Source organism: Cheilinus undulatus, linkage group 24 (genome assembly GCF_018320785.1).
Source record: "Cheilinus undulatus linkage group 24, ASM1832078v1, whole genome shotgun sequence".
NCBI lineage: Eukaryota > Metazoa > Chordata > Actinopteri > Labriformes > Labridae > Cheilinus > Cheilinus undulatus.
Genome location: NC_054888.1, coordinates 12,409,705 through 12,467,325, shown reverse-complemented (window position 1 = coordinate 12,467,325; position 57,621 = coordinate 12,409,705). Strand labels below are relative to the sequence as shown.

The window sequence follows — 57,621 nt, the reverse complement described above, 5'->3', positions numbered from 1 at the left end:
TCTTGACATTCTGCCTCTTTTTTTTCCCACATTTTTGTCACTTTAGCCATTTTTGGCCCCTTTTAACCAATTTTCACTACATAGGCCAAGCAACTGTGGCACTTTTTGCAACTTGTGATCAATTTTTGTAGCTTTTTAACAGTTTTTACCAGCCATTTTTGCCATTCTTCTACTTTCTTTGTGGCTTTATCCTTTTTTCAAAAAATTTCTTTTAACCCATTTTTGCCACTCTTCAGCCACTTTTCACCACTTATTTCTGCCACTTTGAACCCATTTTTGCCTTTATTTTGCAATTATATAGTTATTTTTCCTCCTAAAGATATTACAATTCCTTTTTTTCTGATAATCTTACATTTGTACACATAGGCTATGGTCCAAGTGTGCAATCGGTAATCAGTCAGCCTACTTGAGCTGTAGCAAGCTTGCTTATTAACATAATGAACTCAGTTTAGTTGCCATGCATGCTTATGCATCTTTCTGCTAGGCTTGTTAATCACGTAAACTCAAAAGCAATCTTTATATACTGTATATACAACTGTTTTTTCCCATATAGTTTATGCTACGAAAAACACCTGAAATGATAAGAGACATGACACTGGGTTTCACTGACTGAACTTTTCTATTGTCTTGTTTTTTTTTTTTGTTGTTTTTTTTTTTTTTTTTTTGTAATTTTTGTCCTTGGAAGTACATTTTCTCAATTTTCATGGCTCTACTGATTGAGCTGGAAGCATGTCCAAAGACTTTTGTTTTCCCTGTAAGGCAATAACTCACTGAAATGACCTGCTTCTTCTCCTCAGAAGACCTTTTCTAGGAATCACGTTCAAAGCGAGCAGACACCCACTGTGTTATTGTAAAAGTTAAGTGGAGCTTCAGAAGCAAAAACACTTTGGCAGGAATGTGATCAGACCACTGCAGATGAATGGCAGCACTTAGAGAAGATATAACGGGTGACTGACTTGTTCTAAATCACTGAAAAAGACTGAGATAACATCATGAAAAGCACCTGTGAAAGCTTGCATCAATATGCAGGTGAGATAGAAGCACTTCAGTTCAAACTGCCTGCAAGTGAAAGCATTTTTATGCTTTTTATGCTTCGTCTGCAAACTCCAACAACCAGCAAAACAAACACCTATCATGCATGCAACAGCTCTTTTTGAACATCTTTACGACCTCTCTGCCAACCTCTGCAATCAAATACTTGATCTACATTAGTAAGAGACGAGGAATTTACAACGCAGTATCTCATGAAGTGCAGGTCAGCTAGTTCTGCCTCCACAAAACAAACATGGGCAGCGAGCCAGAGGAGGTGCAAGCAACTGTACAGTTAACCTACAAGAGATGGAGATCACTGTTAATTGCAGGTATGCAAAGCAGTCACTGTGTCTGACAGATCGGAAATTACAGGTTGTCGTGTTCTATTCTGCATCTGTTGCAACCTGCGTGTAGCTTCAGGGTAAAGATTTACAGCTTGGCACTCATGGTAGAAATAAACCTCTTGGAGAAACATCATTCTGCAACACACTCCGTTACTTTCTCTCTGTACTAGATGGTGCTGCAGCAGCACAGCTTGCAAGCATTGCACTGCTTCTGCTCAAAATGAAAATGTTGCACATAGAAATAACAAGCTCAGCCGTTCTACAGAGCAGTCAGAGGATGGGAGAGCTTACAAAGCGTTTGTGGTGGTGCATTAATTCATCAAAAAGCCAAAATAAGGAGAGAAGGGAGAGGAGGGACAGACACATTTGTTTTCTACTGTCTGTTAATGCAAATTGGACTAGGGGGTGAATGATTGTCTAGAACCACTAAATATAACACTTAAGCTTAGTCTATAGGAATCGTCTTTCAAAACTGGATGCCAATTATTCTGTCAAGTGTCTCTAAAAGCTGTAAAACATCTTTAAATCTGGTATGCATACATCTACTTAAATAAATTGCTTTTCCCCCACATGTTCTGTGGTCAAATTTGTTCAAACTCCCCCTCTGTAGTCTCTGTTTCAGCAGCCAAGTATATTCTGGAGTGATGTTTGATGCCTAAGTGGAGTATCCAAATGTGTCACAGCCAAATTAAGTAATTCCCTAATTAGCTCGGCTTAATAGGCTTGGACTGGGAGGATATGAGTGGCAATAATCTAAAGAGTTTCTCTCTCTGAGTGGAAATCCAATGTGCATTACAGCTGACAAAGCAAAAAACTAAAGGGGAAAATATGCCACAGATCTGTTGGACCGTGGTGTCGAAGAAGATATTTGAGGCACTTTGCAGCACGTTTCACACACCTAACTCCCGTGTTTTGTAGTGAGCGTGTGTTTTGACATTTTGAGAGCTTAGCGACATGAGAATACAAAGCAGAGAGCTGTCAGGCTGACAATGAGCTAATGAGGTCAGCAAACAGAGAAGTGCTGCAGCACAGCAGGCTGGATGATGCACCTTTAAGGAAATGGCCCACTAAACTATAAGCTGTTAATTGTGAAAGTAAAACTGTCCAAGCTTCAGCACTCACATATTCATACTGATTCAAGTAAGAGTTATACGAACTACTCCTTTAACTTTCCGAAAAATTTAATATGGGATACTTGTTATTAAATGTGAAATAGTTGGGTAAAATTGTTAGAAATATTAATTTCTGATGGCTTAATTGTGATGTATAAGGTAGAGGTGTAACTTGGAAAACTAAGATCATCACGCAAAAACACAAAATAAAAAAGTTGCAGATAATAGATAACTAGAGCAGTTTTTGCACCTGCACTCAAGAAAAGTTCTTAAAATTTCAGGCAGACTGCCCCTGAAATCTTCCTTGAACTTTTTTAGATCTTAATTGATTTTAAAAACATGGGTGACTACAGACAGAGAACTATTTTTCAGTGGGTCACAGATGTTTGCTAGAAAAAAATATGTGACAGAGAGTCTATTGTGTGCTTTTATTTTGAAGAATAAGTCTCTGTCTCTTTTACATCTTGTTCCATATCAAGTCCAAACTGCCCCATTTTTCATTAAAAATATTTGGTTAAAGTAGAATTTTTCAAAAATATAGGTTGTGATTTGTCAGACCTCTTTAAATTAAAGAAATTAGAATTAAAACTGTTTAATTAAAGAAATTGCAATATTAATGTGTTCACTAAAGCACCAAAGAAGGAGAAAACAACCGCAACATTTAGCCCTTTGTCATGCATAAAGGTACCAGACATTGATAAAGGCTGGTGGGAGCCACAGACTGATTTAATTCTTGGTTATTGATTAGTAATAGCAATGCCAAAGTATCTCCTGTGTTATCTTGTTTAATATTAAAATGGAGAAGTGCCTTATCATCAAACAGCGCTTACTATGATTGGGATTGTAGGGGCGCATTCTTTTTGTCCGCCTGCAGCAATGTCAAAACTGCCCAAGATCTGTGTTGGGTCCTGCTCCCAATGCAGCAATCTAGACCAACAATTTCACAGTAATATTGCACACACAAGGTCTCACAGAAACTTGTATGATTAAAGCCAGTAGGAGGATGATTGAACTCCTGAAGTGGCTATCCTATGCTCCTAGCAGATCGAGGCTATTCCTGTCAGACAGGAGGTGTGGAGTGGTCTCAGGAGGCAGGAATTCATGTAAAAAGAGAACAAAGAAACACAGTCGGGTAACATGACAACATTTAATTGTGTATTTTTTTTTTACATCTCACAGCTACAAACTCACACGAACATTTACAAGAGGGCTGGCAGGACATATTCCTGGAAAAGCAAAAGTAAAAATTTCGGATCTTTACATTCACCCAGGCAGCTCAGCCCAGAAATACAAAAAAAAGAGTTTTGTGCATGTGTAAAAAGCACCAAAAAAAGACAAAAAAAAGGGATTGTAATATAACATTATGTAATAGAATTCCCAATTCACGGGAATTCTAAACGTCTCAGATAGACAATTTTCAGCTGAATTTTGCAACATGATATGAACAGATTAGAAATCCAAACATGCAACACGTGGGTACAGAATTCCTTAGCTGGCACTTATCAATACATTTTTTTTTACTTCCTTTTAACTGTGATTGTGACGAATTTCTGGTTGTGTCTTCTCCAGATTTTGAGCTTTTATGTGCTGATCTTGAGGTAAAAATGCTGTTTTTCCTCTTAATTTTTTGAGATCTATAGAAAATTATTTGTAATCACAGGCAAATTTACGTCATTATTTTGAGATATAGAGATAATAAAACTGAAATCTCAAGAAAAACAGAAATGTAGTCATTATAACAGGCAAAATGAGTAAATAAAATGTGTTAATGAAGGATTCAACATGTGGGTGCTGGTTTTAATGTTTAATTTGCTACAGCTTAGAATAAAGTCGATGAACATGGGAATTTTGCAACATTTGTGTGCATTTTCATAGCTCTACCAGGCTTTGAATGCACAGTTCAGTGCTTTCTCATTGTTATTATATAATAGTCCCAATGACGTAAAGAGATGAGCACAATTCAGAGTGATAAAACGCTGGAATTATGAGAATGCACTTGATATTATGACTTTCAAATCGTCAGGGATTGTTTGAATACTCTCTTGATTGCACTAATTTTCTGAAAAGGCAGATTTTTGCTGTTTAATTAGTCGTGAGCTATGGCTGAAGTAGCACAGTCACGCCCTTGTTAGCCGGCAGTGGGCCTGTCACCTCGCGGACCATCATGCGACCCAGTGAAGCGGCAGCTGGAACAACGTGTACCAAAACAACATCAACACAGCGACAGTTGGAGACACTTGGCTTTTGTTGAGCGCGGGTCACTGTATTTGGACACTGACTGGACAAACCGATTCAATGTCAACGCTCGACCTAAAATCCCATCCCACGCCCTGCTGACTTTGTCTCTGATTTAATGAAACACTCGTCCAAGCTGTCATATTATCACAGGAACTCAATTAAAGTGTTAAAAAGCAATTACAGAACCACTTCTTCACGTTTTTCTTTCATAAACATTGAACTTTGAATGAATAACTCTGATCTACAGTACGGATATCAAACTACACTTCCACAGTCAAGGTGACGGATTTGTGAGAAAGTTGAGCAGACACAGTTGAACATTTTCTGGACACTGCTGCCCCCACTTGTTCACCAACAGGAACTACAGCTATTCTTCTTTGAACTGACAGGCCCCTAACAACTCCAGGTCTACATTTAGTCCTGATATATAACACGGCTCATAAAACACATTTACACTAACCTGACACTTAAGTTTAATGATCAACAACTACTCAGTACTGTGATGACTCCATCTTGAGCTCATCAAGCTGCTGACACAAGATCTTGATTACAGGCTCTTCAGATAGTTGTCTGGGAAAAGCAGATACAGTAGAGTTAAACACTGAGGACATTCTGTTACAGCAAAACAAAAAGATGTATTAATTACAAAAAAACATCAGCAGTATTTGCTATAAACATTCCTAGGAAAATGACTTTTTTTAAGTTATTGGTGTCCTTAAAAGTAAAAAAATTTTTACACATGGCAATGTCTGTGTCTGAGTAAGTGCCTAAGTGATTGATCCTAATTGATAAGCCATAGAATACAGAGGTTTGTTTGCTTGTACTGAATGCTAGCAGAGATGGCTGCCTCCACTGTTAACTAGAGCCATACATATAGGGCCAGATTTACTAAGATCCCGATTTGCATGTACTGATTTGCGTGCACACTCTAGGATTTTGCGTTTGGGGTTGGACCGCAGTTTGCGGGTGATTTACAAAGAGTGAATGCGCAAAATGAAATTCGACCTTACAGAATTAGAGGAGTTGATGGATGAAGCCAATAAACACTTAAACGAGCTACAGCAAAGAAGCCCTCGGGGAGTCGGGGAGAAGAAAAGAGTTTTCCCTGTTGGATTATACTTCCTGGATTTGAGTGAGATCGTCTTGTTTTTGTATTTTTTTTGCCTGGTATACCACTAATTAGTGGTCGATCACATATTTTTTTGGTTTTTGCTGTGTAGATTTATTCTGTTTTTTTCTGGGGAGACTGGTGGATTGACTTTTGCCTTTGCGTTTACGTGACTCACAGACATTTAAAAAAGACTTAAAAGACACTTGAAAACTGATTGGGTAAGGACGAGGTTGCTGTTTTCGTTAGATTTGGACTTTTAGGATATTATGAAATTATAAAGACTGAGGTAAATCTTTAGTTTTGTTGTAACCTACTTTCATTTAAGTCTACACATGACGTGTGCTTATGTTATGGGGAGATGTTAATTAAATGGGAAGCGCTTTAAACTTATTACGTTCTCTTTAGAGATTTATTGAATATATTTGTTCAGAATTGTTGTTTATTGCATTTTGATATATTCTTTACTTTAAAAAGTTTCTATTTTCCTTAAAAATCCCCCCTTGTGTGTGTTTAATGCTAGCTTGAAAAGTTTAGTGTTAGAACCTCACACAGAACATCAGAAAAACAGGATTGGGAGATCCCAGCTGTGATAGCTACCTACACTTGAATGACCCAGATGCAAAAAAATGTAAACTTGCAAGGAGTTTTGTCATTGCAGGTATTGCGTGACTCCTTCTCGTGGCTGGCTCCAAATCCGCCCTGAGTTCCTCCAACAGCTCCAAAATGGCAAGGTTGGATAGGCGATATGTTTTAATGACTGTGTCCTCATTCATTCCAAAAATGTTCACACGAGGGTGAAAAATGTCCTCTCTGCATCATCTTTCATCGTTTCAGTGTCTCCTTCTTGCCACAATAACCGCAGCCATATGTGCGCACTTACACGTACAAACAGTTTGCACCTCCCTTTGAGACGTGTTAAATATAGATGCAGTTTCTATGAGCAAAATAGCTTTCAGTTTGATAAATCGCTTTGCGAGTGCTAAAATAATATATTTACATTTTCTCCTCCCAGTACACGCACAGTTGCATGCCCCATATTGCATAATCATTGCGGCAAACATACTAACTGGATGCAGCTGTGCACCTTTGAAAGATGCAACCCTTAGCGTGCACTGTTAGTAAATCAGTTTTTACTTTTTTTATGTGTGCAATGAGTTTGCACACGTTTTTATACACGCAAACCTTTAGTAGATCTGGCCCATAGAGTTACTCTATGGGCAAGGTTTACTTGTGCTGAAAGCACTCTAATGGCTGTTCCACTGCTCTAAATACTCAGATATAGCTTTAGCACTGTCACACAATTCAGGTAAAGAAACATTATAACTTCTGCCATTTTAAAATCACATTAAGTCATACTGCAATCTAAATTTCAGTTAATTGCCCAGCCTTAGTAGCTACTGAGGAGTTGTTAAGTAAAATCCAACCTTTCTTATTGGCAGTAGCAACATGAAAATATGGCTCTCCAACAAGGTTTTTCAAATAAAGTTACACTTATAAATAAAGTAAAATACAACAGCTGTTGTGAGATGTGGTGTGGATTCATTCTCTCTCTATGTGCTACTGTGTAGTCAACAGAGGTTGAAAAAGCATTGCACTCAAGTAAAACAATAGTTTCTCTGGTTAAATGTAAGCAACAGTAAAATTATTGATTTCAAAATCTACTTAAAAAGTGCAAGTACACAAAAAACCACATAATTACAGTAATTTAAGGGAATGTATGTTACTTTCCACCTCTGCACACAGCATTAACTAGTAAAATTCATCAATAAAATCAAAATATAAGGGCACAGCAAAGCAAGTCAACGCCAGATGATAACTTAAGCACTGCAGAAGAGGAGCAGTTCATTGAATTCACCTCAGATCCAACAATGTGGTTGCAGTTAAAGTTTAAGACATTGCATTTCAGATTGGAGTGAAAAATTAGTACCCCCTGCTTGGCAAGGGAGCTCTGATAACACTCATCCCTTTTGCAACATCCTACCAGTGTGAGATGTTTTTCTGCTGTTGCCTAAATCATACAAAATCCAGATCAAAGCTGGACATTGAAAATGATCTGAGGCTGGCCGTCTCGACGCTACACTCAAGTCCTTTAAAGGTCTGGAGCATCAAATAAGCCCACAGCCAATTCTGAAATTATTTCAGGACTTTAAGTATAAATCTTTAAGATTTTCTGTTAGTCTTTATCTTCAGTCTGATTTTAAAACTCTGTTTGAGTTGATCATTATCATTTCTGCAAAATTATGAGGCTTTACATAGTGTTCAATTATTTAAAAATAGGAATTTGGAGAAAAAAAGGTAACTGACAATGTGGCTGTCGTATGTTTACATATTTTGACATATTAATTTGTATGGTGAAGGGTTGGGGGGGCTGAAAATGTTTTCATCTGCCGAAGGGGGGCACACACAAAAAAGTTAGGGAACCACTGCCATATGGTAGTGCAGTTTTTTTTATTTAAGAGTCTTCAATTCAAAACAAGAAGTAAACAGCGAATATGTGCAGAGGTATGTAACACATCTGGTCTCATTTTTCATTTTTTTGTTATGTTCTGTTTGAGTGCCTCCTGGTAGTGGAATTTACACACTGTGTTTTAAATAAATGAAAAGCTACGAAATTTGTTGCAGTTTTGTCCTGAAAAGCAAAAAAAAAAAAAAAAAAAAAATCAATATGCTTCCCTAACCGTTTACTTTGCTTCTTCAGGAAATATGAGCTAATGTAGAAATTTCCACATCCACACCTGCAAAAAGTTTCTTTTTGTATCATTAAAATCATCTTACCTGAAAACTTCCTGTGCTCTGCTCATCTGGTATGGGAAGCGCCGCCTCAGAATAGCTTCCAAGTCCCTTTTCTTGATCTGAGGTGTCAAACAAAACTCACATTAGCAAACTAAACAATCATTTTCACCTTAAGTTTTATGTCTTAATTGCCAGTTTTATGTTGTGAAATTATTCTGGATTATTGTATTGCATTTATATAAAACAGAAAATTAGTTAAAATAAAGTTATTTATTGTTATGACAAAACAAGTGCACCTTTATTTTTTGTAATCTATATCTTTCAGTAGAAAAATTGAAATTCAAGCTGCATTGTTCCAATAAAACTGTCAAAATATATTTCATTCACAAACAACTTTATATTTCAACTAGAAAATATACACTTATTGAGGTTTCTCAATTATTTTCTGGTTATTTTATATGCCTGGTATTTTTCAATGTTTGAGGACAGTCTGCACCAACTGAGTAGTTATTTGGTCAAGAAAAGTCATCTTCAGATTTGTGAATGATGCAAATTGCGGGACAGTTTAATAAATTCAGAGCTTCTGTTTTACACACCTCTATCTTTTTCTTTAACTCGTCAAGGTTTCTTGACTCCCGTCCCAAGCACTCCTTACGACGCTCTGTAACCTTCCTTATTTTCAAAATCTCCTTGTTCAAAACATCAATCTCATCCTGGAGTAAAATAAGAGCAAATTAGATCATTATGGTATCAACCTGTGAATGAAGGAGTAAGTGTATTGGACTAAACATTGTCTGATTTGTCCAATAAAATGCTTCTTTACCATCTCCATACGGATTTCCTTCAGAGGCTGCATCTGGATCAGCAACCTCCTATGCCGGTCCATGTCCAACTGTGTCTGAATTACTGCACGTCGGTGAGCCACTCTGAGATCATCAATTCTGTCACTGCATCTTTTTATCTTTGCCTGGGCAATGCGAATCTCTGCTTCACTCTTTAAGATAGGCGACCTGATGTTGCAGTTATCCTCGTAGATGAATTTATAGACAAATGTCAGTTTGTCTATGTCTTTCTCCAGGCACCGGAGTTGTATGATTTCCCATGTGTTGTCTCTCAGGTTCTGCTGTGCTTGCCTCACAGTTTTCTCAGCATCCATGAGAGCTGACTGGAAAATATGATATCATTTTTATGATTTAAACTTTGCATTTGTGTGTGATTTCCTGTATTTCAGTTATGAAAAGGAATTGTAACAGTATTTAGAATTTGCAAACATACTAATTACACCTCTGCTTTGTGCTTTGCAGTGATATTAACAAGCCATCTTTCTAAACAATAATATGAAGTTAAAATGGAAGGGAAATGTGTATGTGTTTTCGAGGAATAAAAGTAAACCTTGAAGGCCACAGTCTGGGCATGAACATGATGACGAACATCCGTAATGGCTTTAGTGAGTGAAAAGTCAGGCTGTCCCACCTCTGTACCTGAGGGACAAAAATTAAAAGTTTATTACTTCTACATAACACAAACATTTGTTGCCAATGAATGAAACTTAGACTACCTCCAGCTGTGAAAATCGAATTGTATTTAATAGGCTAGCTGAAAACATTTGAGAAATAACTAACCCATAAGAATTTAATGAAGGTTAACTTAAAACTTCACACAAAAATCGTCAGACAAAACAAGTGAAGAGTGGGCCAACACTAGCATCATTAAAACCTATCTGGCGTTACTTTTAAACTCTAATGACAATTCAATCCGTTCGGCTGGCTATAACAATCAACAAATTTTCAACCTACCATCTTTCATTGCGCGGTAGTAAGCCATTTTGAATACAATTAACTGCTTGTATCAAGCTAGGCTATTAACCCGTAATAACGCAAAAACGTACGTTTTGCGCCAACGTTTGCTTTCAGAACTAAATTACTGATTTTAAACTTCAGAGCAACGGAAGACGATACGAATTACCAGATACTTCAGTGGCCGAATAAAAAAGAAAAAATAAATTTGTGTTTGAGCGTCGAAGTTTGTGAAATTTGACTTCAGAGACAAATTTTCATCGCGTTTAGGCGTCCGTTACAGCGAAACTACAATTTCCACATGTCCTGCCTCTGCTTTTTTCTTCTTCTTCTCTAGGTTTACGGCGGTTTGCAACCAACCTGTACAGGTGCATATCGCCACCTATTGTACATGAGTGTGCAACTGTAAGGTGACATACCTCAGGTTACATTCTAAAGTCGTACTAAATAACAATGAAAGAATATGACAGTTATTCTCCGCTCCAATCCTGTCTTTTAGAAAGACTAAAAGAGCAGTCTCTCATTTTATAATTCCTTCCTGAAATTCCATACAGACGCCAAGGTTGTTCTTATTCATAAATCATGTTTTTAATGCATTTCTTTCTGTTTCATACTTTCAGCACTTTAAGACAATATGATCAACATTTTCATTAATTTCACGTTTCCTTCCTCTTTTTCCTGAAGTTTAAGACGGGTGTCAACCATCGTTAAGGTGCATTACCGCCACCGAATATGCTGGAGTGGGAACCGGAGCCCCTTGTTCTAGGTACAAAATACAGTTTATATAACTAAAGAGGGAAAAAAAAGATAAAATATATATATATATTCTCTTAACTAATCCAGTTTCTTTCAAAAACTTAAGGTTTTAGATATACTTTTCTCCTTGCTTAATATATTTTTAAGTGTAAATGTCTTTAGGCTACCCCACATCTCCTTACAGGTACATCTAAAAAAAACTGAATATCATTAAGAAGTTCAATATTTTATATTACTCAATTCAGAAAGTGAAACCCATGTTATATAGACTCATTACACATAGAGTGAAACAGTTCAAGCCTTTATTTCTTGAAATGTTGGTGATTATAGCTTACATATAATGAAAACCCAAAATTCAGTGTCTTCATAACTGTATGAAGTCTGTGTATTGTTTTAAGTCTGTTTTCTACTATTATCTTCCCAATTTTTTTTCCTTTATTGCTCTGCATGTACAGGGGGTAATAGCCAGAAAGGCATTATTGGATAAGGTACTGTATTGCTGTATGTTTTTCCCGGTATCCCCATTTGCTGAGCCATATTGCTTACCTCCCACACAAAACAGTATGTTTTTGCTTTCCCACTCTCCCAGCCTGGTTGGAGAGCTTTCACTGTATGATGACATCCGTCTTTATGCCCCTGAAGATTTGCCCAATATGTCATCATTAAGTCTTTAGGCCTTAGGTTACCTGGCATCTCTCCCATCTCAACCTGAACTGTATTAGCTGAAGAAGTCCTTAAAGCACCAAAACACAATCTTAGTGCTTGATTTTGTATTACCTCTATTTTCTTCAATATTTTTCAAAGCACTTCAACTTGCTGTCAGACATCTCATAATATTTACCATCATCTTACATTTCATCTCTATTTTATGTGATCATTCCATGTCAACTTTGTATCAAACAATATTACTAGGAACCAAAAAGTGTGAACTTGTTTTTTTTCTGACCATGTATCTGTAAAGTTTTCTCTCTTACCTTCTTTCCAATAAAAACTGTTTTAGTTTTTTCTACTGAGAACCTAAATCCCCATGAATATGACCATTTTTCCACTATCCCTACTTCCTTTTGTATCTTATCTTGAGCCAGTGATACATTTTTCCCTCTCTTCCACAGTGCCCCGACATCAGCACAAATAAAGACTGACCAATGTCAGCGTCTACATTAGAAAAAACTCATCATTAATCATAATTGAAAATAACAACAGACCGATGACACTGCCCTGTGGAGTTCCATTATCCACTATATGCTTTGTGGATATGGCTGTACCCACTTTTATTTGAATACTTCTATTTAACAAAAAGTTTTTAATCCAATTAAAAATTCTTCCTGTTACAACCATTTTATAAAGTTTAATCAGCAACCCCTCTTTCCATACCATCTAGTAGGCTTTTTCAGCATCAGAAAACACAGCCATGACACATTCCTTGTTAACCTGGCCTTTTCTTATTTCAGTTTCCAGGCATACCACTGGATCCATTGTTCTTCTCCCTTTCCAAAACCCACTCTGACAAGAAGAAACTAAACCTCTCGTCTCTAAGTAAAAAGTTAATCTCTCTGTTATCATCTTTTCCATAATTTTTCAATATGAGAAGTCAGAGCAGTTGATCTATAGCTTGTTGGGTTAGTGGGGTCTTTTCCTGGTTTTAGTATAGGAACTACAATTGCTTACTTCCAACTGTGTATTTATTTATTTCTAATAGTTTGGTTTCTATCTCGATTCCTAAATGTTTTACATTATGTAGCAAATCTGCCCTGGAGATGTTAACCCAGATTTAGCTATAGCTCCCCTCATTTCATAGGTATTGAAGGGGGCATTCATCACACCACCTGAACTTTCCTGTCTGTTTAAAAACTCAATAAATGTTTGTCTTGTTTTTTCTCTTCCTTGTTTTCCTTCCTCTGTCAAATTATTAGAACAGTGAATTTCTTTAAATGTTTTAACCATAATTCTGCTTTAATCTTGTTTGAGATTGCTGTCTCCTCACCATTTTTTTTACCGGGTATTTCCTCTCTCTTCTGCTTCAGAACTCTCCAGCGCTTTGTCTCCAAACATTTCTTGGTGCTTTTTGAGGTATGTTTCAAGTCATTGTCCTGCTGGAACCCCCATGACCTCTGACACAGACCCAGCTTTCTGACACCGACTAGACAAACCGACTCACTGACATTGTCCCCGATTTGATGAAACACTCGTCCAAGCTGTCATATTATCACAGGGACTCAACTAAAGTGTTAACCAGCAATTACACAACCACTTCCACACTTTTTTTCTTTTATAAACATTGAACTTTGAATGAATAACTCTGATCTGCTGTACTGATATCAAACTATTCTTCTACAGTCAAGGTGAGGGATTTGTGAGAAAGTTGAGCAGACACAGTTGAGCATTTTCTGGACACTGCTGCCCCCATCTGTTCACCAACAGGAACTACAGCTATTCTTTGAACTGACAGGCCCATAACAACTCCAGGTCTACATTTAGTCCTGATATATAACACGGCTCATAAAACACATTTACCCTAACCCAACACTTAAGCTTAATGATCAACGACTGCTGAGTCCTGCGATGGCTCCAGCTGCCTCTTGAGCTCATTAAGCTGTCTCTCCAAGCCGTAGATCACCTCAGTTTGTTGTCTGAGAAAAACAGATACAGTAGAATTAAGCACTGACATTTTTCTGTTACAGCAAAACAAAAAGAATGGCTCACAGAAATTAATTAATAGTTTTAAGCTATCATAGGAAAATGACTTTTTTCATGTTATTAGTGTCCTTATGAGTAACAACGTCTTTTTAAATGTGCTAGTATTGTCAGCATGGCAGGGTTTTGAACTTGATATGACACTAGCATACATTGAAAAATAGTGTTGCCTGATTTGTCACCATCAGAACAAAAAGAGAAGTCCTAGACACCCAGTATTAGGTAATTTTTTGTTCTCCATCACCATAAAACTGCTAGAAAACTCCTGTACTCCAAAGTTGCTAATGCACTTGAATAATTTAGACAGTTTCTCCTCTGTCTCAGACAGTTTGTAAGAGACTTAAATGTAACATTTGCATCTTAATGACAGCTACTGTCAATCTGAATGAATCACTGGTGCTAGAGGTAGCTTTGGCTTAACTAGGGCTGAAGATTCAGTGCATTTCCATACAACTGAGTCATTTAAATGATTACTCATCGATTAATTTAACCTATTTTTAATCAGGAAAATATTACTGAGATTAAAAAAGCAACAATGAGTGTATAGTAAATACCTTTAAAGCAGTGAAGGCCCTGGGGGCACATCAGGCCCCCCACAGCTTCCCATCCAGCCCCCAGAGAATTATAAAAGTCAGAAAATGCCAAAAGGAAAAGACATTGCATTGTATTGTTTAACGTTTTTCTTAATGTTTAAATAAAGCCTTTGACCTTACAACTTATCAAACATGAAGCACACACGTTTTATATTTCTGTAACTTGTCATGGTAAACACATACTTGGCATTACCTTGGTTGAAGCTGCTGTTTTTTGTATTAATATTTCACATGAGGCTCTTGGAGAGTTCAATTTCCCTTCCCGAGAATCTACACAGAAGATCTGTTTACTACATTTGTTTATGGCCATTCATGACTGCCTGGTAGCATCAAACTCAGTGGCAGACATCATTAGGGCTCCAGAAATATGTAGCTGAAATGTCTCAATCGCCCCCTTGTGGCTGGCTGCAGTATAGGTGAGAGGGACTGATCTCAATTTGCATGACTTTTGTACTCAAAATTTCAGTTAATCTGGTTTAAATTTACTTCAGTACAAGTACTAGTCAATAAATCTACTTGATCTACTTCCTTATCTTATATATTTTTAAAGATATGACCTTTCTTATTGGCAGTAACAACATGAGAATATGGCTCTCCAACAAGGTTTTTCAAGTAAATTTACACCTTATAAATAAAGTAAAATACAACAGCTGTTGTGAGATGTGATGTGGATTCATCCTCTCTCTACGTGCTACTGTGTTGTCAACAGAGGTTGAAAAAGCTTTGCACTCAAGTAAAAGTACAGTTCCTCTAGTTAAATGTAAGCAAAAGTAACATTACTGATTTCAAAATGTACTTAAAAAGTACAAGTACCCAAATAACTACTCAATTACAGTAATTTGAGGAAATGATTACTTATTTTCCATCTCTGCTCACAGCATTAACTAGAAAAAAGCATCAATAAAATCAAAACATAGGTTAAATGTGTAGTAAATACACCATATGGTAGTGCAGTTTTTATTGACGAGTCTTCAATTCAAAACAAGAAGCAAACCGCAAATGTATGCAGAGGTATGAAGCACATCTTGTCTTACTTTTCATCTTTTGTTATTGTTTTGATTGAGAGCCTCCTGGTAGTGGAATTTACATACTGTGTTTTAAATAAATGAAAAGCAACAAAATTTGTTGCATTTTTGTCCTGAAAAGCAAAGAAAAAAAAAAAAAAATCCCCATGCTTTCCAGACCTTTTTTTTTTGCTTCGTCTGAAAATATGAGCTAATAAGGAAATTTTCACATCTACACATGTGCGAAAACTTTCTTCTTGTATCATTATAATCATCTTACCTGTAAACTGCCTGTGCTCTGCTTAGCTGGCAGTGGAGTCGCCTGACAATGGCTTCAAAGCGCCTGTTCTTGATCTGAAGTGTAAAAACAAAACTCACATTAGCAAACTAAATAATCATTTTCATCTGAAGTTTTATGTTTTAATTGCCAGTTTTATGTTGTGAAACTATTCTGGATTATTGTATTGTATTAATGTAAAACAGAAAATTAGTTACGATTGATTTCTTTCTAAGTGCACCTTTATTTGCTGTAATATATCTTTTGCAGGAAACACATAGAAATTAAAGCTGCATTGTTCCAATAAAACTGTCAAAATATCTTTCATTCATAACAACGTTATATTTCAACTGATAAATATACACTTATTGAGGATTCTCAATTATTTTCTGGCTTTTTCACCTGGTATTTTCGAATGTTTAAGGACACTCTACACCAGTTGGGTAGTTATTTGGTCAAGAGAAGTAATTTTCTGATTAGTGAATGACGCAAATTACTGGACAGCTTCGGTTTTGCACACCTCTATCTCTTTCTTTAACTGGGCATGGACTTCAAACCCCTGCTGCAACTTCTCCCTCTTCTCCTCTGTAACCTTCCTCATTGCCGAAATCTTCTCTTTCAAAACATCAATCTCTCTCTGGAGTTAAATCAAAGCAAATTAGATCATTATGGTATCAACTTGCCAAAAATATTGTCTGATTTGTCCAGTAAAATGCTTCTTAACCTTCTCCATTTGGACTGTGTTTCCATTTGGATTCTCCAAATCTTTCTCCAGCTCCTCTTTCTTCAGTGTCAGCATCCTGACCAGCTCTCTCTTCTCCTCCAGCTCTTTGTAGGCCTTTGTCTGAATTTTTGCACTAAGGACAGCCGCTCTGTGATCATCCATTTTTTTTCGGTAAGCGTTGAACTTTACCAGGGCAATGCTGGCATTTACTTCCTCCTCTGTTATACACACCTGGAGCTTGCTGTTTTCCTTGCAGGTGGATACACAGCGATCGTTCAGGGCTTTTCTGTCATGCTCCAGTTGCTCTAGTTCACCCTCCAGCAGTAGGGTTTCCCTCACTTTGGCTCTCAGGTCCTGCTGCACCATCTCAAGTTCCTCCATAACACCTTTGAGAGTTGACTGGAAAAAAAGAAGAATCTCAGATTTACCATTTACACTTTGAATTTGTGTTAATTCCCAGTAGTACACTTATAAGAAGGAAATGTAACGGTATTTAGTATTTGGCAACATAATATATACAGCATTTCACTGTGTTGACAACTTTGTACACTTCTGCTTTGCAGTGATATTAACAAGCCTTCTTTATAAACAAAAACATGAAGCAGAAGAGAGAAGTTTATAAGGTGTGTTTTGGAGGGGTAAAGGTAAACCTGTAATTTGCTGAGAGTCCTCTGTTTCTCCTGAAGGGCTGCAGTCTGGGCATAACCATGTTGACTAACATCCTCAATGGCTTTAGTGAGTGAAAACTCAGGCTGTCCCTCCTCTGTACCTGAGGGACAGAAAGTAAAAGTTTATTACCTCTACATAACACATGCATTTGTTGAATGAATTTCACAGACTACCTCCAGCTGTTAAATTCGAATTTATTCATGAGGCTAGATGAAAACATTTGAGAGATGGCAGACAAAATAATTTAATTAGAGTTAATTTTAAAGTTAACACAAAACTAGTCGAACAGACAAGACAAGCAAAGAGTGAGCTAACACTAGCATCATTAAAAGCTATCTGGCGTTATTATTAACCGTTAAACACAATTAAAATCGTTTGGTTGGCAATAAAAATAATATGTATCAATCAATTTGTCACTGGGCGTGATTTTTAAGAATTTTTCAACCTACCGTCTTCATTTGGCCAATAGGAAGCCATTTAATCAATTAACTACGCTTGAATCAAGCTAGGCTATAAACCCGTAATTACGCAAAAAGTTAACGTTTTGCGTCAACGGTTGCTTTCAGAGCTAAATACACTAATTTTAAATTTTAGAGCCACGGAAGACGACATTTATTATCAGACAGCTCTGTGGCCTAATAAAAAGACAAATTAAATTTGTGTTTAAGCGTCAAATTGTAACATTTGACCCCGGAGACAATTTTTTTATTGCGTTTTTGCGCCCGTGACAGCGAAACTACAGTTCCCAGAATTCCTTTCGTGCGCCTCCGTTACTAACCACATCCGGGCGTCTTTTACAGCTAGCAGCAAACTAGTTGCCAATTCTAGAAACTCTTCAATAAAACCCTTGAACTAATTTTACTGTACTTATTCCGCTTTAAATGTTCTCAAATGTTCTTTAATTGCTGTTTTCGGCTATGCTTTTCGTGTAGTCGGGTACTTTTTCGCAACAGAGGATTTAAAAGAAGAGGAGGTGACTGGAGGACACTAGCAAATGTAAACTATACTAGCATCACAGATGTGCAACACAGGGCTGCAGTGGCTCCAAAACGCCTCTGTCACAGTAAATTGGGGGACTTGTACAAGACCGAATCTGTTCAGAGGCATCTTCAGCAGCTCATGGTGGAGTACAGAGACATTAGCAAGAAACTACAATACGCATACATCAGTGAAACAGACAGAAAAGTGCTAATGAAGAAACAGACAGAGCTGCTGCCTGTGGCAAAGGTGTTTGAGAGCATTGAGCAAGCCCTGAAGGACCTCGAGGAAGTACTGTCACTTCTACATAGTGAGTAGTTATCTCTTAATTATCTGTATCTAAATATAAGGTTTATTAGAAAAACCACGTGTACACGTGATAGCTCATTTGAACTCAGTAGTTTGTGCTTAAAAGATCATAAATTGTTCTTAAGTTTGTCAGTGAGGAGTTTTAAAGCCTCTGTAAGTCTTTAAATGCCTCCTGATCTCAAAACTACTTAAATGAAGCTATTATGTGTTTGTGACTTAACTTTTAATCAAAAACATTGAGTGTTATTGATGCCTTTTAAGGGCACTCTTAATTCAAGCATGCCATCTGTTTATCTTCAAAATACTGTGTCCTGCTTTCCTCTTGAATGCAGGTTCAGCTGGCAGCAAAGACGAAGACCAACAACTCACCCTGCTGTTGAAAGAGGAGGAGGCACAAATCTCCCACAAAATTTTAGCCTTAAGAAAAGATGTAAGTGTCCAGATTGTGGGTGAATATGTTCAGACATGTTTTATTAAATATTTTGTGTGAAAATGTGTGCCTTCTTTCTGTCCAGTTGATCCAAGCTCTCGTGCCCTCAGACCCTCTTGACTCCAGCGATGTGGTTCTTGAGGTTGTATCAGGACGAACAACGGGAGGTATGAAGGAATGAGATGGATCTGCCCCGGTTCACAAAATATATTTCACCATTTTTTATTTTTTATTTTATTTTATTTTATTTTTTTTACCATGGTTTCAGGAGACATCTGTCAGCAGTTCACCAGAGAAATGTTTGACATGTACAAGGGTTTTGCCTCTTACAAGAACTGGGACTTTGAGGTTTTGAACTTCACACCTGCCGATTATGGTGAGTTACTTTCTTACTTATTACATTTACGTCCCAAATTCTGGCCCAAACATGCCTAAAAGTTCTGAACAGTACTGTATACATTTTATTGTACTATGTTTTGCTGTGATAAAAAGTAAATGGTTGTTTCTCTGGATGTTAAATTACTTCAATCATTATCTCGAAATAACATAGCTGGTTTTCCAATGACAATGGGTTAATTTGTCCAGATCTCTAGAAAACAACCACAATGCACACATAACCCTGGGAAACATTAGAATAAAATGTACGTATGCATGTCCTTTTAGAATGAAGATTTTTTTTATCATGTTTTTGTAATTTCCAGTTATATATTTGGGCTCATCTAAGTGCCAAACTATGTTTTTCTCACACAGATTTGTGTGGGGAAAACTCCATACTTGGTCCTTATCCGTTCTCCTTGTACATGCTTTCACCTCTCCACTTTCCACTTCTAATAACTACAACTGCATGAATGTCTCTATCTTAGGTGGTTTGCACCATGCAGCAGTAAGAGTAGCTGGGAAGAATGTGTACCGACATCTGAAGCATGAAGGAGGAACACACCGGGTGCAGAGGATCCCTGAGGTGGGTCTCTCCTCCAGGATGCAGCGTATTCACACCGGAACCATGACGGTCATCATCCTGGCTCAGCCTGTGGAGGTAAAACCCCTCTTACTTGTCACTTTTTCTTTACAGGCATAACTAAAAGTCTTTATTTCACTTCTGCTTGTCTTCTTTTTAATAGTTTGACGTCCAAATCAACCCCAAGGATCTTCGTATCGACACATTCAGGTCTCGAGGAGCTGGGGGTCAAAGTGTGAACACAACAGACAGTGCAGTTCGCATCGTTCATCTTCCTACTGGTAAAACATGCCAGAAGAGTTCCTGATATGTCGTGAAAATATCAGCTACATTAAAAACATTATTGCTTTCTCCTTTTAACAGGCATAACAGCAGAGTGTCAGCAGACACGGTCCCAGCTGCAAAACAGAGACACGGCAATGCGCGTGCTGAAGGCACGACTCTACCAAAGCATGATGGGAAAAGAGACAGAGCAGAGGCATACAGCAAGAAAGCTGCAGGTATTTATATCTATCTTTTTGTCAGTCACTTCTCTTTTAAAACACTTCGATCTGCAGTTAAATTTATCCAGTATATTAATGAAGTTTGATTAACTCATTGATCTTTGGCCATTTAACTATTATCCAGCCTTATCAGTTAACTCCCTTGTTTCTAATCTAAGGTGGGCACTCGTTCCCAGTCGGAGAGGATTCGTACCTACAACTTCAGCCAGGATCGAGTCACAGACCACAGGACTGGTTATGTCACTAGAGATATTAAGGTAAATCTGAATCTGTTATTCAACAAACAGCTACATCTTTATTTTATGATTGTTAATGTCAGGTTTATAATCTCAAGACTTATATGATAAAATCATTAAAACGTGTTTTGGTCAATGTTTAGGAGTTCATGCGAGGAGGAGAGGCGCTCCATGATCTGATCTCTGATGTACTGGAACATGCAGAGAGAGAGGCGCTAATAGAGGCTGTGGAGAGCTGCAGCAGCAGGTCTGCACACAAGAAAGCTTAACGATTTATTACAGCAACAAGTTGGCCTAAAATGTCACCGTTGCTGTATTAATCATTTAGTAGAAGCTTTGTGGCGTGCTAATCTTTTTGCAATTTACCTTCAGATGTACTGAGAATGTTGGGTATTTTATGGCAAATGTATTTATTATTTGATATTAAAGCTATTTATGATTAAGCAGTTGTCACATTATAACGCTGATTTACACTTCTGCATCTAATCTGTGCTGTAGTTGCACAGAATTATTACACACCAGTGAATCTGCATGAACTGCAATACTGTGCTCAAATGCTAGTTGGAAGTTCAGAAGTTTTTGAAGTTCGAAATTTTTATTTTCAATAATTAGGGTTATCAAGATTAAAGTCCCTGTAAAGTGAAATCCAAACATTGGAATATTTTGGAAAAAGATTGCTGTAAATGTGAAAACCCTATGACCTATGTGTGACTGAATATTTGATTAAGACGGCTCTGCTGCTGGCTTGGCTTTATTACTATGAATTAACCTTGCCCCCTAATGTTACGATGATATAAAATCACACAGCAGTTAATCTCAGTAGTCTGTTGTAAGCTGATGTCACTGCCTTCATTTAAAGTTTACAGCCAGCTACATGCTGTGTTTTTGTTCATTGTGAGTTGTATTTTCTAAGTCTATAGGCCACAGTGGCCTACAGGTTAAAATTAAGAGAGATTTGTGCCAGAAAACAGTAAATTTAATCCTCAACTTCTGCCTCTGCTCTGGCACAGAGCCAGTCAGCCAGAAGCATTTTTTTTTTATTTGAGAGGATCATATTTCTTGTTAGTGGGCATGGCTTCAACGGACACACCCACAGCATCCTAGTGTGGGCGTGTCTGCCTCATTTCTCATGACTTTAAAGCCTGATTTAATAAACTTAAGATTTATTTTTCATGACTGAAATTTGGCCTGGTAGTTCATAACACAATGGCCTGTCATACAAAAACCTAAAATAAAGATTTTTTGTCACTTTACGGGGACTTTAATCGCCTTAATCACGATTAATGAAGGTTCACAATTAGCGCATTAATTCTTTAATAACCCCAATTAACCACGTGCTCTATTGTCATTGACTTTGGTTTTTGCCCTGCAGCCACATTGATATAAAATAAGTTCAACACTGCTCTGTAATGTCTTATATCAATTAAAAAAAAAACTCATACAGCTCATTGGACAAGTCAAACATTATCTGCCCCTTTTACTATCAGACATTTACCCATTTACTGTTCCCTTATTTCTTTCTTAATCCATAAAAACTTCTTTTTGCCATGGTTACATTCATTCTTGGCTGATTTTGTGCATGTCGCTGATGTTTTTAACAATAACTTACTCCTGCTTTCTTTAAACAGCCAAAAACATACACGAGAGTACTCTACTAAACAGTTTTTAAATAGCAGGATGAGTCAGTGTTTAAAAACGGAGCTGATGTGTTTTTCATAGCTCAGTAACTGCGATAGTATTGACTGAATTCTTCATGATTCTCTGCCAATAAGGGTGTGAACCAGCATATCAGTTTCATACACACACTCACGAGAAACATGTCACACCCTGCGTGTTTGTGCCAGCTGACCGGCAACCTTCATCCCTTTTACTTTTGAATATTCCTAAAATAAAACATATTTATTAATGCTTTAGAATTAAAAAAGCGTATTCACAAAAAGGGACATTTTATTCCCTGCACATCACATCTCCATCTTTATTATCTTCTATTCAAGCTGCTCTGTCAAAGTGTGACATTTTAACTGATAAATATTGCGATTCACAAAGATTCCTAATTTTCCACAGCTTACAATGGTAAAAAAATAAAGTTATGAAAAATACAAAAATGATCCAAAATGCTCTGTTTTGGGGAAATCTGTGCTAAACATCCAGCAGACAGAAATCATCACACAATTTGTACACATCAAATAAGAATATAAAAAGAGTTGCACTGCACACTACCACTAAAATGGATTGTGGAGAGTGGCCTGATCACTCTCATTGTAGAAACTGTTAATTCAACAATGACGATATTTGTGCTTCTTCAGTAAAAACACATCTGCTGCATCTAAATGTCCCAAGATTTCCTGGAATAGTATGGTTTTTTTTTTCTCATTCTCACTTGAGGTTAACATGTTTGGATCAGTCATCATTGTCTCTCTGTCTGAGACTCCTTGATTTCCCGTTTTGTGTCTTGTTTTTTCTGAAAGAAGCGGGTCCACCCTCCTCTCCCAGTGAGGTGATGATGCGTTCCTTGAACTTGGGTTTGGGCTCCGGGGGCAGGTCGGATTGAGTGCTGGCTGTGCCTGCTTCCACCTGTGGCAGCTGTAGGTCCACACTGGCACTGAAAAGGGAAAAAAAATCATGTTTAGATTTTTTCAGAGTCTTTACGTTGCAAATTGAGCAGTAGATTAACCCACTTACTATGGATCTGTCTCTTCCTGTATCTGTTCCCAGGCTCCATATGGAGTTGCAGCTTTTGGCCTTTTGGCTTGTGTCACCTTTTCTTCTTTCTTCTCCTCCGGTTCAGCAGTCGTACTTGGAGCTTCCTCCTCTTTCGTCGTCTCTTCAGCATCCTTTTTAGGAGCATCATCGCTTACTTTTTCATCCTCTCCCTCCTTTTCAGAGGGCTCAGCTTCTGCTTTCCTTTTCTGGAAGCAAAAATTTAATCAGGGTTAATTTACAAAAAAATCACCCCTAATTCACTCCTTTGGCACTCCTTACTTACCCTGAAGTTGATCTTTGGGACCTTTGACTGCTGGGTGGCTTGTTCGGGAACTTCAGACACTTGTGATGCTGTGGCCTCGTTGGAGCTCTCCTTTTCCTCTTCTCCTGAAAGAGGCTCAGGCTGAGGAGTTGCAGGATCCTCCTGACTTTCTCCCTCCTTGTTCTGTTCAGATTCAGAAGCTTCTTTAGACGGAAAATCTGCTGGTTTTTCCCAGCTGGACTCTGTTGAATAAGAGAAGGCACATGATTATGAAACTGTATCTCCAAAAGAAAAAATAGTAATTAAAATGAGACGTGTGAAAAGAGCAGACCTCCTGTCTCTGTGTTGTAATAGTACATGTAACCTTCAGGACTGAGGGCCTCCATCCAAGTACAAGCTGACAAGCCCTATAGAGAAACACAACAAAGAACAGACAGTTAACAGCAATTAAAAATAGAATAAATGCACTTAAAAGCACTGATATTAAACAAATATTTACCTCTGTCTGTACAGGCTGTGCAGGAATGGAGCTCTTGCCTTGGAAACCCTCTGGTTTTTCCCACTGAGACTCTGTTATTTAAACAAAACGATAGTGCTTAAAATGGTTCGTTTGACACATACATGGTATAGATTTGAATGACCTGTTAACGGGAAACTTTTGACTTTTCCAACCTCCAGTTACAGTGTTGTAATAGTACGTATGCCCCTCATCTGACTGTCCTTCAACCCAGACTTGGGCTTGTGTCTGTTCTCTATACATCTTTCTTGGTTTCTCTTTCTTCTGCTGTTTTTGAGGCTGAGGTTTTACTTGAGGTGTTGGCTTTGTCATCACTGGTGGAGCTGGTGAACTTAATCCTGTCACAAAAAAAAACACAATTTTAAACTCCTAAGAAAGCAAATAAAGGCATTATATATATATAAAAAAAAAGTGTTTATAAATGTCAGAAATTACCTGCTGCTTCCCTCTCCATCCTCTTCAGATCTTCCTGATATGCCTTCATTGCAGCTTCCTCCATTGCTGCAAACTCTTTTGACATTTTTTCCTCCTGCTTCGCCTTGTCAATGCTCTTCTTTTTAATCTGCAGAGGGACAGATAGGGTGATTGGCAGACTTCAGAAGCCAATAAGAAAACAGCTTTAGTGATAAATGTTATGGCTGGACCTTATCTCTCTTGCCAGGCCTGAGAACTGTGCCAAGAAGGTCAAGTTTTTATAAGTTATGGGTCGTCTAATCCGAGTGTGGTAGCTTTTTATTTACTGTGTGTATATCAAGGTTATTATATTTAACTAAAACTGAGTAAGTAAGTAAAACTAAAATGTAAAAAAATAGTTAAATAATATAAATAAAAACTAAGCTTTGCAGGGAAAAAATAAAACAAAATAAAACTCAATTCTGTGCTTACAAAACTAATTAAAATGAAATAAAAATTAGAGACAAAATTTTCTTAATTTTAGTCTTTGGCAGTACCATGCTACACGACATGTACACCCAAACCTGAAGAGGATAAAACTGCCAGATTTGATTGAAAAAGACTTCACACAGTGGTAACTTTAGGTCTTGAGTTGTATACAAACATTAAATTTGAATGAATAAAATGAAAAGTGAAGAGACCTTTTGGGTCTCACCAATGATAAGTATGCCATATTGCCTAAACAAAACTAAAACTAATAAAAAACTAAACTGAAATATAAAACAATAGGTAAAAAATAAATAAAAATCAAAACTATGGAAAAATTCAAACCTATTTTGACCTTGGTGTATTTTTTTTGTGCGAAAGCAGTATGAATAAAATAATTTATTAATGTTTATACCTCTGAGATCTTTGCAGCCACATTTTCTTTGTGATTCTTCCCTCGTTCATGAAACTCAATGCTCTGCAAAGCAAAAGCAAACGTGGAGAAATAAAGGAACAAGACGTCTGAGTTAGATTTGATGTTATGGTTTCTACAGTGACCGTGTTAATTGGTGACTTTCAGCCCGAATACATTTTAGCAAAAGAGATAGGAACTGGCCTTTTAGGGTTTTTCTGGTATGTTTTGTAGCAATACAACTAGACAAAATACATTGCTTTGGACGCTTGTCGTCCTCAATATCTCTTAGAAAACAACCACAGGCGCATTCAGCTTTCACTCGCTACTTAACTCGGTCACTTTTTACAACTTAACACTGATCGTTTAAACAGTATTTTCAGCCTTACTTACAGGTTTATTATCCGCAATCCAACACTTGCAGTACTGGCAGAATTTCCTAGGTTGTGACTTCCAGTAGTCAGCCCTGAAATCACACAATAACAAATAACCAACACCTTTATAGCACCTTATAGCACCTTTAGCTTACACAGCTAACACAACCAGCTAGCAAAAACCATTTATTTCTATAATACGATCTCCTGCATGGCTTAATTTACAAAATATGCCTTTGGGTGCTTTTGAGTACTTACATTTCTTATTCTTGGTGGTTAAAATACGAAGAGGAGTTCAAAACGGACCAAAATACCGGAGAAGCGTTTTCCACATTGTATGACTGACAACACGGTCCGCTTGTGACGACGTCATCACACGTCGACGTTGGAGCAGATGAGAAAATTAGATTTTATTAGCATCAAAGGGAGGTAAAGATGAATAAGTTTATTCAAATCCTCGACGAAAGTTTGGGGTTGTGTTGTAAGTAGGTTTTATGTTTGTTTTTTTTCTGTTAAAGTCACACCTGCACCACAAACATCCTGTAGTTAGATGTGACTGATGTGAATATAAAGGTGGAAAGTGGGTGATATAAATATTAAATGTTTAACTGCCGTTTGCATATTGCAAAGAGAAGCGCATTACTTTTGAAAAGATATAAAATAAACCAGAGCTGATATTGAACTAACTATTTACAGGTGTAGATTGTCAGCAAATGAATTAAACGAATACGTACCAACTTTGATTAGATATCACACTGAATATAACTAACATAAATAAAACAAACCCAAACACCTACGCCTATTCTTTGATTCATATCCCTTTATTTTTGGCGTTCCATCAACGTCCCATATGGTCTAGCGGTTAGGATTCCTGGTTTTCACCCAGGCGGCCCGGGTTCGACTCCCGGTATGGGAACATGTATTTTGTTATTGTCGGCTTTCCATGTACTGGAATAAAAAACACAAACAAGCTGATGCTGATACATCTCACAGAGTTTAACTGCGACGTCCGTAAGCGGATTTGTGTGTTCTTTAAATAGTGTTTTTATTTTAATCACAATAATAAAGCCTAATTTATATTTTTTACATGAAATAATTTAATTCGTCCCATATTAGATAAGATTGACATATTCAGATTTGTTATTAGTCATTATTATATGTTTCTTATTCTTATTTACATATATATATATATATATATGGATAAAAGTTATTATTAAAAAACAATATCAAACTGCTGTGTCTATATACCTATATATTAATTATATGTGGCTCTTATACTACAGCTTTTCCCAAACATAAGTCTGCCATGGCCCAATCTGAGACCTGTTAATCTTTGAGCCCACTAAAGCATTTGTTTTGACCTTAACATAACACACAAAGTATTGTATTTTATGTTTTTATTTCATCAACAGAGAATTAAAATGAGGAGAAACTAGCACAGATTAGAAAGTGTTTATGGGTAACTAAATGAGCCACTGCCATGTATTTTGTTTAGATCAGGCATCTGCGAAGTCATTTAAATTTTCTTTTTCCAATATTTACCTCTGTATGCTCTGAATTCACTGATTAATTAAAAGTTGATTGTTGTCAGCCGAAGCTAGATTAAAACTATAAAGTGTGAAAATGACTTAAGTGTTTCTTAAACTAAATAACTTTAATTTAAAGACTTAGACTAAATGTGAAATAGCTGCCAAATTAATACTGATTTAATGTCGTGAAAAGTTTTGGGGATAATCTTTCAGTAAAGTTGGAAAGTCACAGCACAGTAAATTGTAGATATCCTATGAGAATCAAGGTGGGGTTTTGCCTTTTTTTAATTGTCAAATCATAAATAATAAAATGTTTTAATATTATTATTATTATTTTTTTGCAACTATGTGTTTACTGGGCAAAGTAAGGTATTACAGTTATGATTCAGTTATCACAAAATCTATTACATACAATAATTATCCAAGCCTAAAAGGCTTAGGCAGAAAAAAAGTAACTTAATTCCATTGTTTGCCCAACAGCTCAATATTTAAATTAACAATTAATAAGACAACAAACAAGTAAAACACCTGACAAAAAAACAGACAAAAAGGTAAAACAATAAACATCATAAACATATAAAAGACAAACATCCACATGTCACACAATCCTCATGATGTAACAACTAATTCATCACAGTACTTCCTTCGTTTCTGCAATAATAACTCATTTGCTCCATCCCCATTTTAATGCACAATTAAATTAAAAGGGTAAATAAATGAGTGAAGCCTTCCTTTTCTCCTCCCTCAATAAGTATGCACCTCTTCCATAACGTGTAGCCAAGATCTGTCTAGGAATTCTATATTTTGAAGTCTTAAGTTTTATTATTATTAATGAATAAATAGATAAATAAATAGGTTCGGGTCTCTCCCCCACTTTTTTCTCATCCCTGTTTCTGATTCATTCCATTATCTGTCATTAAAGGCATAAAAAGCCAAAAACATTTATATTATATCAAATATAAAAATATAAAATAATTTTATTTGATAATAAAATCTAATGAAATAGCAATTATTTAGTTTATTAATTGTTTTAATATCACATTATTTCCCCCTCGGTTGTTGCAAGGACGCGCTTATCTGCGTCATCATTAAGCGTCTCAGGCATACTTACGTTTGAAATCCGCGACTGACCCGCTGCCCCGTCTTTGGCTGAGCTTGAGCCGCATTTGCCGGTGGAGGTAATTGGTTTCCTATCCAGTTGGGTGCCAAAAGCTCCGGGGCTGCCCATGCAAGGCGACATGGCTGCGTCCTCTCACCGGATAATGCTGGGCCCGCTGGTTGCTGCTATCGACCAGGGCACGAGCTCCACACGGTTTTTGGTAAGAGCCGCGCGGGACCAACCGTTACTGTTAGCTAGCTGTAATATTAGCTGTGTTGTAATAATGTTTGGGTCATGAAGGTGTCAGAGCTGACGGTGTCCTTGGCTTTAACTCACAGCTTTTGCTTTAATGTCAGCTTGAAAGCCTTTCAACCTCAACGGCGATATATAAGCACTTGAACGCATCTTTATATTACTTAATTATCCGCATATTTTTTTTTAAAAAGCCACGAATTAACTGTAAATTTTACTACAATGCCTTTAACGGATCCCTTAAAGTTCATCAAATAAGTGGTCGTTGGAGGAGTCACCCTGTTGTATCCTCCTCATTTTAAGAAGTAAAACTGAAATAGGGATGTCCCCCTACATTTAACTCAGATACAATTTTTAATTTTTCAGTTCGAGTTCTCATTTTTATCAGAGACATTACCTTTAAGTCAATTCATAAACACATATGACTGTTTAACATACATTCTCAGGCGATAGAAATGCAAAATAACACTCATTTTTCTTTAATTACACAGTGCCTTTTAATTTTGAAGTTTTATAGTTGCAGCTCTGCATATTTTTTCAACTGTCAGACAACTTCAACAGTGATTAATGTCAGATTGTTTTTATCACATTTTAAAATTCCACTATTTTACATTAAAAATTGAGTGTTTTTCTATATTGGATCGCCTGCTTTTTTAAACTAAGGGTGAATGGCTTCCTGTTTGGATACAAACCTATGAGATAAGACAAGACAAACCTTTCTCTGTTGGGGGAAATTTGGTTATTACAGCAGCTCACATTATAGGGCAAAGTAATTAGCAATATATAACACAGAAAGTAAGGAAAAATGCCTACAATACTTGCATATAAGATAGCATAAAATAACTATAATAATTAGAATATTATTGTCATATGCCCACCTCTGCCTTGGGGAGGACCAAGACCAGATGCAAGTAAAATTACTCAGAAATAATAGCATTATTATTAAGCATTAAACATGCAGTTAAAGAGCAAAGAAATATCACACAATTTGGATAGGTGGAACTGTTTTTACAGGTTGATTGCCGATTTAAACTTCAGTGTAAAACATGGAAAAAGAACTTTTAATGGATTGAAAAGGATATAAGAGATCAATGAAAGGCCAAATTACCATCACAAGGTGTAGATGACTTTTGACTTGCCCACTAAACTGTCTGCTTTTTTTTCTTTTGAAATGAGACATTAATGGTGGACTTTTTTCACATCACTGTGGCTGCGGGGAGACTGGTGTGGCTTAACCAGTGTGCTGAAAGGGACAATAAAGCATGTGATTAATCGTGCTAAACAAAGAATACAAAACCCTAACTCTGACATCCCAGGTTAGAGTCTCACCCTCATAAAAGGCATGGATTTGCGTATTTCTGTTGCTTAATCAAAATGATATACTGTCCACCATTTTCCCAAAGATTAAGGCTCACAGTTTGCCCCGCCTGTGTGGGACACAGCACTAAGCTGCCCTGGAATCTACCCGCACCCTTATCCTAAGGAAATCAGCAGATATAGTTGAGATGTTTGATATATTTACTTAATTAAAATGTAAAAAATTGCACAACATTGAGTGTTCATGACTGAAATATTTGTTGTCATGGTATCAGATGGTTTCAATATTATTTATGGGGGAAAAAATCAATCTACACATCATATCTTAATGGTACTGTGTTACCCAGCCCTAAATCCTACACATTTTTGCTTCTGTCCAACGGCACCTGAAGGCAGCAGCAGAGTCCCTTGAGGGCATCTTCAGAAACAGCAGACAAGACTTGTTAGCTTTGTTTTTGACAAAAACAAACAAGCTGGGGGAATGGAAATGTACCTGCCAAAAGGAAGGAAATATAGCCTAATGTTTATCGGTGTAAGTGGATGTAGAGAAAACAATTTGTCTTTTTCAAGGCAAACATTTCAGGGATGTGGGTCATTTCGTTCTTTGGGTTTTGCACTGAGGAAAATATCAGATTTTAAGATTTCACTCAAAGAAATGGGGCGCTTTAGTCGTGGTAATAGAGCTTTGTCAAATTTAAAATGCTCTTCCAACCTGTTTTCATTCAGCTCTCTAACCCACAGAGAATGTTGCACAGATGTTTGGCTCTTTATCGGGGTGTGGCTGATAGGAAAGAGCCAAGAATTTAACTGACGTGAGTCAGCTCAAACTGCAAGAAACCCAAAACAAAATACAGTTTACTCTAAACTTCACAGGATAAATTTTTACTGACATGTATATTGACTGTATTTTTCATCTTACATGTCATGACTTCTCATTTAAGTTTGGTAAATGCCACACGGCATGTGCTGAGGTATTTATAGCTGTGATAATTGTACCATTCCTGCAACGCTGCTGTGTCCAAAATACCAACACATTTGCACAGCAGGGTGTCTCATGCTGAATTGCAAAGCTCTCTCTTAGATTGTCAGCCATGCTTTCTCCTCTTTTCCTCCCTTATTACAGTTACTCTCATCATGATCCTAAAATATTGGAGTTGTGCTTGAAAATATACCAGAAAAGTTGATAAAAGTGAAATAAAGCATACAAAAGAAGTAACCACTGTGAAACTAGTGATCCAAAGGCGCACGTCTGGGGCCAAGAAAAGCAGGTTTGCTTTCACTGATGCCAAGTTAGATTCCTTAGAAAATCAAAACAAAGAGGTGTTAAAATCCAGTCACATGATCCTGTCCGTGATTGATGACCAAAAACAAAGGCCTTGTGCAGGGTTGAAGGCAAAACAACATTTTCACACTTGTCCTTTTCTGTCTTTAAAGGTGTTCAATTCAAAAACAGCAGAGCTCCTCAGCCACCACCAGGTTGAAATCAAACAGAGCTTCCCCAAAGAAGGGTAAGCCATGAATCCAACATAATTTCTTTACAATGAATGAACATTTGAAACATTTGCAGGTTTGAAATGCAACTTTTTTTCAGATGGGTGGAGGAAGACCCCAAAGAAATTCTGCAGTCGGTGTACGAATGCATGGAGCGCACGTGTGAAAAGCTCACCCAGCTCAACATCGACATCTCAAACATTAAAGGTAAAAAGGCACCTTTTCTCACATGTTTATGGGAGGTTATGTACGGCCTAAAAATTGAGAAAATTGTTGCTTAATTTTTAGCGATTGGAGTGACAAACCAAAGAGAAACCACGCTTGTCTGGGACAAAGAAACTGGGGAGCCTCTTTACAATGCAATCGGTAAAGCTTTTATGTATTTCCTCTTCTGTTCATCCATTACTTTATGTATCTTCAACCATGTTTGACAACCTTTATAGGAACATAAAGTCTAAATGTGTCTCAGGTTGTGCAGCAGAAAGTAAAGCAATAAACTCGACACCAGTACGATGAAACTGCAGTTATGTTTGAGGATTTGACTCCGTTATTTCTTGTGTAGTTTGGCTGGACCTGCGAACTCAATCAACAGTCGAACGTCTCATCAACAAAACTCCAGGACGGAATAAGAACCACTTGAAGGTGAGCTCCTCAGTCACATCCTCATTGATGGTTGCAGGATTTTCAAGGTTGTAGGTGTGATCAGCAAATTTGATTAGTCACTTTAAGACCTGTTTTTTAATTGCCTTGAGTATTTTTTCATGTTTAAATGGAGGCTTTTATATGAGAAGTTTCTGTGATCACACAAATCAGTGTGCTACCTCAGTGATACAGTCGATACAATGTGATACGACACAATTTGACATAGCACAATACACTTTATAGCCTCCTTAGGCTGAGTCCTAACAGCATGGCTTTGCAACTGTCTTTTCCATTACATGACTGTCATCCAATTTTGTCGCTTATCCCTTTATGCATGTGTTGTTTTTCCCGTGCAGCATAAAACAGGCCTCCCAATCAGTACATACTTCAGCGCAGTCAAACTCCGCTGGCTGATGGACAATGTCGACCAGGTCAGAGAAGCCGTCTTCTCTCATCGTGCCATGTTCGGTACCGTCGACTCTTGGCTTATATGGGTAAGCCCAAACTTCCCAACCTTAAAAATGTTTATAAAGAAAGATTTGTAGGAATAAATCTCCACTTATTTATGTGTATTTTTTATGATTGTACTGCAGTGTTTGACTGGGGGCAAGTCAGGCGGAGTCCACTGCACAGACGTGACCAACGCCAGCAGGACGATGTTGTTTAACATTCACAGCATGGATTGGGACCCTGATCTGTGCAAGTATGACAGCTGTGCTTCATTACACTTCCCAGCTTTCTGAAATGCACTACTGTTTTACTTCAGACCATGAAAAATAGCCTAATGCTTTCATTTTTTAAAATTAGTACAGAAAAGTTGGGAAACAGTCCAATTCAGTAGCAATGCCATAACTTTTGAATCCGATCTCTCTATAACAGCATTTGTATTGTGTTTTCTATGAGCAAAGTGCCTGATCCTGCCTCATAAGCAGAGCTGGAAGCATAATATTTAAGGGGAATCTGTCCCTGCCCATACTTGTAACACAATATCTCAAGCACATGTTAAGGGATATTTCTACAATCTTTGCACAAATGCCCTCTTTGACTCAGGACACACTGATATGATTTTTTTTTTATGTCAGAGGTCAAGGTCATTTGGCCTTATGTCCATCCTTTGCTGTAACATTTTTCACACCACCCCAGACACCTCATGTCACCCACAGAACTCTGGATGGAGGGAAGCCAGGAAGTGATTTCTGCTTGGACCCATTTCTGTGCTTTTTCCACCTTTGCCAGTCGATTGTTTAAAATCATGAGTTGGTTAAGTAGCAGGATGAGCTTTCTTTATGTATTTGCTGTTTACATTCCTCCATTTCCCATCAGGTATTTCGGTATTCCCATGGACATCTTACCCAGAGTGAGGAGTTCTTCCGAGATCTACGGCCTCATGGTAAGAAAGCACAAACTTTCTAGGATTATTTTAGTCTATTTCCATTTGAAACCATAAAACAGATAAAGTTATCTTTTAATTTTACTGATTTCATTGCTGTGTCTACTGTGGCCACTAATATGACCATAGAGTCTTTCAGACTGTTTCTAAGTGCATGAAGGTTGTCTGAGAAACTCTTTTAGGCATCTTTCTGTGTGCCATTGTCCTCTCTTCTCTCACTGGTAGAAAATAAGTTCTAGTCTGGTAAGTAAAACCTCGCCATCAGTTGTGTTTTTTTTTACCTCATCATGCAAAGTAACCCGCCCTGCTTTTCTGTGGCCGGAGTGAACACATGCCACCACACAGTGCATTTCCAACATCAGACGGAAGCTACATTTTAAGGAGCTGTTGACCAGAATTCATACAGATTTGCTGCTATTGTTTCTATGGCTGTTGAGGCTTTGATGCACTCACTGCTGCTTACTTTGAACTGATTGTTCATTAACATGACACTGTGCTAGGTGCAAATTTAACAGCAGTTAACCTTTGATTCAAACCACTTCTTCACAGATGCACCTTGGCTGCAGGAAACAACAAAATGAAACCAAAACTTGCCCTCTTTACCCCACAAAATTGAAAAAATGTTTTGGTGCATCTGCCACACTATAGCCAAGCTGGACAATGTTCCCTTCAGAATACATCATAAGAAAACAAATAATGTTCCAGAATGATGTTAGTGCATATTTTCTCCAGCAGAGGGCACCATAACTGCACACCGTACAGTAAGCAGTGAGTTATAGCTAGAAATGGTCAAAAAACAGAAAATTGTTCATCATAGGTAACTGTCTAAAGGGGCAGGTCTCTTACGATATATGAAATAAAATGTAGCTCCCATAACTTTGAAAGATAATCTTTGTAAAAGGCTCTTATTTGCATGAGATTCAAGCGCTGTGATTGGCTGCTGGCCCATTAAAGTGGTACATCCAAAAATCCTTTTTGTTCATAAACATTCCTAGGAGTGAAGGATGATAAGAGCTTTTTATTTTCTAAACAAAAGGGAAAGGAGATTCATTGCTTCTGTTAACATCCCCCTCAGCACCAACAGGCGGTCTCTGGTTATATCACCAGGGATGAAAAGGCCAGGACAAAAGAGACGCCGTCAAGCTTGACCTTGGCTGCCCCCCTCCCTCCAGCCCCAGGTTTTTGCACATTGGGCCCTGTGATGAATCCTTAGCACCCTACATGCCTAAAACTTCTGCACATGACTGTATAGATGTTTTTTAAAGATGACCCTAACCTCTACATATACGGCATATTTGTTGACCTGATTTTGTTTTGCAAGCAATACTGAAACAATCACAAAAATGTGCAGAAAATTGAACGACTTCGGCAAGATAGTTCACGTTCTAATATTCTTTATGTAGAAAGCTACCAGATAAATTCAGATGAGGTTTCTCTTTTTCAAACAATGGAGTCACTTTAAGAAACGTCCTAAAACTTCAGGATGGTGAGAGTTTATTTAAAGGGGGTTTTTTTTAGTAGCTGTTACAGAAACATCACAAGGTGATGCTCCTTTCAACTGTACATGAAAAAGAGTGTTCAGCATAATGATATGACATTTGAATGCAGAGGTATATGAATTAAACTTCAATTTCCATTCAAACAAATGTAAAGATTGTGTGGATACAAGCAAGAGGAGAGACCATGCTGTCATTTAGCCTGTACCTTTTTATTTCCATGAAATTTCAAAATGTATGAGTTTCTAACTTGATTTTTTTTCTGTAAACCTATGACATAAAATCAGAAATTCTGAGATTAATTTCTTGTAAATTAACAGATCATTTTAACAAATTCTATTAACAGAACACATGTAATTTTGATTTGTTTTAGCAAAAATTGCATTTTTGGTCTAAATTTTAGTGGTGTTATTGTGATTTACATATTTTTTGGCTGACATGCTGATGTAATGTAGTGAATGGTCTTTGTTGGGGCACAGACAGTCTAAAATCCGTAATCCTCAATTATAATCTAGTATAGGGGCTTAGTCATTCAGGTTATCCACAGCTTGATCCAAACAGGAAAGTAGACTTGGTTAGGATTGTTGAAGACATTTTGTCTCTCCTCTCAAAGTCTTCTTCTGACACGATGTACCCATGTTGTAGTCAATCCTTGTTAAACTGTTAATTTTACACAGCAGATCAACATTAAATTGGTAACACGTTACAAGAAGTGTAGCCTGGTTCCCACTACGTTCACCATGGTTGTATTTTCCTGTCCTCTTATTGCACCTCCCCTCAGCCTCTGATGTATTTCATCATTTTTAAAGTGTCCTAACAGACTCTGGATAAGCAGGTGTATAAATAATGATTGAAGTTAGGTCTCTATCTTTTTAACTCTTTAGAAACATTAACCATCTTTCTTAGTATATTCTGATATAAGCAAACACATAAACCTGCAGTACTAAGGCCATACACTCTTGGAAATGTACTGGATGGTCCCCCTGTTGCTTCTGTTATGGCATGCTACTAAACTGGTACTGACTGACCATCCTCCTGCAGCGCCTCCTTCATGTCTCCTAAATCTCTTCACTCTTTGGCACTGTTTTATTGAACCAACTAACCCAAAACCACAGCCTGACATAGGAGTGAAGACATTTTTGATTTGTACAGGATCACACTTACCCCTTTGTTTCCCTCCACTGTTTCAGTACGCTTCATGTGAAAGTGTGGTGGTAGAATTAAGATCAGTACATTGAAGTTATTTGGCTTCTTGGGGTCAAATAATGAGTAATTAACTTTTTGCAAGTGATTAAAAATGATGTTTTAGTTTTGTGACGTAATGTATTTTTAATTTCTGTGAATAATTGATGTAATTTCAGCTTTTGCCATAAGATATGTACTTTAAAATCCAGTTTTAGTCTCATTATTATCATAAGTTATCCAGCCATTCATGCAGGTTTTCCTTATTTAAGTAAAATAGGGAAAAGGTGAAATTTTTGCACATAATATTCCATCACTGACATGTTCTAAAGATGGTAAATAAAACACTAAACATGCTATTTTACTGTAAAAAAAACACAGAACTTATTAAACAAGGTCATCTTTCCTTCTGGCAGAAATCTGGAGCTCTTTCTGGCATCCCTATTTCAGGGGTAGGTTTTATTTCTGCTTTCAAGCTCTAACTATCTACTTTCCTTCATTTACTCTGTATTTTTTAATGACTAACTGTGAATTATCTTTAACAACAGTGTCTCGGGGATCAGTCAGCTGCACTTGTCGGGCAAATGTGTTTCCAGGACGGACAAGCGAAAAACACGTGAGTTGTTTTGTGCGATTTCTTGCTTTTTCTTTAAATATTGCCTCATAAATGCCAAATTAAAGTTTTGTTTTTACTCATTTCAGGTATGGAACTGGCTGTTTTCTGCTGCGAAACACTGGAGCCAAGGTACCTTAATCATTGTTTGTTTTGTTAAAACATATTTGAGCCCATTACGCACAGGATTAGTGTTTGTGACGTGTAATATTAGTGGAGGATGTCTGTGTTTCTAATCCCATGAAAATATACCTTGTTGGTATAAAAATTAACAAACAAATTGTCCACCATATTTCAGAAAATCTAGTCCAAATTGACATCTCAGCACTTTGGAAGGTGCAATTTCTTGATCTATGCTGGTTTTGCTCCCTTTTTTTCGATTTAGAATAATTGAGGCTGTGTTTGGCATTGTAAACACACATTACAGACAAATCAAGACCATTTCATCCTCTGAGCTGCACAGTAGATGTGGAAGAGGGTCATTGTTGGTGTCTTAAAAATGCTAAAATCCTCCATAGTAGCCAGCAGGATGGACTCCATTAGAAATGAATTGGAAAAGAAGAGCACAAAGCTTTATTTAGCATCACTGTCATGCAGCGTCTTAACATTTTCAATCAGAAATGTCTCAGAATTTAACAAAATGACTGACTTTGTTTATCCAGGGCAAATGCATCACACAAAACACACATGTCTGGGTCTATTTTTATAAATTATCAGAGATCTCCATGCATACTAACACCTTACAAATAGTGCTTCACATTTAATTGATTCAACGTACATTTACTGAAGTATTTTTCCTTCTTTTCTGCAGCCTGTTATGTCCGATCATGGCCTTTTGACTACTGTAGCGTACAAACTCGGCCGGGACAAACCTGCTTGCTACGCACTAGAGGTACAATATCTAAAACACACTCCAATCTGATAACAATAGTCTCTAAAGAACGCATCCATTATTCCTTGTGGCACTTCTCCTCAGGGCTCGGTGGCCATTGCTGGTGCTGTGGTTCGCTGGCTGCAAGACAATCTCGGGATCATTGGGTCCTCTGAGGAGCTTGGTTAGTTCTTTGACCAGAGAAAAGTGTGTTGAGATAAAAGTCTAATATTTTATAAAATGACTTTTTGATTTTTCAGAAGTCCTCAGTCATTCTTAGTTTTACCACATACAACAGTCTAAGCATATGCGGCATGTATAGGGGCAGGACCAGGCTTGAGCCAGCCTGAAGCTCTACAAAAAAGTTTTAAGACAACTCTTATAAGTAGATAGGGTGTCTATCTACAGCTCTTTTAAGATATGAAGGTGACAGATCATTAAGATGACCTATTCTTAGATTTAACACATACAGCAGTCTAAGCCTATAGCAGCATGAGTAGGATCTGTTCCAGGCTTGAGCCAACCTTTATTTTCTTTCAAAAACTTAGTTTCTTTCTTTTAAAAGGTTTTAAGAAAACTCTTGAATGTAGAAAGGGTGTCTGCCTCTCAGATCTTCACTAGTAGGTGATTCCAAAGGAGAGCGGTCTAATAATTGCAAGCTCTGCCTCCCAATTATTTTTTGGAGACTATAGGTACCACAAGCAAGCCTGCATTCTGGGAGTTTAATGTTGTAGAGGGGTTTAACAGGTCTCTAAGATATGAGGTGCCGGAGTGTTAACTGCTTTTTGAATGTGTCTTACTGAAAACCAGGGCAAAAAAGCCAATACGGGACAGACTTGATTTGTATCTATTTCTAGGTTTATGAGGCTTATTACAGCATTTTTTTAAAGCATCAAATCTAGAAGTAGCATTTGTGGACTACTCTTTCTGCATCCATCTTCTTCACCCTTTATTTGGGTTTTTATTTGTCTTTCTCTTCTTTGCAGAGAAGTTGGCAGCTTCAGTCGGCACATCCTACGGATGTTATTTCGTTCCTGCATTTTCGGGTCTTTACGCACCTTACTGGGAGCCTAGTGCAAGAGGGTAGGACGAAAACCGCTCTTTAGTTTGTAAAACACAAAAAGTCAATCACAAAGCTTGTTACAACATATGTTTTTGTGTCACAGGATCATTTGTGGGTTGACTCAGTTTACCAACAAGAGTCACCTCGCTTTTGCTGCACTGGAGGCTGTTTGCTTTCAGACACGAGAGGTGAGTGCTACATCCTTCACTGATTATTTATCAGAGAGAAGGCCCTTTCAAAGACAGACAAGTTTGCTGATAGTTGATAACTGCTTAATCTCATGACATTGATTTAGCATTTTTCCAAAAATGACATAATAATGTTTGGATGTAGATACTAGATGCCATGAACCAGGACAGCGGCATCCCTTTGACTCAGCTCCAGGTGGACGGAGGAATGACATCCAACAGGTTGTTGATGCAACTACAGGCCGACATTCTTTGCATCCCTGTTGGTGAGATTTCCTGCTTTGATCGTACTTTAAAGTTTTCTGTGACAACAGCCATGATAAACAAACTGACATTGACTTAACTGGTTCTTCGACAACCTGTTTACCCTGAAGCTCACTACAAAAACATTCACATTTATCTGATGTTCAGCTGTTGAATGATACAGTAGATTTGTTTCACTTTGACACCTTAAAGACTCAGGATTACTAAGATATGCAGATGCTATTTTTTTGCAAAGGAAATTCTTGTGCATCAAAAAACTATATGAGTCATATAAAGGAATATTCTTAGCTAAATGAGAGCAATGCTGCCCCCCTCCATTTTTTACATAAAATCTGTCATTGGTCAACATTGCTCTTTTCCTGGGTAAATATTGTCTTGATATTTATTGTCAGTGAAGCCATCCATGCCTGAGACAACCGCCCTGGGTGCAGCGATGGCAGCTGGAGCAGCAGAGGGGGTGAGCGTGTGGAGTCTGAGCCCAGAGGACCTGAGTGAGGTCACCTCTGAGAAGTTTGAGCCTCAGATCAACCCTGAAGGTATGGCTTTGTTGTCTTTCTGCAAGACTTAAAAGATGTGGACCGCTTTGTTGCTTCAATGAAAACATTTCTCTTTTTTGTGCATACGTTCTTTGCAGAGAGTGAGTTTCGGTATGCTCGATGGAAAAAGGCAGTGCAGAAATCGATGAACTGGGAGACGACAGAGCCGGTTGGTAATGGAAATGGTGAGCGCCAAATTAAGAATTTTCAATTTGCAAGCCCATACAGGAATGATGTTATTCTAAAGTCCATCTTAAAGCTATGTTTTTGCCGTTGATTTAAGCCTATAAAAGTATTCACCCTCTTTAATTGTGAAGTGAAAACAGATTTCTACAAGCTTAAAGCAATTAAACAAAAATATGTAAAGTAAAATAAGTGACTGCAAAAATTTTCATCTCCTTTAAAGTGACTGACCTAACTCTACAGAGGCCAACTGATGCTAGTAGTCAGAGAAATGATGATCACCTGAGTGCAGTCGAATGTGTCTCAAGTGATTTTAGTATAAAGACACTTAAGTCTGAAAGGTCCAGTCCCCACTTAATCAGTATTCCTGGCTACTGTTACACCATGAAAACAAAAGAACACTCCAAGCAACACAGATAAAGGATTATTAAAAAGTCAGGGGATGTATAAAAAATGTCCAAGGCACTGAACATCTTCCGGAGTTCAGTTAAATCCATCATGAAGAAATAGAAGGATTATGGCACAAAACTCATCTAGAGTTCACCAAAAGGCATGTGGGAGACTCGCACCATCTGCCACTATGAAGCACGGTGGTGGCAGCATCATGCTGTGGGGATGCTTCTCAGCTTGTAAAGGTAGAGGGTGAAATGAATGTGGTCAGATCTAGGAAAATCCTGGAGGACAATCTTATTCAGTCTGCAAGAACAATGGCTTGGGTGAAGATTAATTTTCCTGCAGGACAATGACATGTTTCTTTGCTTTTTTCTCTATACCTTGTTTTCTAAACTCCTCTCTTTTTCTGTCTCATGTTCTTCGCTCTGGATGACTTAAAGGTGAAACGAGTATCTTCAGTAGTGCTCCACTCGGCTTCTACATCTTTGGCAGCATGTTGATGTTAGTCGGTGCTAAATACCTTGCAGGTCAGTGTCTATGTGTAGCATATAACTCTGCTCGTTGTAACAAGGCAAATAATTCATGTGATTTTTTCAGTGTTGTTGAGTGTAGTTTTTTCTGATCTTAAATGTTTTATCATTGAAAATAAAGTTTAAAGGAGCCTTACTAAGTTTAAATAACTGATTAAGAGCTATGAAATTTAGATGGCACTGTGATGTACCAGGAAGTAGTGACAAAATTCATCCTGTGTAGGCAAAGAGCCGCACCCAGCCTACAGGATGATTTTTGCCACCCTTCTTTATTTCCAGTTAACTCATAACTTGAGCTACAGCAAGTTAATAACGGCCACTCCCAACTGAAGGAATTTTTTGTCTTTGATAACAGATAGACAGGTGTGAATTGTGGCGCAGAGTATCCTAAAACATCAGGGACAGCAGCAACATAATATTCTAGTACTTGCAGCCAGGAATGTTTAAGTTATCCTTAAAATCCACTAATTCCTTCATTATACTTAAATAAGATTCTGTCTCCAGCCTTCCAGACAGGGGAAGAGAAAAGATAACTCATCATCCAAAAAACATCCAAAGAGCTCATCTCCAGTGGTAGCAAAATGCAACTTCTTAAAGGTCACATATGCAAAAAAACACTTTTTTCCAGGTTTTTCCAACAAAAATATGTGCCCTTGGCCTGCCCACAGTCTCCCCAAGAATCAGAAAATTCCATTCCTTCCTGCCCTCTCTTTCTCCGCCTTTCAGAAAATGTGTGCTAAAACAAGCCGTTCTCAGATTTTCCCCTCATGGTGTTATGTGGGGAGTTAGCCCTGCCCCCAGGTTCTGTTGGCCTCCCCGCTTGGAAGAAAGTTCTGCCCTTCTCCCTTGATCGGATCAGGAGAGCCACATCCATTTCCTGAGAGGGGCGGAGTCAGACAGCTCAGTAACATTTAAAGCTACAGACAGAAACAGCTTGTTCTGAGCAGGGCTGAAACAGAGGGGGTTTTTAGGCATCCAGAAATCCAATACTGGAGTGTTTCTTCAGCAATAAACTTCACAGGCATGATTTGGAAATCTCTGAGACCAATATAAGCTTGTCTTCAAGGGATAAAATATGTCCCCTTTAAAATAAACCTCTTGATTTATTTGTTTTTCTTTCCACATTAGGCTATAACTGAATTCTGACTTCTAAAGGCACTAAAGTGGAAAGTGAAAAACAAACGCGCTCCAATGATGGACCACCACCTGTACTGTCGGTTGCGCTCGTTTCCAAAACTAAAGGCATTCCAGGAGGAAAAAAGGATCCTGCTGAATCTTCCTGCTGACTGGAAAAACAAGTTACAACTCACCAATGGGACTTCTTTTTTATTTTTTTATTTGAATGCATCTTTTTCAGCAAGAGGCATGTACACAACGGTACCTTTTCTTTTTAGCAGAGATGTGCTTGAAGTGTTTTTTTTTACTGTTAATTTCTGAGCTAATTTATATAAATGCTCCAGCAGTGCTTGTTCAGATTGTCCCTTCACTGTCGTCATGTGTAGTTTGCTGTCTGTTTGGCATATCTAGTAGTTCAGCACGTCACTGTTCACCTTGTGATGTTTTAGTGTCCTTGACCCTCCACTATGAGCTACAAAGCAACTTTTAGCGCACTTTATACTTTTGTTTTGTCTTGTGGGATCCCTGTACTAATAGAGTCTAATATATTTTTTCTAACTATTGGGATTAGGGCACTGAAGTTTGGGTTAGTGAATGAAAACAAGGGAATGATAGGATGTAAGTAAATGAAATGATGAGACGCTCTTGTACATATTTTTGTAAAATATAAGTTGTGTCGGGCAATGATGAATTGGTGACAATGTCTGGATTTTGTTTATGTTCACACTGAAGATATGAAGAAAGGAATAACGAGGCACACGAATATGCGTATTTCTGGGAATTTGGCACATAAACAATTCTCTAAAAGCTAGAAACAACAAACAATATCAGGCCCACTGAAGCAGCTGTTTAAACATGTATTTTGTAGACCACAATTCTGGTCAAAAAAATGTATTACAGCAAAACTTGCAATATCAATTCTCTGACCACATGTTGATGCTAATTAGAAGTGGATTTAACTTCCATAGTATGCAGTACAATGATCAAATAATGCACAAATCTCTGTCAAATAAATCAAATGCATACAACTTATGAGAAGGCTTTATTGCACTAAAATGTTAAGAGTTTGGTATGTTTCTCTGATTCAATAATTTATATTCCTATTTATTTCAACAAGAGCTTCAGAAAACAGCTCAAATCAATCCAGCCATTTCTTTCGGTGTCCATTTTTAAGAGTGAACCTTGAGGAAGTAAAACCTGGTCAAACTTTGTAAGTATTCTCATTTTTGCTTGGAATATGTTGTATTTGTCTTCTGTGTCAATCTGGAAGATTTCCATTTGGCTGAAGGCAGAACAGATCATTTGTTTTAAGAAATGGTGAGTATAGTCCAATAAAAGTATGAAATAACTGGGTTTCAAGGCTCATTGTGCTTATTTGGGATATCACCCTAAAAAGGGATATTTAAGACTGGGGTACATGGGTGAAGTGATGTTTGAAAAGGCTTTAAATCCATGATAAAGCCAGTACTTATGTGAGGAAACACCTAACATTAGATTAAGATTACAGCAAGTTTTCTGCTAACTCTATAAAATGACTTTTAACTTCTGGCTTGTATGATAAATTATTTCATATTTTACTGTGCCAATTTGTGTCATACTGTTCTAATGAAGCCCGTTTCACCACTAAAAGAAAAAAAGTCAAATTATAAGATAGTCATTATCATGAAAAGAATAGTGATGTTGACTATCTCAAAATAACCACCTTTTTATCTTCAAATAATCACTAACTTTCTCATAATTTATTCTTTTTATCTCACAAGTATAATTTTAATTTAATAATTTTAATCATCTCATAATTTTAACTTTTTCTCTCAACTTTATTTCATAATTTAGACATTATTCCTCATGATTCCGACTATTCATCTCATGGTTATGACTTTTTAAACTCAATTTTGGACTTGTTAAATTAAAATGGTATTTTACCTCAAATATTCTTTTGTTATTTTTACTCATATTTTTGGCTATTTATAACATCATAATGACTTTTTTTTATCTCATAATTATGATATTTTTATCTCCTCAAGCCTTTTAAAAAAATTTCCTCATAGTTTTTTCTATTTCTATCAAAATTACGACTTCTTTAGCTCATAACTATGAATGTCTTTATCTCTTACTGTTGATTTTTTTTAATCTCATTTTGACTTTTTATCTTCTTAAATTTTCATTTCAGAATTCTGACATTTTTATCTCATTATTTCAATTTTTAATCTCGGAATTTTGACTATTTTTTCATAATTATGATTTCCTAATCTGATAATTTTATTTATTCCATAATTAAAAGTTATCATCGTACAAATAGACTTTTTATCCCCTATGAAGCTTTATCTCATAATGTTGACTTTTTTTTCCTCGTTATTTAGAGTATTTTCTCATAATTTTGGATTTTTCATCACAATTTTGACTTTCTGTCTCATATTTTCGACTTTTCCAATAATATTGAGTTTTGCTTCATAATTTTGACTTTTTATTTCATAATTTCGATTTTTTTGGCTGAAATGAGCTCCCATATCATCCTCTTCAACTCATTTAGAGCAACAGTGTAGTGTGATGCCTTCCTAGTCCTTATGGTTTGGTAAACCCAAAATGTTTCCAAAGAGTTTAGACTGCTGCTCAAAATGATAAATGTTAAGAAGGCATAAATGTGTTTAAAATAAGTAATGTATTCATCCCGAATGTAGGGAAACAGGTTTTGTATTAGAATAAATGTTATCACAATAAGCTTGTTTATTCTTTTAACTGATGTTTTTGTTTTTTGCTGGTACATACTGGTTGTCTAAAAGACCAAAAACTATGGAAGCCAGTTTCCGCCAGTGAAAAAAAAACAAAACAAAAGGAAAAGTTAAAAAAAAAAAACCTTTTGAGTCATAATTAAGTCATAATTATGACTTGGTATCTCATAATTTTGACCTTTTTTTCCCTCACTGGCAGAAATGGGGTTCCTTAAAAAAACAGACTTTTCTTCAATAAGTTTAATTGGCAGTGAAGATAACTAGCTTTACAGCTGGCTAGCTTAGTTGCTAGCTTGTTAGTGGCGTTATGTTAACATTGCTGGTTTTGCCATAGACATAATAGCCATACATAATATAATATGCAGGTAACATCTGCCTTGTTAATGTTTTACCACACATAGAGCTTCATATTATCTTTAACTTCATCAGTCTGTGTGGTGGCTTTTTCAAATGTCTTTCCTCATTCTTGAGTGCTAAATGTTCAGGCTAACAGAAACGGCGTTTGGCCCAAAGCCAAGCACAACCTGCTGATTTTTAAGCGGGGAAATCCCGCCGACCTAGGCAGTTACAGAGGAAGAGCGTTATCTGCCAGCAAGAAATGAAGGTTATTTAAAACTTTACTTTCATTTAGTTCAGGTTTAGGCACATGCTCAGGCTGTGGCAGAACAGGTGAGAAGCAGACTTCTGTTACCTTTTAGCTGTCATACTGTCAATATTAAGAGAAAATTTTACAAAATCAGCTGTTTTATTTTGTTTGCAGCTCCAGCAGGTGTAACCTTTTTAGCCATTATGATGTTGTCAGTAAAAAATGAAACTGTTAAATGTCTAAAGTATGCAGCTCCAGTATGGAGAAAATGTCTTTAGAAAGTATAAAACTTGTTTTTTTGTGTCCGTTGTATTGGAAAAGCTTGTTTGCCATGCATTTGAGTTAATGATAAACTTGTAAAGGCTGAATTGCTCACATGCTGCTTACAGCAGATAGACCTTATTTGCATTTCAACTGTTTTCTACAGTCAGTGGATGGACTTCAATGTTGCTGATAATTGTTTAGTCTAAAATTAATGTTTTTTGCATATGATCAGACTTTTCACAGATAAGTATTTACTTATGCTGTACATTGAAAGACTTCTCTCTTTGAATTAGTCTTTAATATAACAGACCAGATCCGCATTAAACAAATATACTTCCTTTCTTGATTAAGAATTGATTCATAATTGTGGAAGGTGTTAAATGTTGTCACTTTGAAACCAACACCAGGTTCCCTTGATCTGTGATAAACCAGGAAGTGGATCTAGGTGTGGGTGTCTTCACTCTGGAGCTTGTTCCTCATTTCTGGTTGCAGAGTACAACGGTGCGGACTGGTGAGTCATAGTTGCATGTTTTTCATTACACCCTGTCACTGTCATGACGGTCTCTTCCCATTCTAGGTGTGCATACGTATGAGGAACAACTTCAAGAGGATCTGAGTGTTTCTGAATGACTCTGAAATATGCTGGATCCAAAAGGGAACGAGACCAGAGGGAGCCAGCTTCAGTCAGCAGGGATCAACATTGGCAAGGATGACAAAGGTCAGTTTTCATGAACGTATTAAACACTTACAGTATGTAATTTAAACCAAAACTCTTTATGTTTTAGCTGTTTCACTTATAAACAGGAGAGAATAAGGAAGTCTGAGTGTTGAAATTGACACATCATGGTCCTTGTAAAACAGCAGTGATAATGGAAGTCTGTTCTGTTCCTTAACCTAATTGAAGGTGCTAATAACATGTTGTAAAAGTTCCTAACAATCAAAATTGAAAGTACTTAAAAGTGTTAAATTTTCTTCTTTGTGTACTATTTGGTTGGTGGTAGGGCTGTCAGTATTAATGCTTAAATCACTTTGTGGTGTAGGTCCATAAGCAGTACATTAATGTTTTATTGCCCTTTTTAGCTTACTTTGGACAGCTTAGTTTGTAAGTCAAAAGTCATCTGCACCTTGTGTTATCAAACATTTCACTTTTTACTGTTCCTTTATTTCCCATATCACTCCATGACAAGTTCCTTTTTCCAAGGTAAAAATAATAATCTTTATTTATAGAGCACTTTTTAAGACAGAGTACTAAAGTACTTCACAAGCAACATAGATTACAACGCAGATTAAAAAGTCAGTAAAATCAGGCAGCAAAGTGGGTACAAATGAGAAAGATCAGAACATGTTAATCTCAAAATTAGGTAAATAAGAGCAGCTAAAACTCAAGTAAAATCAAGAAAGGCTCTTTGATAAAAGTATGTCTTAAGAAGAGATTTAAAAGAAGTCACTGACTCAGCCAATCTGATTTCCTCAGGCAGGATGTTCCAGAGCCTCGAGCCCTGAATGAAAAAGCCCCGTCTTGGGACAGCTAAGAAACCCTTGCCTGAGGATCTCAGGGTGCATGCTGGCTCATAAGGGGTTAAAAGATCAAAGTAGGAAGGAGCCAGGCCATTAAGAGCTTTAAAAGTTATCAGTAAAATCTTTCTGAAACATACCAGGAGCCAATGTAGAGAGGATAAAATTGAAGTGATGCACTCAGATCTTCCTGGCTGCTGAGTTTTGAACCAACTGCAGGCGGTTAATATCTTTTTGGCTCAGGCAAGTAAAAAGGCTGTTCAATAATCTAGGCATGAGGATATAAAAGCATGTAAAAGTGTTTCTGATCTTATTTTTGGGATATTTCTTTGATGATAAAGGCAGGATTGCACAAGTTTAGTAACATGCTTTTCAAATGTTAAACTACTATCAAACCACACTCCTAGATTTTCTTGCAACAGGCCTTATGCTTTTAAAAAGGGAACCAGCAGATGGCAGCACTTTCTCTGATGAGCTGGGGCCGATGACAGGAATGACCATTTTGTCAACATTAGGTTATAAAAAGTTACATACCCAGCTTACTCAGGTCTGACGGATTAATTGGTATGAATGGCTGAGTGTCATCTGCATAGAAATGATATGCTATGTTTTTCAATAACAATGACGGAACCTCCTGTTTGATAAATAAGAATAAAACCACTATGAAACCGTGCCAGATAACCCCAGGTAATATCTTAATATTCTATCTATCCAAAGTTTAGTTTCTTTCAAAATAAAAGCAGGAAGTCAGTTACCTTAAAGCACTGCATACACTGTTGAAGACTAACTTGAGTTGCACGAAACAGAAAAGGGAAGACTTTCAGCGTGATTGTACCACAGTTGACCCAGGCCCAACTATCTGCTTCCACCTAACTGATTTCTGGCATGTACCATATTTTGGCCGTATGACTGCAGAGATACTCGTACAGTGAGCAGAATCCCCAACTTTGGGGCAGTCTTTTCCAAGTCTTCTGTCAGGCAGTATCTTATCTCACAACGAAAGTACTAGTAGAAGGTATGCCTATTTAATGTTCCTTCCCTGACTATTATTAAGATATTAAAGAGGCAGGAAATACTCCTTACCTGTGGACCTCCAGCTGACACAGAATATTTGTTATTATTTAGCTACTAGTTGTGTTTGCTGGTGATGCTGTTTGCAGCAATTTTTGTCTTTAGATTATTTAAATTAGTTAAGTTAGCTTCATTTATATAGCATGCTTCACAGTGGAAAAAAATGTTGAACAGGAAACAAATATACATCAAAAACTGGCATTAAAACTAAGAGTAAATCTGGTGTGAGTACTTCTCTTCATTTTCTATGTACACCCCAACATATGCCAACATATGTCTAATAAAAGCTTTCCTTCCAACAGCCTTTATTATTTGGTTTGTTTTGATAAAATAACAGCGGTAACTGTTTTTATTCTCCTCAGACTGTGTTAACATGGATGTTGGACCTCCAGCGTACATTCAAGCTTTGCACAGGAAGAACACGGTGAAAGAGCTGCTAATGATGAAACGTCAGGTGAGTCACAACTTGAACACGTGTACTATATGTATGAGCACCTAGACATGATGGGACAAGCTTGGTTTGGATTTCCCAGAATTAGTCCATGATTTTATTGGTTGCTTTAATATTATGATGGCGTTTAAATAAGTTTGTTGACATGAAAATACTTTTAATCATTCTCTTCTAGAAATGGAACTGCTCACAGGATGGCAACAACTTGGAGCAAAAACCAAAGTTTGCAAAGTCAGAGGGATTTGCAAATGGCTTACATCCTCATCCTTATGGTCCTCCTGTTCCATCTAACCCCACTATTGTTCATAATACTTTTCCTACCAATACTGATGCCACTACCCTGCAACAAGAGCAGCATCCACCCCTACAAGAACAGGCTGAAGTAAAACTATCTTTGTTTCATTGGCAAATACAGCAAGAGATGCAGAGAGTTGGAAGGATTTCTCTTGAGCAGCTGACCATGCAGGATTCAGATGGTGATACGTACGTAATAATGACAAAATGTTCCAATTAGACTCGTTTTTGTTAACAGCTGATTAAATGGATACAAATATTTAAAATTAAACTGAAGGAAAACAGTTGGAAACAGTAAAAAGTCTGATGGGTATAAAGCTCCTATGAGGAACTGTCAGTCTTGATGTTGATGCCCCCATGTGGACAGACTTGTCCTTGTCATATGTCAGCTGATTAGTTGATAGTATATTGTAACAGCAAAGAAAAAAGTCTTTGACTTTAATCAATGAAATGTCTCACATATCAAGAGACTTTATTGTAAAATGCATTTTTTTAAAGTAAATCAGTAAGGCTTTTCCAGCAACATCTCCTGTTGCAATGGTTTCTGACTGGAAAAAATATTATGTAAATGTTCGGCCTTGCTGTTGATGGTCTCATTTGCTTTTATGGGTCAATAGCAGTATGTGTCAGTTTTTATCTATTCACTACTTAAAAACTCCTCACAAAAGCCTTAAAATCATTGGCAAATCCAAACTAATAAAAGCTGACGATTGCAAAAAGTCATTAAAACAAAATTGTAAGCCTAATACTTACTAAAAGTAGTTAAACATGGCTAAAAAAGTTTCAAGGTATACTGATACCCATAATATGATAAGCAAAAAGTTAAAGTGGTTGGAAAAAAAAGTATAAATATCTAAAATAGTTAGCTAAGAGTAAATGAACACTGAAAGACGTTGGCTTAATTTTAAATAAAAAGTTAACTAGTTAGCTAAAGTGTGTAAATACTTACCTTAAAGTTAATACTATTTAAAAAAAAAAGTTGGCTAAACTTGACTTGTAATTTGACGGTATTTGCTCAGTCAATGGGCGTTATTCATAATAGTTAGCTAAAAAAGAAAAAATAGTTAAAAAAAAAAACAAGCTAGAAGTTTGTAAGGTGCATAAATTAGCTTAATGTTTACAAGTATTTAAAATGGTTAACTAATGGTTATGGTTAAAATGGTTAAAATTAATAAATGGCTCAAATATCAAGCTAGAAGTGTATAAAAAGTTAAATTAATAAACTAAGTGTGACTGAATATTTGAAATGGTTTTCTAAATTGTGAATTAAAACATAAAATTGTTGGCTTAATGTGATTTAACAATTAAAAAGTTGAGCTAAAAGTAAGTATATTGCAAAAATAGTTAAACAAGTTTTTTAAAAAAAGTCTAAAATAATCAAATAAATGTGATTTTCACTTCGAAATACTTCACTAAGATGGTAAAATATAGGTATTGTAAGCTAAACATGAAGAAATATGTAAATAGTTGGCTAAAGAGATAAATAGTTAAAATACATAGCTTAAATACATGATTGAATATTTTCTAAAGCTGCAACCTTTAGTTAAAAAGTAAAAATGAATTGAATCCATGAATACAGTTTATTATACAACAGTAAACTCCAGTGGAGTGATTTGATTTAACAAGAGGTAGTGATGTTTTTAACCTCCCTATTTTCTGATATAATTTGTTTTTATTGGTTATTTTCTCATCGACTGCCAGATTTCTTCACATTGCCGTTGCACAAGGTAGACGAGCTCTTGCTTTTGCGCTTGCTGCCAGAATGGCTACCTGCAGCTCTCTGGACATGAAGGAACACAACCGGCAGGTGTGTCATCAAAACTAAACGTGCTTTAAAAGTGCTGACTCATCTTCACAGTTAATCTTTCATCTTTTATCTTTGTACTCCATACACAGACAGCACTTCAAATTGCCGCTGCCTCCAATCAGCACTTAATTGTTCAGGACCTGCTGGGACATGGCGCTGATATCAACAGCCGGGACCTGTGGGGCCGCTCTCCTCTGCATGTGTGTGCTGAAAAAGGTCATCCTCTTAGTCTTCGGGTAAGAAAAGTTGTTAGTGAAGAGTCCTGATACAAATCCCTGTGCTTGATAGAATTAATCTTTACTGTTTTATTTTTCTACAGAGCATTTGGACAACCCTGATGGGGAGTGGGAGACAGATTGATGTTGAAATGTACAATTATGATGGTGAGATTTGATAAAACTCACAAGTTTTGCTGCTTTTGTAAAATATCTTTCTGATTTTATACGTTTGCCCTGTGACTGCAGGTTTAACTCCGCTGCACTCAGCAGTCTTGTCCCACAATGCTGTTGTTAAAGAGCAGAGGAGGCAGGGAAATGCTTGTTCCTTCATGATGACAGAGCAGCAGCAGAGGAAGCAGACTTATATCGATTGTATTAAGACTCTGCTGCTTATGGGCGCCTCTTATGCAACAAAGGTAAGTATTTGTAAGACTTTAAAGCATCATCCTTGTCTGGATAAACCCTGGGTTGCTTGTATTTAATCCAAAATGAGCCTCTTTTATGTTTAATTCTTGCAGGATTTAAAAAGCGGACGTACGTGTTTGCACATGGCTGCTGAGGAGGCAAATATGGATCTCTTTCACATCTTCTTCCAAGATCCATCCTCGCTGTCAATTGTGAATGTTAAGGTAATTTATTTTGAATTTAAATTGAAGTAGTGGACAGTGCATGTCTCATTTATTTGTGGTTCTGTATGTTTCAGACATTCAGTGGCAACACACCCCTGCACATCGCCAGCTCTGTGCAAAGCAGCAACGGTCAAGTGGAGGCGGTGAAGCTGCTTATGCAAAAAGGAGCTGACCCTGGGATCAAGAACTTGGAGAACGATCTGGCGTTTCAGCTGGTGCCTGAAGGACCCGTAGGTGAAAAGGTACAGTGCATGGCTACGATATTTAAAACAATGAAGAACAGGATGAATATATATTCTGAAGACTTTGTTTTTCTTGTTCCAGTTGCGGAAGATCCTCAAAGGGAAGTACCACCATGCTTAAGTAAACCTTACAGAATACTGTCAGTCAGACAGTCCAATCTATTTCATATTTGCCCAACAAGGCAGATGCTGGTTGTTTCCATGAAACATACAAGTTGTTCATTACCATGTAAATGCTAGGAGAGAAAGTGGGATGATTATTTAAAATGTTATGGGGTTTTTTGCTTTTGTTTACTTTTATTTTTAGAAATGATGTTTTAAATTTGGTGTAAAATGAGCACATGTACGTGTGTGCTTGTTCATGTTTTGATTGTTGATTTACGAGGATTTCATGTGTTTTTACTGTAAAACAAAAACAATTTACAAGAGATCAGCTCTACACTTTCTTATAGTTTCCATGTTGTAAGGATTTGCTTAATGAACCTCCTAAGACCTGAGCTTTTCTTTTCTAGTATAGTTTATTTGGGATAATGTCAGCCTTATTTTTGAACCAGGATTAGTTTTTTTTATCAGAAAATGATGTTTACAATTTTCCTGAAGGTCCTGTGTCTGTAGAAAATAAGTACTGGATCGGTTTTAGAGCAGATTTTTAGTTGGCCAGTTGTTGGGGGGGGGGGCCTTAAGGCTGTCAGAAACTGTGTCAGTCATTCAGTGACAAAAAAAGTCCCCTGAACCCCACCCCCCAAAAAAAAATCCCGTGATGGAAAAAAAAATTCCATGAAAGTTGTTTCAGAAATTCAGAAGACAACCCCCAAAATTTCCAATCTAATTACCAAAAATAGGCCCCAAATTTCCATGAATTTACGTAAAGGCCACCAAAAAAAAAAAAATACCATGAGAACTTTTATGAAATTACGTTCTGTACTACACAAAATTCCCTACAATTTTACAGAAATTACAAAACATTCTGTGAAAACCCTTTAACATATTTTTAAGTATTCCATAAGAAGTAGCCCAGAAAATTCCCTAAATGATTCAGTGAAACTTTAACATAACGCCTTCACATTACAACAGTTTCCCACAAAATTCCTTTAAAATTTCGGAAATTTTTCAGGCAAACTTCAACTGAGAATTTTGATCAAATTCCCTCCAGTTTAAAATGTTCAAATTTCATAAAAATGACAGAAATTTCCCCTAAACATCCAAACAATTCCCTAAAATTTTCATGAAAATGCCCTCAAAATTCCCAATCAAGTTGCAAGATAATTTCACCGAAATTCCATGAGTATTCCTAAACAATTCAAAGCAAATTCTTCTGAAAAATTCTTACGAAATGACCAAAAATTACAAATATATTTTCTATGTAAATGCTTGAAAATTTCCAAAAAAATTCCGCTAAACATCCAAACACATACATTAAAATTCTTTGAGAATTTTAAGACAACCTCCAGATCAAATCCCTAACTAATTTCCCCAAACTTCCATTAATTTATACCTAAAATTTCAAAGCAAATTCCCCCCAAAATTTAAATTAAATTCCCAAAAATTACATATTAATTTTTCCAGATGTTCATGAAAATGCCAAAAGCTAAAAATAGAAGCAAATTTCCCCAAGTAAAACTCTCCAAAAGATGCAAACACATAGCCAAAATTTCCAGGAAATACTTGAAATTTTAAATTTTAGTGGACATTTTGGACAATTATCTACTAAGAATCCTGTAGCAGAAATGATAATTATGTTTAAGGAAAGCTTAATGTAATGCAGGGTCTTAAGAGGTTAGTATTGTCTCAGGAAGTAGCAGGAAACATATGGAGGCCTGACCTATCACACTGACCCAAATATTGTTTTGTGTTTCGATTGTTTCTAAGCTGTAGAATCTCTTAAGTATATAAATCAATACTGTCTAATGGGAAAATTACCAGAAATGACTTATGGTCGTAAGTGAAATGTATGGATACATTTCTGCTTCATGTCTTCTTGAAAAGAGGCATTTTTAGCTGCATGAGATGTTTTGAACAGATATCTTGTTTGTAAAATTAATGTACATTCATCTTCACAAATGAGTATCAATGAAATTTATTTTAAAAGCAATTTTAGAGATGTTGGCTTTTCATGCTACAGGGGTTCGTAATTTTATTTTTCAATTTTAAGTTTTTATTTGTGCTGCTTGTTTAGAAACCATATGCATGCATGCATTTACTCTTATTTTACTTAAAACATCTGCAAATTAATATAATTTCTTTCTTTAAATCTCTACATAGATGCAGAGGATGCACTGTTTGTATGTTTGCTGATTTTAAATTATTTTGGTATTGTATGTTTTGCTTTTGATACTTAAGAAGGTAGTATGATGTAGTTGTTTTTAACAGGGGCCGGGGAAAATTAAGACTTTTATTATCAAAATACTTTGGCTTGAATATCATAGACCATTAAGTTATATAATGTAGAAATACAAAAGAGAAGGCCTTCTTTCAACAAATAGTAGCAAGCAAGAAAGTTTGGTACAAGTAAATTCAGTGTAGATCTTAAAATATGGAAAGTAAGGCTTGTGAATGAGCATATGGCACAAGGTGGCGCCATTTAGCAAGGAATTTTTGTTTTATTGTACAAAGATGCCATAAAAGGATTTTACATAGCAAAAGAAGTGTATAATTTTAATAAGAAAATGTTATTCACACTGGTTTTGATGTTTCCTCTTTTGTAACACTAAATAAATACGTTCCTGCAGCAGCAGTCTCATGTTTGTCAGCTCCGATGGAAGCGCAGCACAGACAGTCTCTCATTCCCTGCTCTCGTCGACAAGCATGACTCTCCTTTCAAACCACTTTTTCCTAGTAAGCAGATGATCTCCTCTGGAGAGAAGAAAAACAATAACATGTTTGAAATGTTTCCCACACTTTTAAGCTCTCCCATTGAAGGCTTTTAACTCACCTGGGTCATTCTCAGCTATAGTAATGAGGTAGAATATCCCTTTACTGGAGAGTAGCTGAGCTACCAAAGGAAGAAATCTGTCTGTAACCTCTCGTCCTCGTTTCCCACCAGCCCAGGCTGCTTCTATACCTCGGCTGCCAACCTGGAAAAGAAAAACAGTATCTATGAAGTCTTCCTCTTCAATGAGGTGAGAACAAAATGCTACAGAGAGCTGGCTCACCTCCTCTGAAGGGGTGACCACATAAGGAGGGTTGAAGAGGAGGATATCCACTTTCCCACTTAACCGAGGAAGAAAAGAGTCAACCTAAAGGAAGAAGATGAAGAAAAACAACCTTACAGGTGAACAACAGTTATGTTAAAGACTGACATATGAATTTAAAGCTTCACCAGGGATGTGATAACAGGCTGCAGGGACACACTGTTGCAGGAAGCGGTCTTTGCTGTGCATTCAGCGGCTGCAGGATTCACATCAGTGCAACTGGAAGAGAAACAAACATTTAATCCATTTTCATCTAAGCATAACTACAGTGGCCCTGAAGGTAAACTGTGAAGACATTTCATTAAATGTAAATTATAGGATGTTTGAGAGGCTGGGGCAAAAATAACAAAAAGGGCAAGAACATAAGGGATTAACTTTATACCATGGTATTTGTGGCATATTTTCCCCTTCTGAGCGTGCCCAAGAGTGAATTTAATCTGATTTCAACCTCTTTAAGGCTTTTTATGCTCAAATTTTGTCCTCTTACAAAATTGTGTCCACTTAAAGGGCATATATTTTAATTGCATTCCTTGACTTTTTTTGCAGTAGACATTCACGGCCACCGTACCTCTGTGATTAAAAAAAAAGCTGGTTTAGGAAGAACTTCATGCGACAAAATTGTTGCAGACTCACAGATAAAGAGCTGAAGGTCCAATAACTGACGCCAGAAAGGCTGACACCACTCCAGAACCACTTCCCACCTCCAAACAAACACACGGACTACATAAAGCAGAAAAAAGCACTTAGCCTCGTTCACTTTAACGTAACTGAAATACGTGGTGCGTTCAGGTACAGTCGTGTAACTTGGGCCTGACCTTATCAGCTGCAGCCTCTCTGCATCTTTTTCCAGAGCGTCAATTAAAAGAAACGAGTCTTCCGCCGGCTCGTAAACGTCCCTGAAGACTCCTCGTCCCGCGTGAGAGTACACAGGTGTAGGGAAACCTGTTGACATGGTTACAGCACGGCCGCACGCGGAGCACAATCAGCTCAGCAGCCTGTACGTACTCTTTCCTCTTTCACATTTGGTGAGTAAATTATGATTTTAGTGAGATAAGATGAAGCACGGTGTTGTTGTCACACCTTCGAGTACGCACTACTCAAAATACAGCTCTACAAGTCAGTGAGTGTGCTAATGTGGCTCGCTCATCCACAACCAGCTTCCGCCTACGTCACCATAATGTGACGCATGCACACGTGACAAATAAAGTGGTTGAAAGGGAGAAACCGGTTGGAATTTATTTATTTTCTCATAGGCAAACACCTTCCCAGTTAAATTTATATTTTAAAAAAATCTTTATTTTATACAGCTTAGTTTTTTTAGTGTCAGCGCAAATTTTAAATGTTTTATCCTGAGTGAGTCTAATAAAACTGGAATGTTTGGAGTGATTTTTAGCACTAAAACAGGCTTTCTCTTCAAGCTCATACATTCATTCATTCATTCATACAACCTTTAGTTTACAGCTTCAATGATACGTTTCCTACTTAGCAATGGGAAGTTAGTTTTGTTCATGTAGAAAAATCAAATTATTTGTCTTAACTTGCTGGCCAAGCAGTCAATATGAAATTTGAAGGTGAGTTTTTGATCTAAGAAAACTGAGATATTTATACTCAGATACTCTCTCTCTCTCCCTCTCTCTCTCTCTCTCTCTATATATATATATACATACATATACATATATATATATATATATATATATATATATATATATATATATATATACATATATACACATATATACACATATATATACATATATATGTGTATATATATATATTCTCTGTAGTGCGAGCTGAGGAATATGCATCTTTATTTACATAATAGTCATCATAACCTGTAAACCATGTCATGTCCAACAGTCGTATCTGAAACACTTCAAATAAAACGTTAAATTAAAGGGAATCCTGTTGTTTAGAAGCTGCACATCCCTTATTATACAGCTATCCCCTCATACCTGCACAGTGGACTTAGTCCAAGTTTAAAATCTGACAAAGACGAGCACCAATCTGTGATTGAGTTCCTCCCTTTCCCTGTCCGTCCTTGTTCTGCGTCGTCTCTGTTTATCAACTGATGTTCCTCAGCCTTGACTTGTTGTCCCTTTGCTGTAGATAGAGCCTCCTTTGCATTACAAAAGCAAACACATCCACCCTTTTCTCCAGCGTTTGCAACTGGTCAGGCATCAGGCCCATCAACATCGCCTTATGAGAAATAGTAACCCCCCCAAAAAAGAATTTCATCATTTTATAAATTTATATACTGAAATTGTTGCAGTTTTGACTGTAAATAGGACATAACATCATGGAAATGTTGTCATTTTTCTATGCATCTAACATGGAATTTGTGTTTGATCTCAGATCCACACGCAGCAGAACTTCAGACCTTTGGTTGTCAGGAGCCACCACCATCTCCTGAATGGGAAACCCCTACATAGATTTCTAAACATTTTCAACATGCAGGGCATGCACTCCAACATTTATTTAGCTCCAAATACAATACATATCTTTCCCTTCCTTTCTTAAGATTTATTTGTAGTCTAATGGGAGAGAAAGGACAGCTGAGGGTGAAACTGCTGGAAAGCTTCTGCACATAACCACAAGGCTACCTGGGCCTAACAAATTTATTAGACCACCACCCACAGCTGCCCTACATTAACAGCACTGGTAATTACCAAAATCACTTTTATGTTTCTGCAATGGTTAATACACCAATATGTAGAAGCTCTTTAACCCAAATGATATTTTTAATGCTAAAATATCATTATTATTGTTATCCATGAATTTTCAAATTTACTGATTTAACAAAAAACAGAAAAAATAGTAAAGCACAT

The 57,621-nt window shown here is 37.0% G+C and overlaps 7 protein-coding genes and 1 non-coding gene across 12 annotated transcripts; 4 read left to right on the top strand and 4 right to left on the bottom strand.

Moving 5' to 3' along the window:
- Positions 1-3,654: 3,654 nt before the first annotated feature.
- Positions 3,655-10,660, bottom strand: LOC121506345. The gene is made up of 6 exons (XM_041782117.1): positions 10,367-10,660; positions 9,963-10,051; positions 9,394-9,735; positions 9,167-9,283; positions 8,613-8,689; positions 3,655-5,296 (listed from the first exon to the last, which is right to left on the bottom strand). The coding sequence occupies exons 1-6, from the start codon at positions 10,392-10,394 to the stop codon at positions 5,218-5,220; spliced, it is 732 nt and encodes a 243-aa protein (XP_041638051.1). The 5' UTR covers positions 10,395-10,660; the 3' UTR covers positions 3,655-5,217.
- A 2,890-nt stretch (positions 10,661-13,550) lies between these two features.
- Positions 13,551-17,622, bottom strand: LOC121506344 (coiled-coil domain-containing protein 122-like). Its single transcript, XM_041782116.1, has 6 exons — positions 17,533-17,622; positions 17,065-17,183; positions 16,415-16,813; positions 16,211-16,327; positions 15,694-15,767; positions 13,551-13,752 (listed from the first exon to the last, which is right to left on the bottom strand). The coding sequence occupies exons 1-6, from the start codon at positions 17,558-17,560 to the stop codon at positions 13,656-13,658; spliced, it is 834 nt and encodes a 277-aa protein (XP_041638050.1). The 5' UTR covers positions 17,561-17,622; the 3' UTR covers positions 13,551-13,655.
- Positions 17,623-17,873: 251 nt separating this feature from the next.
- mtrf1 (mitochondrial translational release factor 1) lies at positions 17,874-22,331 on the top strand. Its single transcript, XM_041782276.1, has 9 exons — positions 17,874-18,371; positions 18,703-18,800; positions 18,886-18,967; positions 19,069-19,176; positions 19,664-19,836; positions 19,922-20,039; positions 20,122-20,258; positions 20,420-20,518; positions 20,641-22,331. Exons 1-9 carry the CDS (start codon positions 17,975-17,977, stop codon positions 20,764-20,766), a joined length of 1,338 nt encoding a protein of 445 aa, XP_041638210.1. The 5' UTR covers positions 17,874-17,974; the 3' UTR covers positions 20,767-22,331.
- Positions 22,332-22,454: 123 nt separating this feature from the next.
- Positions 22,455-26,012, bottom strand: wbp4 (WW domain binding protein 4). The gene is made up of 10 exons (XM_041782278.1): positions 25,903-26,012; positions 25,664-25,736; positions 25,274-25,336; positions 24,415-24,541; positions 24,135-24,317; positions 23,962-24,032; positions 23,794-23,869; positions 23,484-23,704; positions 23,180-23,406; positions 22,455-23,099 (listed from the first exon to the last, which is right to left on the bottom strand). Coding segments are annotated over exons 1-10 (1,245 nt in total). The 5' UTR covers positions 25,905-26,012; the 3' UTR covers positions 22,455-22,897.
- Positions 26,013-26,488: 476 nt separating this feature from the next.
- Positions 26,489-26,560, top strand: trnae-uuc. Its single transcript has one exon. It is a non-coding gene; the product is annotated as a tRNA-Glu (tRNA).
- Positions 26,561-28,299: 1,739 nt separating this feature from the next.
- gk (glycerol kinase) lies at positions 28,300-43,146 on the top strand. 2 transcript variants are annotated; one of them, XM_041782059.1, is made up of 21 exons: positions 28,300-28,492; positions 31,276-31,349; positions 31,433-31,539; positions 31,621-31,698; positions 31,895-31,974; positions 32,331-32,468; positions 32,568-32,677; positions 33,298-33,364; positions 33,590-33,607; positions 36,459-36,494; positions 36,591-36,658; positions 36,745-36,787; positions 37,467-37,547; positions 37,632-37,710; positions 38,513-38,609; positions 38,693-38,777; positions 38,923-39,043; positions 39,434-39,577; positions 39,676-39,762; positions 40,594-40,680; positions 41,812-43,146. In XM_041782059.1, the coding sequence occupies exons 1-21, from the start codon at positions 28,400-28,402 to the stop codon at positions 41,820-41,822; spliced, it is 1,704 nt and encodes a 567-aa protein (XP_041637993.1). In that variant the 5' UTR covers positions 28,300-28,399; the 3' UTR covers positions 41,823-43,146. The 2 variants fall into 2 exon arrangements, with proteins under 2 accessions (XP_041637993.1, XP_041637994.1); XM_041782060.1 differs by lacking the exon at positions 33,590-33,607.
- A 2,700-nt stretch (positions 43,147-45,846) lies between these two features.
- On the top strand, positions 45,847-52,444 carry nfkbiz (nuclear factor of kappa light polypeptide gene enhancer in B-cells inhibitor, zeta). 4 transcript variants are annotated; one of them, XM_041782324.1, is made up of 11 exons: positions 45,847-45,889; positions 45,956-46,096; positions 48,327-48,418; positions 48,591-48,898; positions 50,411-50,516; positions 50,606-50,752; positions 50,836-50,899; positions 50,981-51,150; positions 51,253-51,363; positions 51,438-51,605; positions 51,688-52,444. In XM_041782324.1, the coding sequence occupies exons 2-11, from the start codon at positions 46,018-46,020 to the stop codon at positions 51,724-51,726; spliced, it is 1,284 nt and encodes a 427-aa protein (XP_041638258.1). In that variant the 5' UTR covers positions 45,847-45,889; positions 45,956-46,017; the 3' UTR covers positions 51,727-52,444. The 4 variants fall into 4 exon arrangements, with proteins under 4 accessions (XP_041638258.1, XP_041638260.1, XP_041638257.1 ...); XM_041782326.1 differs by having other exon boundaries at positions 45,854-45,879; positions 51,253-51,351; XM_041782323.1 differs by having other exon boundaries at positions 45,854-45,879.
- A 1,738-nt stretch (positions 52,445-54,182) lies between these two features.
- Positions 54,183-55,990, bottom strand: n6amt1 (N-6 adenine-specific DNA methyltransferase 1). Its single transcript, XM_041782327.1, has 6 exons — positions 55,612-55,990; positions 55,430-55,516; positions 54,925-55,015; positions 54,758-54,841; positions 54,538-54,679; positions 54,183-54,458 (listed from the first exon to the last, which is right to left on the bottom strand). The coding sequence occupies exons 1-6, from the start codon at positions 55,746-55,748 to the stop codon at positions 54,352-54,354; spliced, it is 648 nt and encodes a 215-aa protein (XP_041638261.1). The 5' UTR covers positions 55,749-55,990; the 3' UTR covers positions 54,183-54,351.
- Positions 55,991-57,621: the final 1,631 nt, after the last annotated feature.

Bases quoted from the DNA above. Each gene is read 5' to 3' on its own strand.
- LOC121506344 (XM_041782116.1), bottom strand. From the start codon at position 17,560: ATGGCTTCCTATTGGCCAAATGAAGACG. The intron at 15,768-16,210 runs GTGTGCAAAACC...TTTACACTTCAG, and splicing joins AGTTAAAGAAAGAGATAGAG to ATCAAGAACAGGCGCTTTGA. The intron at 13,753-15,693 runs GTAAGATGATTA...TGTTTTTCTCAG, and splicing joins AGAGCACAGGCAGTTTACAG to ACAACAAACTGAGGTGATCT.
- LOC121506345 (XM_041782117.1), bottom strand. From the start codon at position 10,394: ATGGCTTACTACCGCGCAATGAAAGATG. The intron at 9,736-9,962 runs GTTTACTTTTAT...CATATTTTCCAG, and splicing joins CCCAGACTGTGGCCTTCAAG to TCAGCTCTCATGGATGCTGA. The intron at 9,284-9,393 runs GTAAAGAAGCAT...ATTTTACTCCAG, and splicing joins AGGAAATCCGTATGGAGATG to GATGAGATTGATGTTTTGAA.
- mtrf1 (XM_041782276.1), top strand. From the start codon at position 17,975: ATGTTCTTTAATTGCTGTTTTCGGCTATGCTTTTCGTGTAGTCGGGTA. The intron at 18,801-18,885 runs GTAAGTGTCCAG...CTTTCTGTCCAG, and splicing joins TTTTAGCCTTAAGAAAAGAT to TTGATCCAAGCTCTCGTGCC. The intron at 20,040-20,121 runs GTAAAACATGCC...TCCTTTTAACAG, and splicing joins CATCGTTCATCTTCCTACTG to GCATAACAGCAGAGTGTCAG.
- gk (XM_041782059.1), top strand. From the start codon at position 28,400: ATGCAAGGCGACATGGCTGCGTCCTCTCACCGGATAATGCTGGGCCCG. The intron at 31,699-31,894 runs GTAAAGCTTTTA...TTTCTTGTGTAG, and splicing joins GCCTCTTTACAATGCAATCG to TTTGGCTGGACCTGCGAACT. The intron at 38,778-38,922 runs GTGAGTGCTACA...GTTTGGATGTAG, and splicing joins TTTGCTTTCAGACACGAGAG to ATACTAGATGCCATGAACCA.
- nfkbiz (XM_041782324.1), top strand. From the start codon at position 46,018: ATGCTGGATCCAAAAGGGAACGAGACCAGAGGGAGCCAGCTTCAGTCA. The intron at 48,899-50,410 runs GTACGTAATAAT...ATCGACTGCCAG, and splicing joins CAGGATTCAGATGGTGATAC to ATTTCTTCACATTGCCGTTG. The intron at 51,606-51,687 runs GTACAGTGCATG...TTCTTGTTCCAG, and splicing joins AAGGACCCGTAGGTGAAAAG to TTGCGGAAGATCCTCAAAGG.
- wbp4 (XM_041782278.1), bottom strand. The intron at 24,542-25,273 runs GTATAAACATTA...GTCCCTCTGCAG, and splicing joins TGGCTGCAAAGATCTCAGAG to ATTAAAAAGAAGAGCATTGA. The intron at 23,407-23,483 runs GTAAGTAAGGAG...TTTTGCTTCCAG, and splicing joins TCCCAAAGATCAACTTCAGG to AAAAGGAAAGCAGAAGCTGA.
- n6amt1 (XM_041782327.1), bottom strand. From the start codon at position 55,748: ATGTCAACAGGTTTCCCTACACCTGTGTACTCTCACGCGGGACGAGGA. The intron at 55,517-55,611 runs GTCAGGCCCAAG...TGCTTTATGTAG, and splicing joins GAGAGGCTGCAGCTGATAAG to TCCGTGTGTTTGTTTGGAGG. The intron at 55,016-55,429 runs GTGAGTCTGCAA...TTTCTCTTCCAG, and splicing joins GGACCTTCAGCTCTTTATCT to TTGCACTGATGTGAATCCTG.